The sequence below is a fragment of the Euphorbia lathyris genome, chromosome 5 (assembly GCF_963576675.1).
Source record: "Euphorbia lathyris chromosome 5, ddEupLath1.1, whole genome shotgun sequence".
Taxonomy (NCBI): domain Eukaryota; kingdom Viridiplantae; phylum Streptophyta; class Magnoliopsida; order Malpighiales; family Euphorbiaceae; genus Euphorbia; species Euphorbia lathyris.
Window position 1 is genome coordinate 70,259,508 of NC_088914.1, and position 66,917 is coordinate 70,326,424.

General features: G+C 36.3%; 1 protein-coding gene across 2 annotated transcripts; it reads left to right on the forward strand.

Annotated features, from left to right (window-relative positions):
- The first annotated feature begins 47,267 nt into the window (after positions 1–47,267).
- On the forward strand, positions 47,268–52,359 carry LOC136230309 (ribonuclease III domain-containing protein RNC1, chloroplastic). 2 transcript variants are annotated; one of them, XM_066019349.1, is made up of 6 exons: positions 47,268–48,260; positions 49,880–50,084; positions 50,472–50,672; positions 50,963–51,049; positions 51,190–51,522; positions 52,001–52,359. In XM_066019349.1, exons 1-5 carry the CDS (start codon positions 47,485–47,487, stop codon positions 51,505–51,507), a joined length of 1,587 nt encoding a protein of 528 aa, XP_065875421.1. In that variant the 5' UTR covers positions 47,268–47,484; the 3' UTR covers positions 51,508–51,522; positions 52,001–52,359. The 2 variants fall into 2 exon arrangements, with proteins under 2 accessions (XP_065875421.1, XP_065875420.1); XM_066019348.1 differs by lacking the exon at positions 52,001–52,359 and having other exon boundaries at positions 47,269–48,260; positions 51,190–51,660.
- The last annotated feature ends 14,558 nt before the right edge of the window (positions 52,360–66,917 follow it).

The following is a 66,917-nucleotide window of genomic DNA, read 5'->3' on the forward strand; positions in this document are numbered from 1 at the left end:
ATAGCCGGTCATGCATTTTACTGTTTTCTAGACGGTTATTCCGGATTCTTTCAAATTTACATTTACCCGGATGACCAAGACAAAACAACCTTCACATGTCCTTACGGAATATTTGCATATAGGAGAATGCCTTTTGGTCTATGTAATGCACCATCAACTTTTCAACGATGTATGACAGCAATATTTAATGACTTCATTGAAGACATAATGGAAGTTTTCATGGATGATTTTTCAGTTTATGGAGATTCTTTCAATGCATGTTTACAGAACTTAGATAAAGTATTGTCTAGATGTGAGGAAACGAATTTAGTTTTAAATTGGGAAAAATGTCATTTCATGGTAGATGAAGGAATTGTTTTAGGTCATAAAATTTCTGAAAAAGGTTTAGAAGTGGACAGAGCAAAGACTTCAGTTATAGAAAAATTACCCCCACCAACCACTGTTAAGGGAGTAAGATCATTTTTATGTCATGCAGGTTTTTACAGACGGTTTATAAAGAACTTTTCTGTAATCTCCAAACCACTTACTAATTTGCTTATGAAGGATTCAACTTTTGATTTTAATAAAGATTGTTTACAAGCTTTCAATACTTTGAAAACGGCTTTAGTCAGTACACCAATAATATCAAAACCCGATTGGAATCTACCTTTCGAAATTATGTGTGATGCGAGTGACTTAGCTGTAGGATGTGTATTAGGTCAAAGGAAGGATAAGAAACTTCATGTTATATATTATGCGAGTCACACATTGTCCGGTGCACAACTAAATTACACCACAACTGAAAAAGAAATATTAGCAGTAGTTTTTGCATGCGATAAGTTCCGATCTTATTTGTTAGGATCTAAAGTTATTATTTATACTGATCATGCAGCTTTACGATATTTATTTGCTAAGAAAGATGCAAAACCACGTCTTATTAGATGGGTTTTACTATTGCAAGAATTTGACATTGAGATTAAAGACAAAAAGGGAGTTGAAAACCTGGTCGCCGATCATCTATCAAGACTTGAGGATGAAAACGGTCCCATCGGTGAAACATCAGGTATTCGAGATGATTTCCCCGATGAACATCTCATGCAATTACAAAGTGTCATAACTCCATGGTATGTGGATATAGCCAATTACTTAGCTGCACATGTTGTGCCAGATGGATTGACTTACCAGCAAAAGAAGAAATTCTTTTCAGAAGTTAAGAAATATTTTTGGGAAGATCCATTCTTGTTCAAAACATGCGGCGATGGAATATTAGAGATGTGTTAGTGAGTTTGAATATGACTCTATAATGATAGAATGTCATGCTAGCGCTTACGGAGGACATAATAGCAGCTAGAATACTTGAATGCGGATTCTTTTGGCCTACTCTGTTTAAAGATGTCCGTCCATTTATTCTCCGCTGTGATAAATGTCAAAGAACGGGGAATATAGGAAGGAAAGATGAGATGCCTCTTACGAACATATTGGAAGTTGAAATCTTCGACGTATGGGGAATTGATTTCATGGGTCCTTTTCCTCCTTCTTTTGGCAAAAATTACATATTAGTAGCCGTAGATTATGTTTCAAAGTGGGTTGAAGCAATTGCAACCCCGACAAATGATTCTAAAGTAGTTGTTAAGTTTTAAATTCAATATTCTGTCGATTTGGAGTTCCTAGAGTTATGGTAAGCGACGGTGGTACTCATTTCGTAAATAGAGCTTTTGAGTTACTTATGAAAAAATATAGAGTACACCATCGTATCTCTACACCGTACCATCCTCAAACGAATGGTCAAGAAGAAATTTCAAATAGAGAACTCAAATGGATACTTGAGAAAACAGTTTCGTCTTCTAGAAGAGACTGGGCACATAAACTTGACGATGCACTATGGGCATACCGTACTGCATTTAAAACACCTATCGGGATGACACCTTATAGATTAGTCTATGGTAAAGCTTGTCATTTTCCGGTTGAATTAGAACATAAAGCATATTGGGCTATAAAAACCCTTAATTATGATTTGCAGAGCGCAGGGAAAAAGTGTTTGTTTGACTTAAACGAGTTGGATGAATTACGCTATTTGTCCTACGAAAATGCGAGCATTTATAAGGAGAAAATTAAAAAGTGGCATGATGCCAAAATAAAAATTAAAAACTTTAATGTTGGAGATAAGGTTTTACTTTTTAATTCTAGATTAAAATTATTTCCAGGTAAGCTAAAATCTAGATGGGCTGGACCATTTTTTGTTGTTCAAACATTTGATTACGGAACATTGGAGCTAGAAAAGTCTAATGGCGACCGATTTAAGGTCAATCGTAATCGTTGCAAAATTTATTTCGACGGAGCTCCTATTCAAGCAATTGAATCCGTGGATAAATTTTATAAAAATTAATTTCTTTGATTTTTATGTTTTTAATTTATAGCTTTTCTTATTTTCATTCTTTTTCTTTTTAATTTATTGTTTTTTTTAATTTATTTACTTTAATTTTTATTTTTATATATTTATCATTAAGTACAAATGAGTTTTGTTCACATTAAAATTTTAATTTAGTCATGTTTTGAAATTTTCATTAAGTGTTAAGTGTTATTTAGAAATTATATATGCAGAAATCTCAGTTGAGATTTTCTATGTTCCCGGATTTGGAAATCTCAGTTGAGATTCCGAAAATCTCAGTTGAGAAATTTTCTGTCTTTTTACATTTGAAATAACTGTAAGTGATTACAGTCTTCTTTCTTCAAAATTTTCTGTCAGTTAAATCGAAGAGGTATCACTTTGACACCTATTTCTTTCTAACAGACATAACCTTTCACTTATAGTTCTTATATATTTCTGTAGGATCAGACTTCTTCCATTTTACTTCATCTTTCTAAATTTCTTTCTCAAGTTCTCAAATCCTACAGACTTCATTTTTCTTTTCTATCACAAACATGACTAAGTCTTTGAAGAACATTCAAAAACAAAATTCTTCTCGAAAAGAGAAAGTTGATATCTCCGATAGATATGGAGCATGGTTTCCCATTTATAACCATGACGAAGGGAAACATTTTATGCAATTCAGATATGCTCAGTTCTTTGGCATGATGTATCTGGACGAGTTTCTGAACGAGGAACTCGGGATAAGCGAAGATATTGATCGCTATCTGACTAATTTGAGTTGGTCAAAATTTGTTCATATGAAATTTCCTATTATTGGAAATTGGGTTCTGGAATTTTTCTCCACAGTTCGGTTCGTCAACAAGAGACGTGTTCGTCTCAGTTTTCGTTGTGAGGGGAAGGTATTTACTTTTGGCTATCCAGAACTTCACAATTGGTTTGGATTTCCACCCCGAGACACAACTCAACACCATCCTGGAAGGGATATGACTTTTAGAGACATATGGAGGATGCTAACAGGATTTTGGTGATTCAATCCACGTCTTGCTTTCAACAAATCCATTAATTCTAATTCCATGTTGTATCTGCACAAATTCCTGTCACAGCCTTTTTGGTCGAGTCAGTAGCAATATTGTGAAAGATACTGATCTTTATGTGTTGGGCGACATTTTCCAAGACAACTCAGTTAACTCCTCAAAGATTTTGATGGAGGGGTTAGTTGCTGCTTCTCGTTCGAAGAAACGGAAGATTGGGTTCGCCAACATCATATGTGGAATAATTTTAGGAGCCAAGGGAACCATTTCTGTTCCTTGGACTGATACAGAACCATACCCGATTTTAGACTACGAGTTCTTGGAGAACGAGGGACTTGTCAAACGAGTTTTCCGTTCTGGTCCAACATTCCTTTCTGCACTAGAGAGGCAAGTCTTCGTTCAAACGAAGATTAAAAGGGCCAATGCACGTCATCTGTCATTTAGTTAGGGATATATATATTTTATGTGTTTCTGTTTGTTGTTTTTAATATATATATGAGTGCTTGATTGTAACTTATGTTTTTATAATGTTTCTATGTAGATGTATATTATGGTATTGTTTACAAATGATAAATAAAAGTGCATTAATTCTTTAGTTTATTTCTTTTTTCTTAAGGAACAACCTTTGGGATTCCTTTAATTTAATGTTTTAGTTTTGTTTATCTCAGTTTCAGGGATTAATATTTACATTAATGTCACTTACTTCACGGAGGAATTGGTTTCGAAGTGTTAAAATCATCAAAAACAGTCCCACTTTTACCCAGATTTTTCAAAATCTCAGTTGAGATTTCGAATTCTCAGTTGAGACAGCAGAGGAAAATTTTTTTCAGCAAAAATTCGCCCCTTCCCTACTTGCTGTCGCGACTGAGATTTTGAAAATCTCAGTCGCGACCTGCGACATACAGGTGCGGGATTGGGCGAAATTTTCACCATCTTTTCCTATTCCTACTCTATTTACTACCCTATTCAACTATCCTAATCAATACCTATTACTTACACCTATATATATCACCTATTTTTACACCAATCAATCATCTTTTCTCTTCCCAATAACAAGATTCACTCATCTTCCCCATAAATTTTTACCCTATTCATCTTCTTCCCCAATTCACCACCATTATCTTTCATTCTAACTTTCATCCTTTCATATTATTTTCATCTATTTTCACCCTAATTTCACAAACCAAAACAATATGCCTGGACAAAAGACCGTTCTTTTACCGAGCGTATTGATGAATTTCTTACCGTTCTTGGTTGGAAACGATTTGCTAGTATGCGTTTTCCTAGTCTTAAATCGCATATTATTGAGTTTTTGGTTACTCTAACCTATGACAAGAAGAAAGGAGTTATCTCTTTTCGGAGTGATGGAGTTCGTTATGATGTTAATTATGCGGCCATGAACCGTTGGTTTGGTTTTCCTACTCGAAATTTTTATTCAAAGCCAAAGCCTTTTGATTCACACACGGTTTGGAATTCTTTAACCGGTTTAGATGTTTTTAGTCCAAAGAATACATCTAGTAAGCTAATTAAGGATGATTGTGTATTCTTCTTTCACAAGTTTTTATCATTCTCCTTATTTGGTCGGGTTGAAAGTTCAAAAGTGCAAGTTCGTGATTTGGTTGTGTTTGATGCTATTTTTAAGGGTTTGACAATTGATAGTATTGAGATGATATTTACTAATTTAGTTCGAGCTTCCAAGTCCCGCAATAAGCAAGTGCCTATGGGTAATTTGATTACAGGCATTGTTTTGGGCGCTCGAGGTGAATTAGTGGATTATCAAAATATGCCTCATGTTGGTTTACCATCATTGGATCTCATGGCACTTCAAAGGGCCAATTTATTGAAGAAAATGGGACCCCCTGCCTTTATCTCTTATGCGGATCGCACGAGACGTGTTTTTGCTACGATGAGTAGTGAAGCCTCGGGTTCTCAAGGTTTAGGTGCCCAAGATGCTAATGAGGAGGATGAAGAGGAATTTGATGAAGAAGAAGAAGAAGAGGAGAATGTTGATGTTAATGCCACCGAGCAAGCAAATATGGAACCAAATGAAGAAGAACAAGTTGGATGGCAACGTGTTTTGACACAAATGAACGAGCATAACCGTCACATGAATTTGCGGTTAGATGAAGTCGTTGCCAATAATGCCGAAATGAGTTCAAGGATCATTACGTTGAGTCGTGAGCACAAGTCTTCTCGTCGCCGGATGCTCTCTTTCTTCCGACGCCAAGGAGTTGAGACTACGCCTTCTCCACCACCATCACCTTGATAGGTTTTATCGTTTCTCTCTTTAACTCATTTTCGTTATTATTATTATGTTTTATTCGGTTTGGTACAATATTTTTACTTATGTTTGGTACAATTATCTTTATTATTAATGTTTGAATGTTATGGTATTCTATTTTTCATTTCTAATTCGTATGGTTTATTTCGTACTATTTTTCGTGTTTTATCGCTTTTTGCACCAATGAGGACATGGTCCAAATTAAGTGTGGGAGGAGGTATTTCATATCCATGTTTAAATACGAATGAATGCAACGAATGAGAATGAATGCTATTTATTTTTAAATGCATGTTGTTATTCAATTTTAAGTAAAGTATAATATGCAACAATTTTTCAAAAACAATTGCAAAACTTTTTCACTTGCAACACTTTTTCACAAATAATAGCAATTTTTCATAAAGGATAAATTTTTGTTAAAGAAAATATTTCATATGTTTTCAAACACTTTAACTTTCAAAATAATGTTAAGCATATTTTAAGGTTATCATTATTGATAGAAATAAATATTTCTATACGGGCTATATTTTTACAAATATTTTTTTTTTTACAAATCTCCGATACGATTTTATCAAAAACGTCTCGAGTAAATGTATATAAATAAAATTTCTTTAGTTTCAAATCTCTATTTTATATCATGAATTCATGATAAATATAAATCTATTTTCAATTTTCAATTAGGTTTATAGGCATAAATCGAACTAATAACTTTAGCTTTTTAGCTCGATATTATTTTTCGTCTTACATTAAAAACCAATTGAAGTTTTTAAGGAAACTTTAGCCATAATACATGTTGAATTTCAAGTCAATATAGGATGAATGTGCTATTTTTCTTTCCCAATTTTATTTTCATATTAAATCAAGTAGTCGTATTCTTAACTTTTGGCCACGATTGAGACCAACCTTATCACAATCGAGGTATGAAAGGGAAGGATAATTAAGTATCGTTTACTTTTGGCCACGATTGCGACCACCCTTATCACGGTCGAGGTATGAAAGGAACGTTCAAAATTAAATCAAAATTAAACGTGTTTAAAGTTTTAAGTAACGATTGCGTCCACCCATGGCATGGTCGGTACCTCTTAAACGAACACGAAAGCAAATAAAATGCGTATAAAGTTACGATCGAGACCACCCTTATCTTGGGCGTAACTAAGCAAATATATTAAACCTAAGTCCTTAAATCCATATTTGTAGTAGTTTAGGTTTGGGAAAGGAAATTTTGTGCTTAGAAATGCCTTGAGACGAAAGATTCAAAAACATGTGTGCTTACACTGTCCCGAATACTTCAATATAAAAATTGAAATACAAGACGAGTAATATATCTCTTTTATACTAGCTAGTTTGATACCTTGCGTATAAATTTACCATGAAAAGTTTATCTTTCGGTTTAACTAATTCAAAAAGGAATATATGGGTATATATTCTATTTATAAAGAGATTGATTAAAGAATAAATTCAATGAAATTTTGCTCGGGACTAGCAAAAGCTTAAGTGTGGGAGTTTGTTAAGCCCAAAATATACCTAAAATATCATATATAAATACGTTAAATTTACATTAAAATCATGCTAATTATGTTCATTTGGAATACTTTTACGTCTTTATTTACTTCTTTGATGCAAGGTACCTAAATATTTGGTAAAATCCAAATAGGAGCGAAAACGGACCTAAACGGAGCTAAAATGGAGGAAAAATGGAGGAAAAACCTTAAAAACGTACCGAGAATGCATATCAGCCAGAAGAACGCTCGAGGAGGACGAAAAACAGTCGAACGCCAGGGAGAACAACTCTCTGTCGCGACTGAGATTCTCAAAATCTCAGTCGCGACTTACGGAGGCCAGACCGGGGGAAAACAACATATTCAAGCTCGCCCCTATATCCCATGTCGCGACTGAGATTTTCAGAATCTCAGTCGCGATAGCAAGTCCTCCTGCACACTAAACACATGTTTAATTCGTAAAAACGCGTCTGTTTGTTCGGATAAAAGCAACCCTTCACCAGCAGACACGACCCGTCATTTACAACCCTTCACCAACTATAAATAAGTGATCCATTTCAGAAATCAAGGTTGGTTAAGTTGGAAAAGTTAGAGAAATTAGAGAAGAAAGTTGTTATGTTGAGTTTCTGATTCAGAAAAGAATCAGAAAGTTAGATTTCATTTCTGTAAGCAATCGTGTTGTACACGAATTGTATTTAGATTAGTTATAAACACAGTATTAGTTTAGTTTTCATTCTGATAGTGGACGGGACCAGTCTCTATTCCAAAGATCCAGCGAGAAGAATTGACGGCTGAAGCGCATATGGTTTGACGAGCCTATGAAGTTTGAGAGAAAGATTGACGACCCGGATCTCAAAGTCTTCGTTACAATGCTATCCAAGTTTCTACTTCTCTGTTAACTTGTGAAAATTCACATTTCAATTAATGATATACTTATTTATTCAATATATTCTTACTGTTGTTATTTTGATATTGTTCTGACAAAATGATTTTCAAAATGATATATTGGTGTTTTTATTAAAACGTTCTATTCCATCTTATTCTTATAAGAACTTTGTTGAACACTTAACAAATTTAGTTTTTATGGATGACATGATCGCTGATCGCGGCTTATCAGAAGTAAAACACTAGTTTGATTAAGGTAGGAATCATCTCTACGCTAGAGGGATTTCTATGGTTCGAAGCCATTTAATTGAGTAAATTATTATATTGTTACATATCCATAATCTCACAAAGTTAAAGTTGTTTACTTTGCTTTATGAAAATAAGATCTATTTCATTCCGATTACGGAAGTATCTGTTTTGTAATCAAAATTCCAAACGGAATTGTTCTCTAAACTCGATATAATCTTTCTATCTAATCCTAATTTACCAAAACCTATTCCATCAACTAAACGTATTTCTTTTATTAAACCTAAACACGTGATTAAACCGAATTAAATAAAGTTTTAGTTAAAAAGCGTTCCCTGTGGGTTCGATATCTTTTATTACTACAAGCGTATACCGTGCACTTGTGGAAATCGCTCAACAACAGTAGGACAAAATATCAGAGAAATCCTCCATTTTAATTTTGGAAAATTCTTGTTGAAGCAAAAGGGCATGAGAGTGCTTATTATCAGAAAATATATCCTGGAGACGACTCCATGCTTTAGCAGTCGTGTAGTCAATTTCGATGATGGTGTGGAGTAGGTCAATTGAGATTGTGCTATAAATCCATTGAAGGACGACAACGTCAATTCGAGCCCATAGGTCGGGATGGGTTTGTTTCAAGGAGGTGGCGGGTGGTTCTATAGCATGAGGGGTTATGTGGTCGAGGATTTGGAATGCTCGGGTATGGAGTTTGAGCAGGGCAGCCCATGTTGGATAGTGACCTTTGTCAATGTCAAAAGTGATTTTAATGAAAGTAGAGATATTAGAAATAGTTAGGAATGGATGAGTTGATGCAGGTGGAGGGGTTAGAATTGGTGTTGGTTTCTGCCATGAGGGAGAAGAAGATAGTCGAAAATTTGAGGGAGAGGGAGAAAGGAGGAGATTTGGTCGAGATAGAGAGAAGAGGGAGGGTGGACTAGGGTTAGGTCTCTGATAGAGTTGAAGTCTTGATGATTTATTAATATAAGTAAAGTATATATACAGACTACCGTTGAAGTTATACTTGAAGTCTAATCCTAAAATTTAGACTAGAATCAAACAACTAATCTTATCTTGTGAGATACAGAAATATCTAATAAAATATATACATAGCTAATAGAAATTTTATCCTTAAATATAAATTCTAAATCTCAAACTATAAATTATAAATTTTAAAATATGTGAGGAGTCATTAAATCATTAACATCCCAAAATTTTATGAGGTCGGCTACACAAAAATTTCTTGGATACTATATCTTCAACTGAGAGAGCATGCATGGGGTCAAATTTATAAATCCTAATGTTGATGGTTCAATAAGACATAAAATCATGAATAGATAATGTGATTTTACATGTCATTGAGCCTTTGGGTCCAACATATTCAAATAATTAATATATATAAGTTAAGTCCATGTCCCCATTTATATTGTATGTCTATTGTTGCTATTATGTACGTATTGCAACAGTTTATATTTTCTCATATATAATATAAGATCATATATATACTACCAGATCTTATATTCTTAGGTGGAAAAAAAAAATATTCCAAAAGAAGGGTTAAGTGCAAAAATACCCCTAACGTTTTGGGTTAGGAGCAATTTTACCTCTAACGTCTAAAATGGTGCAATTTTATCCCTAATGTTAGAAGCCAAGAGCAGTTTTACCCCTAACGTTGATAAATTGGGTCAATTTGAGAAATAATTCATCAAACTGTCTTCTCGGCCATTAATCTTGTTATCTACACTTCACACATGCGTTATTTTATCAGTAACAAATCACAAACATATGTTGGGATGTGAAAAAAAAAACATTAAAAATATACTGTCATTTGTACGAATTAGACAAAAAAAATTCAAAAAATTCACCGAATTTATAAATATTAATCTCCTATTATTAAATTATAAAAAAACATTATATCCTTTTAGAACAAATTGATATGCAATTGGTGGAAAATAAAGAAAAAAAATGGTTGTATGTTATAATAGTGTCTGAAATTGATCCAATTTATCAATGTTAGGGGTAAAATTGCTCTTGGCTACAAACATAAACATTAGGTGTAAAATTGCACCATTTTAGATGTTAGGGGTAAAATTGCTCCTGACCCAAAACGTTAAGGGTATTTTTGCTCTTGGCTACAAACATTAGTCTAAAAAAAATTTACATAGAGTTTTGACCCCCCTCCCTTAAATCCTGGATCCGCCACTGACTTTACCTTTATTTGGAACAAACCATGTAAAAAAGAAAAATTGTGGAAGTTAATTCAATTTATTCATTAGATCATTTATTGATGACCCCGTTGTTCGAGCTCGGGAGCATTCAATATGTAAACCTTCTCGTAAGTTTCTCTGTCTTTTTAAGGCTTTTTTACCTTAGAGCAGAGCTATTTTTTTTTTTTAAGAAAACCGACTATTACTAAGAAATTGAAACATTATCAGTACAAGAGTATCATTTAAATAATTAGGAGCAACAATATCACTAAAGAAATTAGTATTAGAACGGAAATGACAAGCCATTGAATGAGCCACATCATTCGTTAATCTACTAGGGACAAAAGCCACAGAACAATTAGGGTTGTAATCGAGCCGAGCCGAGTCGAGCTTTGGTCTGTTCAAGCTCTGCTCGCTGTAAAATTAACGAGCTCGAGCCCGAGGCGAGCTTGCTATAAAATTAACGAGCCGATCCCGACCCGAGCTTTGGCTTGCTCAACGAACTTGAGCCGAGCTTCGAGCTTGTTTCGAGCCCAAAATCATCTTTTGGACTTGGTTCATTAAGAAAATTATCTAACCATGAATTGTTTGTGAGTAAATTGTTAATTATATTTATGAAGTTTACTTGCAAATAACTCTTTAATTGTGTACATAAACAAGCTCACAAGCAAAGTTCGTGAATAAATAAACAAGATGTTTACAAATAGTTCGTCTATTACTTATTTATTATGTTTGTGAACGAACTCATCTAATAGCAAATGAAATAATATTAAGTTTAGATATTTGTGAACTAACACAAAACTATGTAGTTTTCTACAAAACTAAAATTTGTTCATAAATGTTCTAATCGAGCCTGCTCGCGAGCTTTCGAGCCGAGCTTTGGCCTGCTCAAACTAGGCTCGTAAACCGAGCCAATAAATCGTGTTCACGAGCGGCTCGTTTACAAGTCGAACCGAGCTTTTATCGAGCCGATCACCGAACCGCTCATGAGCAGCTCGTTTACAAATCAAGCTGAGTCGAACCGAGCTTTTATCGAGCCGATCACCGAACCGCTCATGAGCGGCTCTATTCATTTACAGCCCTAATCAAGATAGATAAGTAACAAATCTCGATTTTTTTTTATAATAACTTCGAACTCGATAATAACATAGACCTTTATTGTAATGTCATCCATTGTCTCTTTAGTATCCGTTTCTACCTCAACATTCTGAAAGTATAATTTCTCTTAAATTATAAATAAATAAATAACTGAACTAATATGTCCACCGCAAACTACTTTTACAAAATCATATTATATATTTGACATGATTTTTAATTCTAATATCACAAGCTTTTTGAAAACTTTTTGTCTTGAAGAAAGGTTTTTGAAAACATGAGAGTCATTTCTTTTATTTATTTTTCTAAAAAAATTAATAACAAATAAATAAATATTGAGCAAATATAATTTGAAGGAATACAGCGTGTATGATGCTATTGTCTTGTTGTCAAGAGGTAGTTAGTTAGCATTACTTGTTAGTATAATTTTACGGGGAAAGTTGAAATAAAACCTATGTGGTTTCACTAATTTTCAGATAAAGACTGTGCTTTACTTTTTGTCAAAACGAGGACTGAGGTTTCACACTTTTAATAATGCTATTAAAACTATCTTTAACGAACTGAAAATGAAAATTTTCAAGAATTAAAGTTGTTCAATGTCATATTTTTTATGGAACTACATTTTCGATTTTAGAAAATCATCTTTTTTGGAACTTTTCTCTCTTTACCAAACATCATCTAAATAATCTCGAAATAAAAAAGTTGAAGAATTAAAGTTGCTTAGAATATTAGTAGTTCTTAAAATATGTTATTTTTGAAGTTGTTAATGGTGATTTTAATAGTATCAATCGAAAAAAGTAAACGACAGTCCTTATTTTGCTAAAGTTGAAAACCTCAGTCCTCGTTTTGACAAAAAGTAAACCACAGTCCTTTATCTGAAAATTAGTGAAACCACAGGGGTTTTATTTGAACTTTACCCTAATTTTATATATATATATATATATATATATATATATGAACTCTTTCATTCAATGAGAATATAAACAAGTCTTATTCATTATTTCTATAGAATTCAATTGAGCAAATATAGCTACTTTTGAGTTAGATGAGCATAAATTAGGTATTTATATTGAATACTGAGCTATAAATTGTTGCTTTTATAGCCCTTTATGCTAATTTAGTACTCTTCAAGTGCAAGCTGCTCTCCAGTTGGTTAGATATTTGGTAAAACCCGTTTAAGGAGCTTTCTCCCCGAAGAAGTGGAACAGATGAGTCACCCTAGCGTGTATTTATATAGTAACGGAATGGGAATGAGCCGATATAGCAATCCCCATTTCCATTGGATTTTACCCTCCAGTTGGTGTTGTTTTGGGATTTTAATTCCAAAACAGACCCTGGTTTAAATTATTTCCGTCTATGGGTCTTCTCTAACTGCGGTCGAAACCGGTATAGAACCTACCGGTTTCAATTTACATTGAAACCAGAAAGTTCTCTACCGATTTCACAAATTATCGTTGAAAAGAGATGGATTAGTAAGCTAACTGAACCAGCTTTTTCAAAATTAACTGTTTTGATGCAATAAGCTCTTTCCAGCCTCTTTTCAAAAAAAAAAAAAAACCATTATTAGAGATTTGACTAGTCAAAACCTTTAAAGTGGCTCAAAACTCTAATTTTACTCTAAAAACCTCCTTACCAAACAAGACAATGATCCTATTTGACAAATAGATCTTAGCTAGGAGATTGTTTAAATTTGTTTGGTAAACTTCAACCGATTACTAATAGCTGTTTGGGTAAAATGGCAAATAAAGAAATCATAAAATCTTTATTTGGGGTTAAACGGTAATAATTAGGTGTAAAAAGCGAATTAGCTTCTGGATCCAATAAGCTTTTTCAAACCTCTCTCCACAAACCATCATTATTAAAGATTTGATAAAAAAAAAAAAAAAAATAACTCAAATCTCTAATTTTACTTTGAAAACCTGTTTACCAAACAGGGCAATCACATTTTGTGAAAGCATATAGCATAGTTTAGTTTGTGAAAATGCATAAGAATGAAGGACAGCTTAGTGCACGAAAGGACCTTGAAAAGTAGAGTTGATGTGTGTGCCCATGCGATGCGATGCGATGTGGGGATATAAATTCAGTAGTGCCTAGGTAGAGCTTAGCTGCCTTGTGATGAATGTGAGGAGACAAGGATATCAATTATTTTGATTGATTAGTTGTTTTCCATATAAGGAAATACAAGATCAAATGATACCATTTCTCAAATGTGGTGAATTGATCGGGGCCTGCTAGCAGACATCACGAGACAGAGAAGGCAGTGGCTCGCAGGCCCCACGTATCGGTGTATAAAAAGTGAATGTTGATGCGGCTTTGTGCTCGCAGTGCCGAAAAGTGGGCAGTGGGTTGAATTCGGTACTGGGAAGGAAGTTGGGAGGTCCACGTTGCTGAAGCAATGGCGATAAAGGAGGCTCTGACATGGATCCACTGTCAAGGAAGTTGTTCGGTAGTAGTCGAATGATGGTAAATAGCATTTCTAGTAAAACATCTAATATTTCTGTATTTGGGAGGATAATCAAGTTCATGCATTCGGTTATTAGCTATGTGTCTAGGGGTTACAATTGTGCATATTAATAGAAAGGCTAATAACGTTGTGGATACGTTAGCTAAGACTTCATTTATGTGGCCAAGTTCTATGTCCTCGGATTCAGCTCCTCTGTTTGTGAGAGATTTGGCTTTATAAGATACTAGAAAGTGACCCTTGCTTCTCTTCGGGAAATAATTAATTTAAATTGTATTACATTGAATTATAAATTTTAATCTGGTTAGTAAATTAATTAAATAATTTGCAACTTGAGTTCTGTAATAGTGCAATTTATTGTAATTTTAGTTAAAATTTTGTTTTTTTAGAAAAGTTAAAATATGTTAAATGTATCAAATTATTTTCTCACAAAATTCTGGTATATATATTTTTCCTCAAAATATCAATTATAAGGAAATCTCACAATTTATCTGCTCAAAAAAAAAAATTTAAATAGTTTCTTCTTGGTAGAGAGAATGAATTGGATTAATAAACATTTTGTGCCAAATTTTTGTATAATATAATTGTATAATATAATGAAATAAGTCTATCAAAATAGACTCAAAGTTTTAATGGAAATTTCAATTTAAAAAAATAGAATCATGCTAGCCTTAACATTTATGAAATGATGCAATTATAGCTCTGAGTAACCAACATTAAATTTAAATTGATATTATTTTACAAACATTGAGGCATCAAGATCTATTATCAAGACCTATAATTGCACAATTTTACATATATTGAGATTAAAATTATCTTATTTTATATATTGAAATTAATGTAAAAAAAACATTATAATTATATTTCAAAATCTATCATTTTTATCATTATTTTTTTCTTTGAAACGATTTGAAAAATTTGTATACTAAAGGCAAAAATGTTTTCCATTGATTTGAGTTGATAGAAAAAGCTAAATAAATTTAGGAGAGATATAGAGTTGAGAGTAAGAGAAAAAGCATAAAAGAGAATTAAAAAAATGAAGCAGGTGTCATAAAAAAAAAAATTTGAAGCAGGTGAAAATAGAAGGGAGGGAGGGAAGATAAACGGTGTGGTTTTAGATTAGGTGGGTATTCAAAATAAAAGAAATTGGCAAGATGAGTATTGTGATAGGAGGGTAAAATTGGAAACTTCAACATCAAAATACTGGAAGGTAGTAGTGGGAATTAGTGGATTGAAATGGGATTTGAAGGCTAAAAAGGGGAAATAAGTTATAGGGGTAAAATTGGAAGTAATTGAATAAAAATTCAATTGAAACACTGTTCATGCTATTCAATTTCAGTTTTATTTAGTAATTTATAAAGTTCTTTGCTTCAGAAAAAAAAAACATTTAGTTGGACAAAATTTACCCTTCACGTTTTTTTTTTTTTTGGAAAAGTGTATATATACATTTAAGGTAAAAAAATGGCAAAATTTTATCTTTAATATTTCTAGAAGCAATTTTGAGTCTAAGTAACAAAATGGGAAAATTACATAAAAATTCATCTTTTATAAACTATTTACAACTATGTCAAGTCATAATTTTGGACTATGTCAAACTAATAAAAATAAGTATTTTTAATATATTTTAAGGATTAGAATTTATAAATTAGAAGTCTAGAATATATTTTCTAGGGTTTATAATTTATGAATTAGAATCTAAAATTTTTAAATTATGGTGTAAAATCATAATATATAGAAAAATAATGACATATTAAGAATTAAATTTGATGATATGATTTAGTTGTAATTTTGTACTTATTCATGTAATTGATCCTAACAAAATCTATAATTGCAGCAAGATAATTTTACTCTTTTTATTTTGACATTTTACCGTACAATTTGCACAGATTAGTTGGCTTTTGATTGTGTTTTCTTACATTATTTATATATGTAAGTTCACTGAATTTTATGTCATATGAGTTTATTATTTCCATTTTGCACTTCATCCCCATAATTGATAGGCTAAGAGTATTTTATCTTTATTTGAATTAATTTTTATTTATTTACAATTTATATTATTTAGGATAATTAATTTATTAGTCCCTATATTTTGGCAAAACACACTGTTTAGTACCTGTGTTTTCAAAAACACACGGTAAGGTCCCTAACATTTTTCTCGGTGAACTGTTTAGTCCTTTTATCTGTTTGTTAGATTTTTTAACGTTTATGAATTCGAAAATGACTAAATTACCCTTTACTATTTATCAGTCAAAAGCAATTCACACCTCTATATCTTTCTCTCACAACTCGCGCTCACAAAAAAAATGGAGAAAGGATTGAATCCCTAACCCATAATTGAATCACTCATGCTCACTCTTCCTGTTTGAATTGAAGGTAGAAATCGACTCAAATCTCTCTCGCTTACTCTTCCTGTTCGAATTGAATGGGAAATCCTTTTACTCTCAATGGTGAGTTTAATTTCCTCCATATTCTCAACTCCTGTTAGGGACTAACCAGTTCACCGAGAAAAATGTTAGGGACTAAACAGTTCATCGAGAAAAATGTTAGGGACCTTACCGTGTGTTTTTGAAAATAGAAGGACTAAACAGTATATTTTGTCAAAATATAGGGACTAATAAATTAATTACCCTATTATTTATTTATTCATTTACTATGTCTATTTGGTCAAATCAATTAGAACCACTTCATTGAACCAAAATGATCCATAACTAAAGTGTAATTTCAGTTTGATATCTAACATTAATAAAAAAAAAATTTATAGTATCAGGATGTTATCCTTTATCATTTTTAATAAAAGAATTATCCTTTAATTGGTGAAAATTTGATGAACTTTTGAGATGAGAATGAAGCAATAAGCCAATAACATTAAACTTTTAAGGGTTAAGGTGCAAAAATACCCCTAACGTTTTGGATCAGGAGTAATTTTACCCCTAACGTCTAAAATGGTGCAATTTTGCCCCTAACGTTGGAAGTCAAGAGCAATTTTACCCCTAACGTTAACAAATTGGGTCAATTTCAGACACTATTATAAAACACAGATATTTTTGTTCCTTATTCAGCACCAATTGCATAACAATTCGTTCTGAAAAAAGGATTTCATGGTTTTTATAATTTAATAATAGAATTTGAGATTAATATTTATAAATTTGGTGAATTTTTTGAATTTATTTTGTCTAATTCGTACAAAAAGACAGTATATTTTTTATTTTTTTATTTTTTTTCACATCATCCCAAGTATGTTTATGATTTGTTACTGATAAAATGACACACGTATGAAATGTAGATGACAAGATTCATGACCGAGAAGACAGTTTGATGAATTATTTCTCAAATTGACCCAATTTATTAACGTTAGGGGTAAAATTGCTCTTGGCTTCCAACGTTGGGGGTAAAATTGCACCATTTTAGACGTTAAGGGTAAAATTGCTCCTGACCCAAAACATTAGGGGTATTTTTGCACTTTAACCCAACTTAAATGGAGGCCCATTAACTGAAACTAACAAAATAGGCGGAACACTGCCTAGAATTCAGTAACCATGAACTTTAAGTCTTGGTTGTAAGAAATGAAATTCAGAACATGAAGTAACTCCAAAGGAGATAAAAACAAATATTGAGTAAAACCGGACCGGACGGTTCAATTGATTGATTGCGGCTGATTTTTCACTTATATTTAATTAAAAAAACTTATATTTAATTTCAAAAAAAAAAAAAAAAGACATAAAGGATGATTCAAAATTGGATTATCTAACACTACTATACATATCTTACCACTAAGCTAACTTTGGTAGAAGGGTTACTACCACCTGGGCTAATCGGCTTGTGAATTGTCTTGGGATCCGTAGGGTGCAGCTATCATTTATCTACTTGGGGATCCCGTTGTTTAAGGGAGCTCCGCGGACTCGCTATTTAAGTAGCCTGACTGATAAATTCCTTTCCCAGTTCAGTAAATGGAAACGAAGTGCACTTTCTTTTGCTAGTCGCCTTACGCTTATTAAATCGGCAATTAGTGGGTAACTGGTACGTTCATTTATCCTCTACAGATGGCCTGTAAGTCTTCTGAATAAACTTAATAGATGTGTGAGAAACTTCCTATGGACTGGTAGTATTGACAGGAGAAAGCTGATAACGGTTCCCTGGAGCATTGAAGAAGTTGGGTTGGGGGTGAAAAAATTTCGGCTTTTTAATAAAGCTCCCATTGGCAAGGCTTGCTGGGATCTGATCCAAGGTGACAGCTTCGTTGTTCGTCTGCTTCGTTCAAGATTCCTTTCAAAATCGGGACTACCTAAGCATTGTATTCCCCCTCTTCGATATGGTCCTCTTGTCGGCTTGTTTATGGTTCCATCAGAAGCCAGACGCATTATTGGATCGGTAGTGAATCGACATTAAATTTCTGGACTGACCGTTGGATTATTTCGCTAGTGGCGGACCATCTTGGTTTGCCGATTTCGCTTCAAAGGAAGATGTTCAACAATGTTAAGGATTTTCTCTTTGGGAATTTTTGGAATCATATTGGTCAATTACCCCATGCGGTTCAGCAGGGTATTATGGCAGTTTCAAGGGGATTAGACCGGGATGACATCTGCGTATGGGAGCCAGATATGAAGGGCAAGTTCTCTGTTAAGCTTTTTTATTCCTCGCTTATTACCAGTGGAGCTCGTGTGGATTGGCATAACTTTGTTTGGGGTCCTCAAATTCCACCCTCCCGTTCAATGACTATGTGGCGTCTAATACATGGGGGTATCCCGACCTAGACCCTACTTCAGCGGAAAGGCTTCCACCTGCCATCTCACTGTGCGCTGTGTGGTGCTGCAATCGAAGACTTTAACCATCTTTTTTTTAATTGCTGTTTTGCAGGGTCTCTTTGGAGGGAGATTAGTCAGCTTTTTTATTATCCATTCCCAACGCTCTTTAATTGGGTAAATTACATACGTATACGTGGTGTACAACCTTTACATGTTTTCACACTTTGGTGTACAACTTTTAATTTTGCACACTAAAGTGTACAAACTTCAGGTGACCTCCCACTAAAGTGAACAACCGGTAATTGTGACCGGTCAACCCAAAGTCAACGTGCCACATCATCATTTTCATCATACCCATTATAAAAAAGTGGGGCCCAGAAATTATAAAAATACCCTTTACCCTTATATAATTACTAAAATACCATTGTCTTTTTCCTTCCTCCAATTTTTCTCCATCTTTCTCTTTTCCTTTCTCTCTCTTAATCTTCTCTCTAAGTCTATCTCCTCTCTCTCTCCTCGCACCATTTTCTGCAAAAAAAAAAAAAAAAAAATCAAACACCCAAATCAGTAAAATAATATATATATATATATATATATATATATATATGGAGAGGGGAGGCTTCCAAATTGAATGCTTCATTCATGGTGAAGGACCTCCAACACAAATTAGCTCAACCTTGGTGTTTAGCTAACATTTATTCTCCTGCAAAAATAAAATAAAATGTAATATACATAGTTGCATTGTAATTTTATGATTATTAATAAATTTAGTCTTTGCAATGATCATTTATGGTCGAAATCAGATGGTATTTAACCAGCTTATCTTCAATGCTGCTTGTAGTTCGCGTAAAGAAAATGGCTTTAGATCAACAGTACACTAATACTATTAGGTAAAGCCTTCGTCTATGCAGTTTAAATTAAATGTTGACGCATCTGTTATTAGAAATAATTTGAGTTGGTTTAGAATTGAAGGGGTTTTCCAGCTAAGGGAGGGTGAAGCTCTTGGAATAAGGGAAGCTTTCAGGGTCTGGATAGTATGGAAATTGAATCGGATGTGGTTTCTCATATTCATAACCCAAGTTTTGTTTCAGTTTGTGCTACTCTAATTGAGGATTGTGAATTAATTTCCTAACATTAGAATTAGAGGGTCCAAATCAAAAGCATTATTTTACTGATTTGGGTGTTTGATTCTTTGCAGAAAATGGTGCGAGGAGAGAGAGAGAGAGGAGAGAGACTTAGAGAGAGGAGTTAGAGAGAGAAAGGGAAAAAGAAAGATGGATAAAAATTGGAAGAAGGAAGAAGACAATGGAATTTTAGTAATTATATAAAGGCAAAGGGTATTTTTATAATTTCATAAGGAGTGAGCCCCACTTTTTATAATGGGCATGATGAAAATGATGATGTGGCACGTTGACTTTGGGTTAACCGATCACAATTACCGGTTGTACACTTTAGTGAGAGGTCACCTGAAGTTTGTACACTTTAGTGTGCAAAATTAAAAGTTATACACCAAAGTGTGAAAACATGTAAAGGTTGTATACCACGTATGTAATTTACCCCTCTTTAATTTATCTAGCCTTTTTGGTTTTCTATGCCATGTTAACTTTGGTCCTCAGGTGCTGGCTCACTGGAAGTTAGCTGTTGTTTCTTGCTTCTGGATTATTTGGAGTGTAAGGAACGACTCTGTGTTCAACTCGGTGCTCCCTTCATTCTAAAAGGTTGTGCATCTTCTTCGATGCCTCTCGCGGGAATCACACGCTTTCACTAAAGGACGCTATTTCACCAATCGGGATGCCAGCATCTTAGTCAGGTTGCAAGTGCCACGCAGGCCTCCCCCGACTCCAAATATTTATCAGGTCTGTTGGTTTTGTCCGCCACACGACTGGCTTAAAGTTAATGTTGACGGTTCGGCTCTGGGTGCTCCTAGACCTGCGGGTGCCGGTGGAGTTTTCGCACGAGCAGGGGATTTGCTCGTGGTAGCTTTGCTTTCCCGATCCCTTTTGCGGTTGCCTTTTTTGCCGAATTAAAAGCTATAATTTTTTGCAGTAGATATCGCGTGGGAGAAGAACTGGCACCACTTATGGATTGAATCAGACTCTCTGTTGGTCGTCAATAAGCTCAAAGCAGGCTCATCTCAGGTTCCGTGGTCTGTTCACCGGGATTGGATGAAATGTTTGGACCAGTGTTCGCATATGACTATTATTGTTTCACATATCTTCAGGGAAGGCAATCGGGTCGCTGATGCCTTAGCTCGTTTTGGTGTTTCCTCCCCCACCATTTTTTGGTGGAATTCGGCCCCTGCATTTTGTGCTTCGCTGTTGTCTAATGATGTTTGCAACATCGGTCACTTTAGATTTCGTTAATTCTTTATTTTTTAGTTTTACCTTTTATTCTTTATTTTTTCATTCTTTTGCTCCCCTTTTTGTTTTGATTAAGGATGGAGAGGGAGCAGGGAGATCCCAACTAGGTTGGTACCTCCCTTAAAACTCCGACCCAGATATTATTAAGAAATAAAAAGAAAAAATAATACAAAGACGAAAATAAGCTAAGTGAAAAGAAACGAAGGTCGCTTCCACATGTTATCTCTGATCAAACCAAAACAGAAGTCCGGGGTTGTGTTCCACCATACTATTTGGGGTTACAGACGACCATAGTTTGCTAATTTATCCGCTATTTGATTCCCTTCGTGGAAGATGTGAGAGACCACAATACTGAGGCTAGACAACAAGTCCAAACAATCTAACCAATCCCCGCAGAGCATCCAAGGAACCCTCATCGAACGAGAACGGAACATTGCAACTACATATGACGAGTCACATTCCAGCCATAGCTGCTTCCAATTATTTTCTGCCACCAATCGAACTGCAGTGATTGCTGCCTCAAGCTCAGCCATGTGCACAAATCTGTAATTAGACGGTATTGCAAAAGCCCCGACGATCGACCCTCTGCAATTTCTAAACACACCACCACCGCCGGTTGAGTTTCTAGTGACCGACGCATCCGAGTTCGCCTTCATCCACCCAGCCGGAGGAGCCGTCCAGCAGACTGGAATGATTTGAGGCATGCAACGAAGACGGGGGCGTACGGCCAATGAATTCATAATAATTCTCTCAACCTCCGAATTCCAAACAGTACCAATCCCGACGAAATCTGCCTATCAAAGCCTAGTCCATAAAGTTCTTAACACACGGTGAATATTAGGCTCGACGTTCTCAAAGAAGCAATCATTCCGTGTTTTCCAAATGATCCAAACAACGTTTATTACAACACTTAGCCAGAGAGTACGAATTTGAGTGCTGAACCGAGCCTCAAAGGTATCAGTAAATTTGGTTTTGAGGTCCGTGGCAGCCACAATCCTACGACCAAAAAGGGACAAAACCGCACCCCATAGCTGAGCAGCGAATTGACATTGCATAAATAAGTGATTTGACGATTCCTCGCTGTTCCGGCATAAGCAACATCTTGAAACGATGAGCATACCCTTCCGTCTCAGCAGTTCATGTGTAGGTAAACTGTTCTGTACCGCTCTCCATGCAATTAGCGAGTAGGATGGGGGGATGAAAGGCTGTCAAAGGTGTCGTATTATGTTTGTTGGCCTGAAGCCCATAAGCCAGTTATAAAAAAGGTGAACCGCGAAGATCCCATCGGAGCTAGGCTTCCAAGCACACATATCAGTCGTGTCACTGTGAATCTTCACCTTGAAAATTGCCGCCATATTTTCATCACTCATATCCGGCAAATCGGTCCACACCCCGTTATGTCTAAAATTGGAAACTGTCTCGCGGCATTTATCCCTTGCCGCTTTACTTAAACCAAGGCGTTCTTCCACCGTCGGATATATCCAATCCGCACTCCAGAAGTTGAGATTTAAACCGCTTCCAATGAACCACTTACAATGATCCCGTAAAGCCTTGTAAGCCGACTTAATTGAAGACCAGACAGAGGAGGAGGCAATTGGCCTAACGAGGCCTCCTACGTTCATGAATCTTGAACAAAGAATTGTGAAACAAAACAAGGTGTCAGCCAACACACCCTAAGCAAGTTTCCTTGATAATGTTGTATTCCAAATGTCCAGCTTTTTGACACCCAGCCCCCCTCTTTAAACGACGGGTAACAGTCATCCCAACGTGGAGTTATAATCGTTTTTCCCAGAAGTAGAGCCTGACCATATGAAATTCTGAATCTGTCTAGATATTCTCTTGATCAATTTACTCGGCCATTTATAAATCAGAAATGAATGCGTTAAAGAACCGTTAATCACTGTTTTGACCAACGTTAATCTCCCGACCATGGACAGAGCCGAACCTTTCCATTTTGAGAATTTCCCAACAATTTTATCCGCCAACGGGTTTAGAAAAGATGATCTAGGGGCTCCGACGAACAACGGAACGCCCAAATAATTAAAAGGTAACTCACCTTGGCGAATTCTTGTCACATCCGTCAGCTTTATCCTTCTCCTAGCTATTACCGGCTCAGCGAAGAACACCTCCAATTTCTGCCAATTCACCCACTGACCAGATACAGTACCATAATATTCAAAAGCAGCGGCTAGAGACTTCACATTTTCCATGCTCGCACGGCAAAATAGTAAAATGTCATAAGCGTATAAAAGATGAGTGGGGAAATTAAAGGCGTTTGAGTATGCTGATTGAGTGAGTTTACCTTCTTCAACCAATTGATCCAACCACCTGCTAAGAAATTCTTCAGCCAGGCTAAACAAAATCGGCGACAACGGATCACCTTGACGGACACCACGGGAATAGGCAAAGTATCCCTGAAGTCCAGAATGAGTCATAATTGATATCCTAGCTGATGATAAAATATTAAGAATCAAATCCCTGAACTTCAAAGAGAAGCCAAATGCCTCCAGAACAGCGAGGATAAAATTCCAATCCAGGCTCATGTTACCGCCGAAGCACTTTTTCCGCATGGTGTTGATCCCTTCTGAGGCCAACGCGATGCACTGATGAATATTCCGGCCTTTAATAAAGCCGAATTGATTGGGGGAGACAATTACATTTGCCACATCAGCTAACCTGTCAGCGAGGACTTTAGAGAGAATTTTGAAGCTGAAATTGCTCATTACTATCGGTCTGTATTGTTCAATGCGAAGAGCGCCATCAATCTTGGGGATTAGAGATAAGACGTTTGAGTTTAAACCGGTACTGACTTCCCCATTCTCAAAAAACCAACGAATCATGCGGCAAACATCGAGACCAACAATCCCCTAGAAGCTCTGATAGAACTGGCCTGTGAAGCCGTCAGGGCCAGGTGCACTAGACGGACTCATCTCCATGACCGTTTGCATAATTTCTGAATCGGACGGACAACGGAGAAGCTCTTCGTTCATTTCTCTGCTCTCCAACCCTGGTATAACCTCCGCCACTTTCGAAGTATCCACCGGCCAACCCGTAAGGATTAGCGAATAAATTACCATAGAAATCTGTTATATGACTTGTAATCCGATTTTGATCAGTAACTACAGCGTCGTCAATCATCAAAGCCATAATGCCACTAGAAGGCTTCCGCTGAGTTGCCATTCGGTGAAAAAAGGTTCTGTTGTGGTCACCTACAGACAACCATTTTACCTTGCTCTTTTCTTTCAGGTAAGTTTCCTTTTGCAGCAAGTGATAATCAAGTCTCGAGTGAGCCTCAAGTTCCTTTGCGTGCAGCTCCTCCGTAAACCCATTCGCGAGATGTAACTGAATCTCGTTTAGCTCAGATTTGTTGTGTTCAATGTTCCAGTCCAGATGACCAAAGCAATCTCTATTCCACTGCCTTAAGACATACCTGAGCCCTCTTAATTTGTGAATGTGAAGTTGCATAGGACCTATGAGTGGATGTTTGACCTCCCAGAAGTTTTTTATCACATCCCTTAGACCCGAATGAGTAACCCATATCGATTGGAAGCGAAACCTTGAGACCCTTGGCTGATCACAGTAGAAACGGAACCACAAAGGATGGTGGTCTAAATGGTGTCTGATCAGAGAGGTGCAGTTATAAGACCATAAGTGAGAAAATTCTTTTGAAACCAAAACTCTATCCAATCTACTCTCAACCCTGGCTTAACCATGCCTGCCATTTGACCAAATATAGAACGAGCCTGTAGATGGGACATCACGCCATTCCCCATTATCTACAAACTCACGAAAATCCCGAGAGGGCCGCGGAGCAAGAGGACCTCTAGATTTTTCTTGAGCACCAAGAACCACGTTAAAATCCCCAATGGAAACCCAGACACCCGGATTGATGCGCTGAAGACTAGCCACTTCGTCAAACAGTAATTTCCTTCGGTTTGACCAATTGCTTCCATAGACAAAATAGAAGAAATGCAGGCTCCCCTGTAAACTGCAGCTCATTACGATAAACTGATCACTTCTATGTAAGATGTTACACTGCAGAGCCAAGCGGGTGGCCTGAAATAGCCACATTGACGGCCTATCTCTATCATTCTGAGCAATCAATTTCATACCCAATTGGTCCCAGAACCTGTGATTTATTGAATCGAAATCCCCCATCGGCTCGGCTATACATAACCAGTCCGGTTTGTTTGAATTGCAGATGCTAAATAGATATATTTGTGTACCTGCATTCATAAGGCCTCTGCAATTCCAGTATAAGATTGTCATCTGAGATAGGCTGGTGGCTTGCGGACCCATCTCGCACAAGTTGTGTCTCTATCCACTTTTTGCTTCGTAACCGTTTTCTTGTCTGTGACTGTTTCCCACCCCTGTGATTCCTCCTCCATTTCATCTGCCCAGCTAGCATTTGTCATGGTCTTTGGCAACGGGGTGACGATGTTAGCTATTCCAGGTGAAGGGGCTCTATCGCATAACTCCTCCCAACAATCCACTTCAGGAGCATGAGCCTGCACAAAAGGAGATTGGGCATTTAAAAGTTCCGTATTGATTTCCTCGTCTGGTTCAGAGTCCGTTTCCGGATGAGCTTCTTCCTTATCCGTAGATTCCCCAAGGGCATCAATAATTTTTGTGGTGATTTTAGATACTGTAACCAACGAATTATCAATCCCATCCTGTCGTGGCTTTTTGACTCGAGATGGTTTTGCTTTAGGCTCAATTCTTGCCACTTTATCAGTGCTTTTAGGTGCTACTGGCTTCAAATTTTTCCAACATTCATATGCCGTATGTCCAATGTTACAGCAAACTTTGCAAAAACTAGGGAGATTTTCATAGGATACATTAATCCAAAATTGTTTACCCTCCCTTTCAACACCAAGTTGAGTGGGAATTTCATCAGCTAAATCAATATCAATCAAGAGCCTAGCATAATGACCAACCTCCCCCTCTAAAGTCCTCTTATCGAACCTAATCAGCCCTCCTAGACCCCGGGCGATGTCTGATAGGATCTGAGGATCCCAATACTCCCAAGATAACCTATAAAGGCGAACCCATACCTGAGCGTGTGTCGACTTTTCCGTAAAAGGATCGAAATCATCCTTCCAAGGTTGTAACCGGAAAATGCCTGGTCTTAAATTGAGGACGCCTTTACTCATTGCCATCTCTTTGGCCCTGTTCGAAGGAAGATAGACCTGATAATATCCTCTGCCAATCGAGATTAATTTCCAGGGTTCCGATAACCCCCATTCTGTACCAAGTCTGATTTTGAGTTCTGCAGTTTTCCAAGGGGCTTCGCCCTTAGCCAAGATTAACCGCCCAATGAGTGAGTGCTCGCAGAGAGCAAGGCGTCTGTCGTAAGCCGGTTGCGATATTCGCACCATCCGAATACCACCAATTTCAAAGATAGTGGCCGCCGATTGTGGGTTTGTCGGGATGTTACGGCGTAAAATTGATGAGAACGAAGGCGCCGGCTGAGGGGTGGCCTTGTCTGGGGCTCCAAAGTGGAGATTTGGATTGAAGAGAACTCTAATTCCGACATGATCGTCAATAATCGAGACCATGGCTGAAATCAAAGAGCAGAAAAAAATGATTTTCACTGTCTCAGTATTTGCTCTAGGATGAACATTCTCTTTTCTCACATCTTTAGGGAAGGAAATAGAGTTGATGATGCTCTGGCAAAGTTTGGAGTCTCTTCTTCAGTGATCAATTGGTGGCCTTCCGCTCCTGCTTTTTGCCAAAGGTTTATCAATGATGACATTTGTAATATTTCACAATTGCGTTTTTCTTGATTTCTCTGAACTTTTCGCCTCCTCCTTCTTTTTGTTTGTTCTCCTCCCTCTCTTCTTGTTCAAACACTCACTTTTTCCTTTTATTAATATATTGCGTGTTTGACAGTTCATGGGCCATGGGTGCTCACCCCGTCCTTGTTCTGTCTCGTCCCAATTTCTATCAAAAAAAATACTGTAAATTTGTTTAAGAGAATGAGATACTTGTAAATAATTTATCAAGTATGACTATTGTATTGTTTACCCTATTTTTGTGTAGTTTGTGCAATGTGCTAATACAAATAATAATTAATTATGAAACTCTAAGAAAATTCAAATTGCATCATGCTAAATGTGTCAAAAATGAAATGTAGAAATTAAAATGATAAATTATGTCAAATATAAAAACCAAATTATATAATATGTTTAAAATTCTAACATAAAATTTATTTATAATAAGTAAAATTTATGACATATCCTGACTTTAATTTACTATAAAATATTAAAAAAATTATGGAATAGAAAGTAGAAATTTGAATTCACAAACGTTTCAATTCAAAATGGAAATCCAACCAAGACAAAAACATTGTCAAACTAAATAATTTGTATAATCATAATGTGGTTTTAATCCATGGAGAGATGTGATAAGGTTAAAATATCATAATTCAACAAGTATCAAAAGGAACACTCCTATCATAAATAAAAATAAAACATACAAATATATAAATAATAATAAAAACATACAAATACATAAATAATAGAGACAATATCAATTGTTTAGAAAAATAAAAGTATAATACTTGATAAAAAAAAACAACAAAAAAAAACACATCCAAATTTGAGTTTTAATTCTCAAATATGCATTAGCTAGAAAAGCTATAAAAATAACATTTAGATTATTTAATTCTTCTTAATTAATTTGTCAATCATTCTTTTTCTTATACCACTCTTCCAATAAGTCATCACCTATCTGTTCTTCTTTATAACCAAACAAAAAATCCTCTGGAAATGCGATGTTCTCTCCTTCTTCTTCTTCTTCTTCTTCAACCTTAGTATTTTGATTCACATTCCAATTACATGGCGATGTGAATGAAGAGTCTGGACTGAAGTATGGTGTGAATGAAGAGTCATCCATAGTAGTATTTTCTATAGCTAATGGTGGTAATAGTTCTGAATAGTATTTATCCCATGAAAGAATTGAATGGATACTAGTTTGATCAAACAATGAGGAAGAATCTGGTGGTGTATATGAATCTGAGATTTTGCACACACTTTCGTAGTTGTTCATTAATAGATCATTAACGTTTGCACTTTTCTCATCATCAACATGATCCAATTTTCCGATAGAAGAATGAGATGGAATTTGTGCATAGTAATCAATTAACTGATTCGTGTAATTTTGGAGTCTATGTTGTCCATTATGATATTTCCATTCGGAAGAAAGTTGGAGGAGATTACAAACTTCTCTTTCTTGTTCCTCACATTCTTCTTCCTCCCATTCGGAAAGAAATATCAATGAATTATCAACTTCAACTTCTCCTCCGACCCATTTCTCCATAATTAGTTGCTGCAAATAGTATATAGTTAATGATTAGTTTTTTTTATCAAATTGTAGATTAATTAATAATGGAAATATATATTGAAAAAGCCAGTTTAAACGAGACTGGTTTTGATTGGCAAAAACTGTTATAAAAAGCAATAACATGATGAGATTCAGATAAACAAAAATAATAGAGAAGTATGTTCAAAATAGGACTTCTCAGAGAATAGAATACAAGGATTATAATGATTTTAATGTTTATAAAACCCCATAAATTAACGAAAATTTGGATCATAATTTAATATTTATTACTCCTAATCTTAAAATTACAACTAATGTTTAACTGAAGTGAAAAAATAGAACAAATTTTGAGAAGAATAATAATTAAAGATTCTGGACAGCATTAGAACCTATAAATGATTTTAATGTTTATAAAAACCTATAAATTAACGAAAATTTGGATCATAATTTAATATTTATTACTCCTAATCTTAAAATTACAACTAATGTTTAACTGAAGTGAAAAAATAGAACAAATTTTGAGAAGAATAATAATTAAAGATTCTGGACAGCATTAGAACCTATAAATGATTTTAATGTTTATAAAAACCTATAAATTAACGAAAATTTGGATCATAATTTAATATTTATTACTCCTAATCTTAAAATTACAACTAATGTTTAACTGAAGTGAAAAAATAGAACAAATTTTGAGAAGAATAATAATTAAAGATTCTGGACAGAATTAGAACCTATAAATGTGTTGAACCAAGAAGAACTCAGAGGCAACGTGTCCCAAATAAAAGATACGTGGACTGATAGAAGTGATAATCTGTTAGTGGGCAGAATCTTTTAATTTTTATTATCTTTTAGTTGCTGAAAATAAGGAACAGATAAATAAAGAACTGGTCTCAAGTGGGAAACCACTAGTATCGTAAAAATAGGCTAGGATATTGGGAAGTGGGTTGCAAATTATTGTATTTAATCCCCTGGGCTTTTCCAGAGAGGATATCTGAATTTTGAATTATAAACTTCTTATTGTGGTTTGTTCTTACCCGAAATAGAACTCAATTTCATTGATTGAAAATCATCTCCTGATTGGGACCTAACATTGGTATCAAAGCGAGGTTTTCATGGCGAGCAACAAAGAGAGAATAGAGAATTTGGAGAAAGAAATCGGTAGTCTTCATGACAGTTTCACCAAAATAGAATTGGGAATTGCAGACAAGATGACTAAGATTGAAGAAGCCATCAGCAATATGTCAGGATCGTATGGGCCAAATCATACTGGTGAAGGTAGCAACAATTCCAGGAACTTTGAAAATCGACACGTGACGGGTGAGGAGGAAAACAAGGAGACTTTTAGAGGAGGAAGACCGATGTTTTCTTCACAACTAGCCAAACTCAAATTTCCTAGGTTTGCTGGGGAGGATTCGACTGTCTGGTGTACACGAGTCGAACAATTCTTTGACTACCAACTGACCACCAAGGCTCAAAAGGTACCGTTAGCATCGTTTCACCTAGAGGGCGAAGCTAGTGAATGGTGGCAGTCTCTAAAAAGAGCGTACAAAGAGGAGAACATAGAGATATCATGGGCCATTTTTTTGGAGGAGTTGTGGGCCAGGTTTGCTCCAACGGATTGTGAGGATTTTGATGAAGCTTTATCCAGGGTGAAGCAGATAGGGTCCTTGCGCGAATACCAAAAAGAGTTTGAACGCCTCAGGAACCGAGTACAAGGATGGACTCAAAAGGCACTGGTAGGTACTTTTATGGGTGGTTTAAAATCTGAAATTTCTGAAGGTATTCATATGTTCAAACCAGGGACATTAAAAGAAGCCATTCGCTTGGCAAGAATGCGGGAGGAGCAACTTGCTCGACAAAGGAGGTATACTAGACCTCCTCCACGGTTTCCCAATCCAAATCACAAAGAAAGTTCGTCTATAAAGAGACTCACTTGGGAAGAGATGCAGATACGAAGGGCTCAAGGCTTATGCTTCAACTGTGATGAGAAATTTACGCCTAACCATAAGTGCAAGCTGCCACAATTATTCATCATGGAAGGGGACGAAAAGGATAACTTTGAAGAACAAGAAGAATATGAAAGAATCATGGATGTGGAACCAGAAATCTCATTACATGCTCTGTCAGGATGGGCTGCCAACAAAACAATGAGAATTGCAGCTAAGATTGGTTCACATGAACTGATGGTTCTTATTGACAGCGGCTCCACTCACAATTTTATAAGTGAGAAAATTGTGAACTTGCTATGGCTGCCGGTTGTTCCAACTGACACGTTCCATGTCAAAATTGCAAATGGAGGGTCTTTGCGATGTGAAGGAAGATTTGAAAACATAGACATGCTACTACAAGGTATCCCATTCACTTTGACTTTATATGCATTACCATTAACGGGGTTGGATGTAGTGCTGGGAGTTCATTGGCTGGAGAGCTTGGGCACTGTAATATGCAATTGGAAGAAACTAACCATGGAGTTCCAGAAAGATGATCAGACATGCCACTTGAGCGGATTAGGAGCCCAACCAATTCAATCTGCAACCTTAGAATCAGTAGTCAAAGAAGTAAAGTGTGGTAGCTCGTTAATGGCTATTTGTTTTCAACTTACAGCCTTAGATAGTCACAAGTCATGGGATCCCACAATGCAGCAGCTCTTGGAGGCATTTGGGGATTTATTTCATAAACCAACAACATTACCACCGGACAGAGAAATCGCCCATCAAATCACGCTAAAGGAAGGTGTTGAACCCGTTAATGTCAAACCCTACAGGTATGCCTATTTTCAAAAGGCTGAAATTGAGAAACAAGTTCAAGATATGCTTAAACTAGGACTTATACAAACAAGTACCAGTCCTTATTCTTCTCCCGTCCTATTGGTTAAAAAGAAAGACGGATCTTGGCGGTTTTGTACCGACTATAGGGCCTTAAATGTTGTCACCATTAAAGACCGATTCCCTATTCCCACCGTGGATGACATGCTTGATGACTTACACGGTGCACAATACTTCACTAAACTAGATTTGCTTGCCGGGTACCATCAGGTACGAGTACACCCCAATGATATTTATAAAACAGCCTTTCGCACACATAATGGACATTACGAATACCTCATTATGCCCTTTCGCCTATGTAATGCACCATCGACCTTTCAAGCTTTAATGAATCAAATTTTTCGATCATACTTGCGCAAATTTATACTTGTTTTCTTTGACGATATTCTTATCTATAGTCCTAGTTGGAGCATGCATCTTGAACATGTACACAAAGCTTTTGAAATTCTTAGGCATCATCAATTTTATGTTAAAGCTAGTAAATGTGCTTTTGGAGTTCAGGAGATTGAATATTTGGGACATATTATAACATCTTGTGGAGTTCAGGTTGACAAGAGGAAAATTCAGGCTATGGTTGACTGGCCTCGGCCCACTAATGTTTCAGAATTGCGTGGTTTCTTGGGAATCACAGGTTACTATCGCAAATTTGTGCGGAATTACGGCATCATTGCCCGTCCACTCACCAACCTCCTCAGAAAAGGCCAATTCAAGTGGAGTGAACAAGCTGAAAGTGCTTTCCATGACCTTAAAGTTGATATAACTACAACACCTACTCTAGCTTTACCAAACTTCAGCGAACCGTTCATTATTGAGTCTGATGCTTCGGGGTATGGAATTGGTGCAGTCCTATCACAACAAGGAAACCCAATAGCATTCATGAGTAAAGCTTTGGGAGTTGTAAAGCAAACATGGTCTGTGTACGCGAGGGAGATGCTTGCAATTATCCATGCCATACAAACATGGAGACCATACCTGCTCGGACAGAAATTTTTCATCCAAACCGACCAACGAAGCTTGAAATACTTGCTTGAACAAAGGATAGCTACACCCAAGCAACAAAAATGGGTAACTAAACTCCTTGGCTATGATTATGAGATTATATTTAAACCTGGTTGTGACAATAATGCAGCAGACGCACTCTCAAGAAAGGAAGGCAGTCCCAGACTTGATGCCATATTCACCCCTCAAACAAGTTTATGGGACTCCATTAAATCGGCAGCCAACAATGACCCCTATATGACAAAAATAGAGAAGTTGGCAGTAGCTAAACCCGGACTTCCTTACAGTTTGGTACATGGCATGGTGTGTTACAAAGGACGTGTGGTTATTCCTCCTCATTCGGGAGTATTACGCACCTACAGGAGATTGGCTCAACAATTTTATTGGCCTTCAATGTACAAAATGGTCAACTCTTATGTTGCTCAATGCGAAGTATGTCAAAAAACAAAAGCAGAAATATTGGCTCCTGCTGGACTCCTTCAGCCACTTTCAATTCCTTGACAAATTTGGGATGACATCACCACGGATTTCATTGATGGCTTGCCTTTATCCCATGGGAAGAATTCTATCTTCGTCATTGTGGATAGACTCAGTAAAGTAGCACACTTCATCGCCCTTAGTCACCCATATTCCGCCAAGATCGTAGCCGAAAAATTCATCGATGGAGTGGTTAAGTTACATGGCATGCCTCAATCCATAGTAAGTGATCGTGATGCAATTTTCATGAGTAACTTTTGGCAAGAATTCTTTAAACTTTCAGGAACTTAGTTGAACATGAGCACGGCCTACCATCCGGAATCTGACGGCCAAAGTGAAGTAATTAACCGTTGCCTTCAGCAGTATTTGAGAAGCTTCACTTTTCAGCAGCCAAGACGATGGTTCACTTATCTTCCGTGGGCTGAGTTTTGGTATAATACCACTTACCATGCCTCCATCAAGATGACACCATATCAGGCTCAATTTGGTCGATTACCACCTAAGATTCCACGTTACACTGAAGGATCCACTACTGTCCATGAAGTCGATTTACAGCTTCTTGATCGTGATGCTGTGTTGCAACAACTCAAAGAAAATCTCCATGCTTCTAATAATCGGATGAAGCAATATGCTGATAGCAAACGTCGTGACATTGAGTTTGCAATTGGCGATCGAGTGTTTGTCAAACTTCACCCATACAAGCAACAGTCCTTAGCCAAGCGACGCAACCAGAAACTCTCTAGCTGATTTTATGGACCTTTTGCGATTATTGATCGTATTGGAAAGGTTGCTTATAAGCTCCAATTGCCAGATGAATCAAGAGTACATCCGGTTTTTCATGTCTCCTTATTAAAAAAGGCTGTTGGTGCTTCTGCATCTATTACAGAGTTACCTTCTTTTACTGAAGATGGAGAAGTGGTTATGCAACCTGCCAAAATCTTGGACACCCGTTGGAGCAAGAAAGGGGCCAAAGTAATTGAAGAAAGTTTAATTCAATGGAAATGCTTGCCATTAGAAGATGCTACATGGGAAAAGTCAGACGACTTTATTGCACAATTTCCTAACTTCAACCTTGAGGACAAGGTTGCAGCTAATGGGAGGGGTAATGTTGAACCAAGAAGAACTCAGAGGCAACGTGTCCCAAATAAAAGATACGTGGACTGATAGAAGTGATAATCTGTTAGTGGGCAGAATCTTTTAATTTCCATTATCTTTTAGTTGCTGAAAATAAGGAACAGATAAATAAAGAACTGGTCTCAAGTGGGAAACCACTAGTATCGTAAAAATAGGCTAGGATATTGGGAAGTGGGTTGCAAATTATTGTATTTAATCCCTTGGGCTTTTCCAGAGAGGATATCTGAATTTTGAATTATAAACTTCTTCTTGTGGTTTGTTCTTACCCGAAATAGAACTCAATTTCATTGATTGAAAATCATCTCCTGATTGGGACCTAACAAAATGATTTATATTTAAAACTAATAAAATCAAAAGAAACTAAGAAAAGTGAGAAACAATTGACAATATTTATTAATGAGAGATTATGTGTATGAAAAAACAAAGGATTACCTTAAAAATAATGAAAGATTATGTACGGAAATTTACTTGTGAGTGAGGTAGTATGTTTTTTTTTTTTTTGTGGCTCTCTCCTTTCTTACTGTCTCTATTTATAGATGTGTAAATCCTATTTCGTTACGGTTTTAGTTTCCTAATTCTATTTGGACATTTATTTATTTCATTCTTCAATTATAATTTCTTTTTATTTATCAGTTGCTCGACTATTTAGTTTCCTAACTGCATTATAATTTCTTTTTATTTTTTTATCTTTCCTGTTATCTATATTTTAGTTGTAATCCACCACTAAATATAAGTTTCCAGCTATATACTTAATTAAGAACCATCTAAGAGTGAGCAAATCGAACTAAAAACCCAAAAACCAATGAAATCAAACCGAAAAACTGTATCGAACCAAATTAAATTGTATTTTGGTTCGATTTGGCTCTTAGTTTTTAGACAGTTTGGTTTTCGATTTGGTTTGGTTTAGTTTTATTTGGTTTAAAACCAAATAAAACCAAACCGAATAATTTTTTATGTATAATTCCTAGAAATCATTTTTTTGGTAACAAGGAAAGCTGAGCCCGGAAAAAGAAATAATTCGTAGAAATCTAAACTTATGAAAATTGTGTCTTATTGAATGTACTTTAAATGAATTATTTATCCTTAATCTTAAATACACCAACAATCTGAAAATAATGGTTGGTGGCTTAGTCATTTCTTGCGTTAATGTCTGGATAAAATCTATTGTGATTTTTGCTTGGTTCTGTCTGGAATAATTAGAATATTTATTTGGTTCAATTTTAAGTTTTCAATTCCAAATTTGTATAATTGATTTATTATATATGTGTTTTTAAATATTTTTAAGTGTTAAAAAATAGAACAAATGAATTTTTTTAACAAAATTGATTCCTGTTTGCAAATTTTTAAACCAGATAGATTAAAATTGAAAACACGTGGAACCATATACTTTATTTTTATATATTTTCTAAGATTTAATGTATCTATTTAAAAAATTAGATAAAGTGCAAAAATGTTCCAAACTTTTATCTCTATGAGCAATTTTATCTCTAACATCTAAAATTGTGTAATTTTACCATCAATATTGGTAGCCAAGAGCAATTTTACCCCTAATATTGACAAGTTCAATCATTGAGAGAAATAATTCATCAAATTGTCTTCTTAGTCATGAATCTTGTCATTTACACTTTACATGTACTTCATTTTATCACTTTTTGGTAACAAATCACAAACATATGATTAAACGCGAAAAATTTAAAAATAAAAAAGTATATATTGTATTTTGTACGACTTGGACAAAAAAATTCAAATATTTCGCTGAATATAAAAATATTAATCTCCAATTCTATTTAAATCACAAAAAATATGAAATTCTTTTTTTTAGAATCAACTTACGTGCAATTGGTGCAAAATGAGGAACAAAATATACGTGTTTTATAATCATATCTAAAATTGACCCAACTTGCCAACGTTAAGAATGAAATTATTCTTGGCTACCAACTTTAAGGGTAAAATTACAATATTCTAGATGTTAAAAATAAAATTGCACCTAACATTTAATACTTTTTACACATTATCTCTTAAAAAAATTAAAGGTGTAATTAATTAAAAATAAATTGAACAGGGCTAAAATATGCATTTTACCTGACACATTAATGATTTGCAGACTATACAAGGATCTTCATGATTTTGTTATGATGATATGTTAGATTTGTCATTTTAACTATTTGGTTGTGGTGTCAACAAGTCTTTTTTTTATTTTAATTTAGGCAAAAACCATTATTAAATCTCTTAAATTTATTTGTTTTAAGGATCAAACTCCTGATCAATTATTTTTCCATATTGAGTCTTTAATCATTAATTTTATTATGGATTTGACCATAATTTAACTTTTCCGTGGAGTTTGGATGGCACACGTCGTTAGGGTGATTCGACTTATTGGCATGGACAAAGAAAAATAGGAATTTATTGACTATGATAGATAGAGAGTAAAAACTAACAAGAAATTACAGAAATTAAGTTCCAGTAAGTTCTTCCAAACTCGATCTTCTCCTCTTTCATTTTGAGATTTTCAGCATTAGAATCGCCAAATCAATATTCTCTCCCAAACTCGATGAAAAAATTAAATAAGGATCAAATCCATAACAAAATCAATGCTCAAGGGCTCAATGTGGAAAAATAATTGATCAGAGGCTTGATCCTTTAAACAGGTAAAGTTCAGAGGTTTAATTATGCTTTTTGCCTTTATTGTGTAAACTAAGTCCTTTAATTGTACGGGTGTAGAAACAGTTTATATCATGTTAGAAATTGACATTCTTAATTAGTTGTTGGGTTAAGGAGTTCTTTATTTTGTTGAATATTAAGTAACTTTTTTTTTTAAAGTGAATAAGTAACTTATTGATTAAAAGAGTTCCTTTTTTACTTAGTTGTCACATAAGCCCTTAATGTCTGGCCTAGGTAATTTTGATTCGGCAGATTGTGACAAGAAAGTTTTTGAATGTTGCTTATTTTTATTTCCTTTTAACCATTTTATTACTCTATTGACCAGGTATGCTAAAGTTGATATTGCGCTAAAATCCCGATATCATCTATCTAGTAAGTTGCCACTGAGATAAATGTATTACCTAAAATAAAAGAATAGATGAACCAAGCTTGGCATGGTTGAATCATGTAAAAGATATAGAAAAAGATGTAAAAGCCATATTCATGTTTGAAGAATCTGACATTGATATTCATTTTATGATTTTCGATTTTATATATTCCATTCAATTAATATCGGATTACGATTCATCAGGTTTTAAATGTATATTTTTATTTTATTTTTATTCTTTTTCCATATTTTTTTTTGGCTAAGTTACACCTATGGCACTTAACTTTGTTCGTTTATGACTATTAAACTTCAAAACCTAACATAAAACGAACGGAACTTTATATTTTTTAACCTAAAAGCCACAATTATTATTGACCATATACTATGACATCTAACTCCTCTTGTTTACTTATAATTTCTATTCCCTCTTTTATCTCTTTTTCTGACGTTATTAATATGTCAATGTATATTGTTCATTAACGAATGTAGAACCTGTAACTTCGGATATTATAATCCTTGTATTTAAACTTTTTTGTGTTGATAATTACATCATCAATCCTTCTTACAAAGATGTTTTGGTAAACTGTTGGAGTAATTAAATGTAAATGTAAAGGCACAATTTCTCCAACAAAATACTGAGGTAAAACCTATTTAAAAGTAGCCTAAAAATAGGGTAAATTTCACACATGGTGTACAACATTTACCCTAAATCACACTTTGGTGTACCAACTTCATTTTGTCTCACTAATATGTACCAACTTAGGTGTGACCTCCCAATGTGGTGTACGGCCGGTGAAAACGACCGGTCAACGTGCCACGTCACCCTTATTTCGAATCCTGAATTAAAAAACGTGGGACCCATGTTTGTGTAAAGACTAATTTGCCCCTTTTGGTTTTCCCTCCTAATTTACTGCTGGATCAGTTACCCATATATCATCCTCCTTCTCTCTCCTGTCTGTCGCTCTCTCTCTCTTCTCTTTCGCTCACTCTCTCTCATTGTTGTTCTGTTCTTCTTCCTTCTCCAACGTCTCTGAGCTTCAAAAACCTAGACCTTCAAAAACCCTAATCGATATCAACGCACGTGATGCCTTCAACCACGCATAATCATCATCGATTTGGTAGCAGAAGGATATGCCACTGTGGAATCGAAGCTCCTCTGAAAACTTCATGGAGTGATTCAAATCCAAGCAGAAGATACTTCAACTGTGTAAATTTCGGGGTAAGAACTCATCTCTTCACTGTTAGATTTATGACTTTTTTTCTGTATATGTTGCCTTCATCTTCTTCTTTCTTTTTCCCCTATCTAAAATAGAAACCAAATGCCTGCAACTTCTTCGAGTGGATGGACCCAGTTATGGATGGAAGGGCAAAATCCATAATTCTTGGATTATTGAGGAAGCTGGACAGGATTGAAAAGGAAGGTATCAGAGTGAGGCGTGATTTAGAAAGGGAAAGTTGTTGTGAAGTAGAGTTTCCAGAGAATACAGAGGTGGTGATTGACATGAAAAGAAACAGGGGAGGGATATGCAAATGGATAGGGATTCTGATTGCTGTAATATTTGTTATGTGTATGCTTTGTGTTATAGGTTGATTTTGGTTAGTGTCGTTTTAATATAAACACAGAGCATTGTTATGTTGACATATATGGATTGTAATGGTTATGTTTGTGTTGTTAATTAAATGGCTTGATGATGTCTAAATACTGTGTGCGTTTTTTGTGTTTTGGTTTGCACTCCTAATAATGTAAAAGGAAAATGATGTGAAAACAAGAAAATGGCAAATTGACCAAAAACTGAGGAGAACATTTTATCAGAAAGAAAATTGAACATTTTATCAAAAATGACCAAATTGAACACGACATTAAGAAAGAAAATTACAATTACTATTTGATGAGAACATTTTAGCTAAAAATGACCAAATTGAACATAGCAATAAGACCAAATTGTCAATTAACCAACATCAACAGTCTGTTAGGCCAACATGAACTCTGCACAATATATACTAATTTCAACATACTGTTAGGACAATATTGCAACTGCACAATATATACCAATTTCTACATATTGGTAAGCCAACATGGCCACTTCAGAAAACAACCAAAATATGTGAAATTTTAAGCCAACATGGCCAATTCACAAAACAACCAAAATATGTGCAATGTTAAGCCAACATAGGCAATTCACAAAACAACCAAAATATGTGCAATGTTAAGCCAACATGGCCAATTCACAAAACAACTAAAATATGTGCAATGTTAAGTCATAACATTGCCACCCAAAACAGCAAAAAACTAAATCCCCTTAACGCCATGGTCTTTGTTCATTTGAAGAAGAACTTCTTGTGCATGGCCTCCTCCCTGGATGAACGATTGATCTTGCATTAGTTTGTCTTCCTCCTGTGGATGACTGGAGTGGTTGACTAGGTGAGGCAACAGTCTGGCTAGTTCCCTACACAACTCATATACATTATAAACTGAAGAAAAAAGTATGACAAGAGCAATTACACCTAGAAAAATAACAACTTACATTCATCATCCAACGAACTGTGTTACATGGAGGTGGTTGTGATGTTGATGTCACTGCAGGAGTAGATGGTCTTGGTGGTGATCTTGTTGGCCTTGGAGTTGTCCTTGCTCTCTTCGGCTGTAAGAGCAATTAAACAAAAAAAATTACCATTACAGCCATAACAGCAAGATATCCAACATATATTGAACAAATAAATACCTGTTGAGTAGTTGAATTTGAGGCCTGTGATGTGCATGTCCTTTTGTTGTGGTTTTTGCCTCCATATTTTCTACAAGTCATGTAGATGGTGCCTTTCCTGCTCAATCTACCTTTGCTAGATGCCTCAATCTCTTCTGGTTCTTTCCTCATTGCCTTCTGTCTTCTACCACGCTTGGACTTGACTGGTGTAGGATGGACAATTGGAACTGGTGGATCTACATTGGGCCATTGATCCATGTCATTCGTTGGTTCAATGATGAAGCTATAGACCTTCAAATACGTTTCAACTGAATAGAAATCTGATAGATATGTCTCTGGATTTTGGTTTTGTCCTATTATAGCAGCACATCCATAGCTGCAAGGGATCCCAGTCAACTGCCATCTTCAACATATGCAAGTGTTGTCTTCCAAGTTCACAACAAATTGCTCTTCCAACCCATTGATCTGTACTCTAGGCCCTTCTGAGTATGTTGGTTGATAATGCCTTGCCCAATCTTTACATATCTCCAGCTTCTTCAAGATCTTACCACAGAATTTCTGCTTATTCCTCCTCATGAAATCTGCTTTGTTCTTGATCCTTTTCATTAACTTCACCTTTATCATCTCATACATTGTGATTATGCCCTTATCCCTTGCATCAAGTATGTATTTGTTAAAGCACTCACACAAGTTATTCAGCAGCATATCACATTGTGCCATGTAACAGAACACACACCTCTAATAATTAGAATTTGACCCAACATAATTTATATACAATAGGTATGAGATTACCTTTTAGAAAAGCATGCTCTGGCCCAGTGCTCGTTTGGCCTTTATCTAAGCCATTCCCTTGCTTCAGGTGAGATTTGTTCAATCTTGTTTAACCACTCATCATGCTTGGCCATATAGGGAGCCCTTGCTACACCCCAAATCAGGTCCTTCAACACTTTTCCTTTAAATTTAGTTCTAAAATTTGTGTACATGTGGCGTACACACAACCTATGTTCAGCCTGAGGAAATAGCATATCAACTGCCCCTATTAATCCCTGCAGGTAATTAAAGACACACCAAGCAATTAATAAGTACCTACACATAAGGAAACATCATCTCAACATACCAAAGACATACACATTATACCAATCACCATCTCAACTAATCAAAGCCATTATACCAAAGACATACACATATCTAAGTACATACACATATCTTATATATAACCAAAGACATTATACCTTCTGCCTATCAGACATGAATGTAAATTGACTACTATCGACAATATCAAGATCAACTGCCAGTAGTTCCAAAAACCAGGTCCAAGTCTCTTTGCTTTCTGTCTCAACCATTGCATACGCAATAGGAAATATACAATCGTTGGGATCAATCCCAACAGCTAATAGAAGCTGTCCTCCAAACATGCCTTTGAGCCAGCAACCATCAAGTGAGATTATTTTTCTACACCCTGCCTTCCAAGCTGATTTTAGGGCATTCAGACACATATACATGCCCATGAACTTTCCTTCCTTCCACCTACCCATGAATGTACTACCTGGATTGGATCTCAAGATCTCAGCCCTATACCTACACGTATTTGTAGAAAACAACATAAGTTACCAATTTGAATACAATAAAAATACATGTATATGTTCTCATATTGACTTTTCTCATCACCATATATAATGGTAAGAGCAAAACACTTTGCTCGATATGCTGTCATCCTCCCAACGGTCAAAGACATCTCTCTTCTAATATCATCAATCATAGCATGCACCTTCTAGTCTGCATCACTCCTGAAGTCCTCCAAATACTTCCTTCCAATGTATTTATAAGTCATATGAAAGTTTTTATGAACCTTGCAACACTCATGTTGGAAGTGACCACTCTTAATTTGCATGGTCCGATTCAGTTTATCCCTTCTATCAACCCTTGAAGCGTATATCCTCCATGGACAGTTATCCGTTGCATTTATCAACCCTTTGCAAACTGCCTCTACCTTGATAGGTGTGTTGAGTTTGAACCATGGCTGAAATCGGTGTTTGATGCCACATGCCTCCTTAAACTCCTCATTATCGTTAAACAGCATCCCTATTTTGAATGTAGGATCAGCCATGTCCCTGGGTACATTGAATTCTGGAAACCTCCTTCTGCCCTCATTCTCAGAATTTGACTCAGAATACAATTCATCGGAGTCCGCATACTCCAAGGAATTTTCTTGAATATTGAAGTTCTGCGTAGGATCCCTTCCACTGGTTGGAACAGATGGGACAGTCCTCCTTCTGCCTCTTCTAGCATTCTCAACCCCTTGCACCAGATCATCATCGTCCTGCTCCAGTACATAATCGTCATCAACAAATTCTTCTTCTTCTTCTTGGGGATTTCCTTCCACAGCACCACTTGCATTATTTCCTTCCACAGCACCACTTGCATTATGTCCTTCCACAGCACCACTTGCATCACCTCCTTGCACAGCACCATTTGCATTACTTCCTTGCCCAGCAATAGCTGCATTATCAGCTTCCCCATAAGCACATGCAGCATTATCAGCTTCCCTATGAGCACCTGCATCATCACCTTCCCTAGCACCACCTGAATCATCACCTTCCCTAGCACCACCTGCATTATCATGATCCCAGATACCAGTTACATTATCATGATCCCAGATACCATCTGCATCATGTCCATCTCTAGCATTATCATGAACCCCAGCCCCAGCTTCATCATCTCCTGCATAATCTTCATTATCATCTTCCTCATCATTGGGGGCATCATCTACGCCAACATATGTAGGTTCCTCAAACATGGCATCAAAACCTCCTTCAGCAGACACTTCTTGATTAGATGCATCATGGGGACTTTGAGCATGTACTTCTTGATTAGGGGCATCATGTCCATCTCCAGCATGTACTTCAGCACATGGTGCATCATGTTCACTTGGAGAATTTTCTTCAACATTGGGGATAGTGTTTACTCCAACTGCAGTTGATGCTTCTTTGTTCCATTCCTTGTTGTACTCCAGCATAAAAAGATTCCTGCCAGTAAGTGTATTCGTAGGAATAGGTACTTCAACATCCTCCTCGATCTCTTCTAATATCACTGCGCTTGGAATAAATTCATCTTCGTCTTCTTCAGAGATCTCATACATGTCGTCTTCAGTCACTTGCTTGAAATAAATGTGAATCTCCCCACACTCCACACCAGACAGCGCCATCTCGTAACAGTCATCGTCACTAGCTATATGCTTTAACCCATCAGGCCATAGTTGGTCGTACGACATCCAATAATACTGATAAACGCCTGTGCATCCCAAACTCACTACCTTAGCAATAATACCCACTAAAGACAGCGTGTCCCAGTGGTAGTACTCCCATATGTAAGTATCACCACCAACATATCCATGTTTAGTCCATCTGCCATCATACTTCAACAAAATGTCAAAATATCCATCTTCAGGATCTACAAAATACAAAAATATAATATAAGCCATGAGGCAATAAGCAATAAGCAACACAAATACCCATCAGGCAATAAGAGACAATCAAATTGCAAACAGCAACACCCTCAACTCTATAACAAATAAGCAACAACCACTATGCAAACAACCAATATGCAAAAAGCACTGCCCTCAACTCTATAACTAATAAGCAACAACCACTGTGCAAACAACCCATATGGAAATAGTAATACCCCAAATGAATAAGCAATAAGCAACACAAATACCCATCAGGCAATAAGGGACAATCAAATTGCAAACAGCAACACCCTCAACTCTATAACAAATAAGCAACAACCACTATGCAAACAACCAATATACAAAAACCACTGCCCTCAACTCTATAACCAATAAGCAACAAACAAATTAATAATAACTCAACATTATATCCAACATAAGCAATAAATAATAACTCAACATTATATCCAACATGACAATAAATAATAACTCAACACAATATCCAACCTGACAATAAATAACAACTCAACATTATATCCAACATGGCAATAAATAATAACTCAACACAATAGATACTATATCCAACATGGCAATAAATAATAACTCAACATTATATCCAATATGGCAATAAGCAGCAAATAGTAACTCTACACAATATGGCAATAAGCAATATATCAATAAAATAATGAGACAATCAGTGTATAAATAGGCATAACACAACAGAATACACTGAACTCATTAGAAAATTATAATATATATATATATATATATATATATATATATATATATATATATATATATATATATATATATATATATATATATATGTATCAGACTATGTGTCACGTCCGTGTCTAAAGTTTCTAATCTCTATTTTTGAAATAGATAGTATTAATTAATTATAAGTTTTAAGTATATTATTGAGTTCAATTTAATATTTTTATGTATAAATAAAAAGCTTTGGGTAAGTTTTATAAAAATTATAAATTCAAAGGATCTTAACTGATATTTATTTTCAATTAATTGTCCTCATAGTTTGATTTTCGGTTAAAAAAAATAAAATTACCTATATTACATTATTAAAAAACATTATGATTAAGTTATTGATATTTAATCTTTTACATATTTAATAAAAAGAAATGGATGGTTAGTACCCAACTTATAATAATAATAATAATAAAACATGTTGTATACATGTCAATATTTTAACTAATTCAAAATCCACTTGTCAAAAAAACTATACAAAGTATAAATGTTATTAATCTAAGCATAAACAAATACATGTGTCAATCTTATGAATTAAAGAAAAGCCATGTGTCAAATAAGTAAATTTATCATTATGACATGTAGGTATATAATTATGAAAGAAAAAAATTATCAAGGGGGGGAGGGATTACAAATAAAAATGGAAATAAACTTACTCGTTCCATTATGTTTGAAAGTGTTCGGTTCGATATCATATACCGACGATATTTCACCGACGAATTTTTGATGACCGATGATATTTCAGTGACGAATTCTCGGTGATTGATGGCGACATTCGGTAACTGTATCCTATACTCAAATTATTTTAAAATGTTTTAGGTGCGATTTTGTGTAAGTTTAGTTTCGGTAGTTTCGTTGAATTTTAATAGGGTTAAAATTAGTAATTTATCAAGCCTATGAGTTACTAATAAAAATAAAATAAAATTTAGACAGTTGTCCTTTAAGGTGAAAGTTAATTCGATATGAGCTTTTAGCAACGTCATAAGTTTAAACGTACAATCGATCGGAACTCACGATGTCAGTTTAAATAGTCAAATTCGAATATTTATAGATTTGGACAATTACAACGAATTTGAAGATAAAAATTAGTAATGATAGACTCCTATGAGTATCACAAGTCTAACTGAACCTTAAGTCGGAATTAACGATACCGTTTAGTGTTACACGTTACAATTTTGGCGACAAACATAAATAGTCTCATATGGTGACAAACATAAATAGTTTTATAAAAGTGTGTGGTTTAAAATTTAGTTTTATATAATAATTAAGTGAGTTTAATTTGTCGAATTAAAATAAAAATGACTAATACAGATATTTGCCAATTAGAATCGGTATAAAGTTAAATATAAAATTAGTACAATAATTTGAATATAAAGTTAGTTCAAACAGATTTAAGACAATATAATGAGTCTAACAATATATTCGGTCTAAATTAACTACCGGTTTAATATTACATGAACTATTCCGGTGATAATGACAAATAAAAATAATTCGATAAAAATGTATGAAAATAGCCGGATAAAGTGTTGGTATAATTATTTAAGTCTATTTCTATAATATTTAAGTGTTTTAATTCTCGAAATTGATGAAATCGTCAACTTGTGATTTTTATGAAAATATATGATTTAAATTATTTACTTTTGATTTTAATTGTAAAATGATCAAATTGATACTCGTGGTATTTATCTGAAAATCGGATTGAGAAAACCGTTGTAGTTGTTATTGTTATTATTTATGTGATTTGGATTGAAGTCCAAATATGATTTTTATGTTGCGATATTTGTGAAAGATAGATAAAATGGTTTTGTCCATCTAGGATTGTCCGAGGTAGGAGTTGTAAGAATTGTAAGACCATACCTAAGGGCGGTATGGCCAGAGTGCACGGCTGGTAGTCCTAACGTTAGGCAATGTGAGATATGAATGAGATATCTCGATTATTAATATGATTGATGTTATGATAAGCTACACGGGTGGAATTCGAGGATGGACACACACACACAAATTTTGTATTACGTTTTGATAATGTTTGATGATTTGAATTATAATGTTTTACGTTTGTTTGATTACGAGTTGATTTGTTAAAGCGATTTATTTGATTACGAGTTGGTTTGTAAGCGATTTATTTGATTATAAGTTGGTTTGTTAAAGCGGTTTATTCGATTTGATTCGTTTTGATAAAACGTTGTTCGATTTGATTCGTTTTGATAAAATGTTATTCGATTTGATTCGTTTTGATAAAACGTTATTCGATTTGATTCGTTTTGATAAAGTGATTTATATATATTAAATTATATAATAATAAAGTGAAATATACAATTAAGTTATTAGCGAATCAATCAATGTGTCAATAAGTTAAAATGAGTTCATAAGTTAAGAGAACTACCTAATTAAGAGAACTACCTAAAAACAGGTAGAACTACGTGGCTTTGATTCCCGATTTAAAGATTAAAAGATGTTCGAGATACGTAGGAAGCTTGATAGAATTATCAAGTCCAAGCCAAATAATTAATAAAATTTTAGGTAGTCCAAATTATTTTTATCTATTAGAAAATCGGTTCGGCTTTCAGGCTGTTAGGCATTCGGTATCCTATTTTCCGTTCATACCCGATGCTGATTTGGGTCGGGTGTGACACTATGTCAGCATCTCAATATATAAATGTTAATAAATACTACTTACACATAATGTGCGAAGGACAATGGAAGAATCGGCCTGAAGAAACATTTTATGTGCGAAGGACATAAAAAGATCTTTGCAGGGGCACCAGAGCCATGGATCACAAAAGACATGAAGACCCTTCCCGAATTTGAAATCTTCAATGATGTGGCTGAATGGGGCAAAGAGAACTAGAGTTGCTTCGTGGAAGAGATCATGATCACAGAAAATCGAGCAGTATGAGCAAGTGATAGTCGCCAAGGAACCGACAAAGGCAAAGAATGAACCTGGGCCATTAGGAGCCAAGGAAGACATGGATAGTGAATGCATTGTTGCTTTTATTTGAGAATGATGATGACTTTGAACCTGTTATCAATTTGACGTTGATCTTAATCATTCCATGCATATTCATTCATATAACATGTCTATATTTAAAGTCAATACGATAGAAACGTCAACTTTCAATCTTGGTACAGGTGAAAATTCTAAACTTATACAAATTGCTTAAGATATAACTATTGAACTTAATTGAATTTAAATTGGGCAAATTGAATTTTAATTATATTATATTATATTTTAGTTAATTGGGTTAAATAAATCAATTCGTGTAACTCGTTTCATGTTTCCCCTTCTTACAGTTACATTTTCACTTTTTTTTCCATTTTGACACCTCTAAAAAAAAAAAAGGTAAATAACAAGTCATGAGTATAAACGACATGCCGTCGGGGCACTTTCAGAGGTACTCCAAATATCTGATCAAACACTCGCAGGGTCTGGCACTGTCGTCTTCATTTCAATTCACCTTATCCTACTCTTTCTTTGCAAAACCCCCAGCTATCAATCCAACACCCTAAACCCTACTCCGTCAATGCCAAAACTCAGAAGCCAAAAAGGCACAAATTTCTCTCAATCATCCTCTCTTTAAATGTAAAACTGCCTTGCCTAACAAAAAGATAAAATCTTTTAGACTTTCCTTTTTCTCATGGAATTGTCTTCTTCTTTCACTCACTTTCCTAAAGTTTCTGATATCTCCTTTTCATCTTCCTTCTCTCCAATCCCCCTTCAATTCAATCTCAAAACCCCCAAAATCTCTCAAAAGTGTGGCGTATTTGCTGTAGCTGTAGACCCGCAAGAACTTCCTCAGAACAGCCCACAAAGACTCCTCAAAGAGCTTGCAGAGCGAAAGAAGGTCACTTCTCCTAAGAAGAAAGTGCCCCCTAAGAGATTCATACTCAGACCCCCTCTTGATGACAAGAAACTCGTCGAACGATTCTTAAATAGCCCTCAATTATCCCTTAAGCAGTTCCCTTTATTGAGTTCTTGCTTACCCTCTTCGCGCCTCAACAATGCCGATAAAACCTGGATGGACGAGTACTTGCTCGAGGCTAAACAAGCATTGGGTTATCCTTTGGAACCATCTGAAAATTTGGGGGATGACAATCCTGCTAAGCAGTTCGATACTTTGTTGTATTTAGCGTTTCAGCACCCTAGCTGCGAGAGGACCAAGGCAAGGCATGTGAGGTCTGGGCACTCAAGGCTGTGCTTTTTGGGGCAATATGTGTTGGAATTGTCTTTCTGTGAGTATTTTCTGCAGAGGTATCCTAGGGAATCTCCTGCACCTCTGAGGGAGAGAGTTTTTGGTTTGATTGGAAAGAGGAATTTGGCTAAGTGGCTCAGAGCTGCGAGCTTGCACAACTTGGTTTTCCCCTTTGATGATATGGATAGGTTGGTTAGGAAAGATAGAGAAGCGCCAGTCAAGTGAGTTTTCTTCTAGCTCGTCTTTTAAATTTGACCAATATGTGATTCTTTGCACAAACAGAAATTGGAATTTGTGAGTTGTTGATAGGTTTTATTGTGCTTGGCTGCTTGTTATATTAGAGGTTCTATGCTATAGCGAGCTAATGTACTTAAGTTTTCTTTTTATACTCAATTATTTTTTGTCATGTTTCTCTGCTGATTCAGTTTTGTGGAAACTCTTCCATTCTAGGATTTTGTGAACTCTTTAATAAAGTTTGTTTTTCTTGTCTGCTGAGATATGTCTCATTGAGATATTGTAATATTTTGATTTCCTTATTCACAAAGAAAGACCTTCTCTGAACTCACATTAGGAAAAATAATTTCCTATTCTTTGGCGTACTTGATTTACAGAGGGTTTATTTTGTGAAAGTTCCCAGTGGGTAGATGGAGGACTTGGTTTATTTGTATAAACTGCTTATGGTGGTGAAAATAGTAGACGCTTGACAATGGATAGGAAGTAAATTAAATAATATATAGCTACTATTGATTGGAGGATTGTGATGCTACATACTTCATTTAGGCTGCTTTCATCTGCAACTTTGCTTGAGATATGGCGACATGGAGAATGTGAGCGAAGTTGAAACTCAATTGAAATTAAGGTTAAAAGTTTGTAAACCCTTCTCATCCGTATTTGCTATTGCTAAAGACTCTGTATGAAGCTTTTGTTAGTCGAATGCTGTGTGGAAGTTAAATTTTCACTCCAATGGCTCCGCATAGTATGACATTCTGTGGGGGAAGAGATCATTATGCAGCTAAAATTATGATTGTTGCCGACAGTGGAGTTGTACGGGCATTTTTAAAAAGGAACTGCTGGGACAAAATAAGCTTTATGTTAATTAAGCACAACTATCTTTTCAATAAGGACCATTATATTAGTCTAGAAATATTTGCTTATTGCTCACCACCAAGGTGGGAATTTGTTTTTGCAGCAACACTAAGACTGACTTGTTTGAGCATGAGGGTTTAGTTGCATTGATTTGAGTACGTAGTAAGTCAGATATCTGGCACATTGATCTGGACTTGCTGGGAAGGCTGGTTTTTGCAATTCCTGTTTCTTCTCTGTTAGTGTTTCAGGGCATGGAACAAGTGCAGATAAAATATCCCAATAAAATTGGGCTATTATTTGTACTCGAATTCCATATTTAGATGTGTGTCTGTGCGCGCGTACCCTGAAGTGGACCCTTTTATTCTGATTATGAACAGTCTGTTGCTATGCTTTACTAGAGGGCTAGTCTGGTCGTATGCTTTCTTGTGTAAGCTTGTGTGGAGATAAGTCGAAATTATGAAGTGGAACTATACCCTTCTATAGTTCAGGCAATTTTAGTGCTATAAGGTAGAATTGCCATCTCTGATTTGATGGAACTTTGCAGTATTCTTATAGTTGATAATACGTTGATGAGGCTTAATCCAGTAGCTGTTCTGCAGCATTACCATCCTTGGTTATTATCATATACCTGATCTTCGTCCATTAAATTACAATGAATTACCATTTTGTTACCCGAGGTTAACATGTCATTTTTTTTAAATAATAATAATAAAAAAAGAGAATAGTCGCTAAATTCTTTTGTGGTTGTTGACAGGTCTGTATTCTGGGCCTTATTTGGTGCAATATATCTATGTTTTGGCATGCCAGAAGTGTATAGAGTTCTTTTTGAAGTATTTGGGATGGACCCAGAAGCCGAGGATTGCCAACCAAATTTAAGGAGGCAACTTGAAGATGTAGATTACGTTTCTGTTGAATTTGATGGGAAAAAGCTTAGTTGGCAAGATGTTGCTGCATACAAGGCAGGCTCTCTTTTTTGCGATGCATTAAACAATATTGTCATTGTCTTTCTATTAGAAATGAGAAACATAGAAAACAAGAATTAACATCCCAAGTTTTGATTGACTAGTGCAAATGTCATATTGTCGTCATCTGTTATTGTAAGCATAATGCAGTCGCCCATGCTTCATAGTTGAGCTGACATCGATGTTGATTCAGGACTTGGATTTGATTAGTTCTAGAATCAGCAAGGAAGCAATATATTTTATAATGTTAAAATGATCACGGGTGACTGTAATCAATTGTAAGGGCCTTTTTTTTCTTTATTTTATTCGATAAAAAAAGAGGTTTAATTCTATTCTTGTTACTATGTCTGGGAAATCCTTTGATTGATGAAATTTTTTTTGCAGCCTCCTGAAGATGCTCTCTTTGCACACCCAAGGCTTTTTAGGGCTTGTGTTCCGCCAGGTATGCATCGGTTTCGTGGGAATGTATGGGACTATGACAGCAGACCGCAAGTAATGCGAACACTAGGATATCCTCTTGCAGTATCAGACAGAATTCGAGACATTACTGAAGCCAGGAACATTGAACTTGGACTCGGATTACAGGTACTCCGTTCTTTCTATCCTTTGAATGTGATATACATCGTCTATAGAGAAGTACATTTGTTATGTTCACACTTTCAGTTTTGTGTGTGGCATTCACTTGATGTATTTTGCAATTGTTAATGACTTGATATTCTCAATATGCTGTCTTTAAACAATTAATCTCGAACTATTAATTGTCTGAAGGAAGCAACCTTTTGGTTGGGACGCCTTGTGGTATTATTGCGCTTTTATTTGTTAAATTCACTTTTCTATATTTTCCTGATATATTTCCTTTTATTGCTCTTTTACAGCTTTGTTTTCTGCATCCATCAAAACACAAATTTGATCATCCTCGCTTTTGCTATGAACGATTAGAATATGTTGGCCAGAAAATCCAGGTAACAGTTCTCTCAATTTGCAAATCATCGATCCTACATTCCACTTCATAAGTATGAAAAGTTGGAAAGAGAAAAAAAATAAAATTAAAATATCCTGTGCTAAATCAATTTACAAAATTGACGGCACTTGTTTATTCTAGGATCTTGTAATGGCAGAGAGATTGCTGATGAAGCATTTAGATGCCCCCGGGACGTGGCTACAAGAGAGGCATCGGCGTCTTCTGATGAACAAGTTTTGCGGCAAGTCCTTGAGAGAGAAGCATCTGCAACACTTTGTTGTCTACTCTGAGCAGGTTCAAGATAAATATGAGGCAAACCGGAGGCTCAGAAACCCTGTGACAACGGCTGTTCAACAAGCCATTCATGGCCTCTCATACACTGTGTACGGGAAGCCAGATGTGAGACGCCTCATGTTTGAAGTTTTTGATTTTGAGGAAACCCAACCGAAGGCTGTATAAAAATAAAAATTTCAGGCAAGTGGTTACCATGTGGAATAATATTCTTTGTATTTTAAATCCCTAACAAGGCTAATGTAAGATAAAACTTTTCATTAATGCTGATAGTTTATTCTTGTTACTTCAAAATTCAACAATGTATTGCCATTCCTATGATGCATACCTTTTATTTAAAATCTGTATGTCTCTATTGATAGGCATGAGTAATTACTAGTTTTTTGGTATCTGAATCCGCATGTTGAACTAAAATGCAGTGATCTCATCTCAAACTTGATTCGTTTCGTCATATGTAGAGAGTGCGTTAACAGTCAAATTTAGCTCAGCATTTAGTTAAAGTTAGTTAGCAGCTGTTAGAGTGATTGGATATGAACCGTTGTTCTTCGTTCAAGCTATATACACAGTAGAGTCAATAAGGAGATATTCTGTAACCTTTTACACTTTTGATCAATATAATTAAAGTGCTTTCTTCTTATTTCTCTGTGCCTGTGATTTCTAGATGGTTGCTTCGGTCGGGTCGGTTCTAGTTGTGGTATTCTTAATTACAATGGTGAAAGCAGTTCAACAACCTTGTTTTCAAGGAGCATGTTGATACGGTTGAAGATAATGCAGCCTTTGGAAGGATTTGGTAATCTTGGCAAATGGGAGAAATGTGATGATATGGTTCTTTCTTGGCTGTTGAATTCAATCTGAAATGAGCTAGTAGAAAATCTTGCAGTGTTGCAAAGGAATTATAGGAGCAAATATTGCAAAAGCAATAGAAGACCTTGTTGTATAACACAGAGTCTCCTTAAGTTATCCATGAAGGAAAATAGGCGAACAAAGACATAACGGAAATATAATTTTTTTTTTTACCTATTTCTCTTTACCAAGGATCCGTTAATCTTTATTTAATATAAAGAGGGATTAAACATAAGCACTTTTATGACGATCTATCTACCGTTGCAAATGAAATGCCCACAACTTTTTATCCGAGTTTCACAAGCACAAAACAAAAACAAAACTATTAGTAATCAACCGTTGAATAGCAATCAAAGAAGATTGCATCTAAAGGAATCAACACAAGATCAAAGAGAGAGAAAATGAAGATAATAATTGGTCGAGTGGAGTCGGGAAGAATTTCTTCTCTTTCTTTTGTGTTGTCCGAAATTCACATATCAGGGGGGCTTATATTATTGCTTCCAATTCCTAACCCTATTAGGATTAGGTTAAATCACTTGATTAGAGTCATATTCTAAAGGGAAAATTATAAAATTGGATCAAATGGGAGGCTCATTTACATATTTAAACCTATTTGGAACCAACTTACATATCTAGACTACTTCAGTATGAATTACCTATAATACCCTTCATATATATAACAAATTAGCCAGAATATTATTCTATCCTTTTTGCTCTCTCCATTCTCTTCAGCTCTCTCACTCTTCATTTCATTGGGATCCTTCACTTGAATAGCTCAATCCAAGCCCAGACTTTTTCATGTAAGTATTATGTTAGTTTCACATATATAAATCCTTTTTAACTAGTTGATGTTGTGTTTTTGAAGTTAGAAATTTGTAAAATCTCTATTTCAAATTAGTTTTCGGGAACCCGTAACCTTTGCATATTGTGATTTTTCTTCGTGAAATTGCAATCTGCGAAGTCCGGTAGCATATGATGCGAATTCGCAGAAATGTGTTAGATGCGAAGTCTGCGAATTCGCAGATTTAAGATATGTGAAGTCTGCAAAGTGTATTGACTTTTGATTGCTTGACACACTATCTTTTGGTTTCCTTGTTGTTTATCATTGGTACCAGCATGTCAACCGACCATTTATTGTGTATCGTCATGTGGAATGGCCGATGGAAAACCATTGGAAAAGTCATGACATACGAGGGGGATGAATCTAAGTTGCTTCAGCTGTCAACGAGAATCAACTTGGAAATGCTTCAAGAGAGAGTATACACTTCTGCTCGTATTGATCCAACATCATTTGACGTGCGTATGACTATACAAACTACATATGGTCCAAATAAAGTTCTTGGGGTAGTAGTTCTGATTTTTGACTTTTGACTATGCAAACTACATACGGTCCAAACAAATTAACTTTTTCCCTTTAACTTTTGACTCTCTTTTTTAACAACGTTACTCAATTTGGCATATGTTTGCTAACGGAATGAACCTCAAGGTACCATTTTGTAAATTTTTAAACCACAAGGGTGCCGGTCGAAAACAGGTGTAACCACAAGGTTTATTTTTGTCTTTTTTTCTCGATATTAAAACCCATAGATTAAAGCTTATTATCAAATTGGGTGGGATAAATGATAGAATCGAACAAACTGAGCCGGAATCTTCTGCTTGGTCGTCTTAGATTGATTAGTTTGATTTAGGGGTGGGTAAAAAAACCGGTCAAACCGGTAACCGAACCGAAAATCGGTAATCCGAATTGGAAAAAATGGTTAACCGAACCGGTGGTTTTCTTAATGGTTAAAAAAATAAATAGGTACCAGTTTCGGTTTCGAGTGTTTAAAAACCGCGGTTAACGGTTAACCGAACCGTTTAATAAACATAAATTTTTTTAAAAAAATTAGTCCATTTGACGATAAAATCAAGGCAAATATAAATATAAATACATAGATTATACTGTTTTATGTTGTAATGAGTACTTTGACGAAATATTATTTACATTTCTTTATGTTTTAAATATAAACTGGATGGATTGTTTTTTAATTCGGTACTTATCTTTGAATTCTGAACTTTTATAGGAATTCGTTTGGTTTGAATTTTTGAAATTATGCATATTTTAATATTGTTTAAAAATTTAGATTTGGGTAAAAATTATGGTTAACCGTTGATTTTTTGTTAACTAGTGAGAATTGGTTAAAAACCGTTAACCGAAAAACCTAACCGAAATTAATGGTTAACCGGTTGTATGGTTAACCGATTGATTTGGACTGATTTCGGTTTGGATGGTTAAAACCCCGTTGATAACAGTTCGGTTAATTTTTTTGCCTAATGGACCGGTTAACCGAACCGTGCCCACCCCTAGTTTGATTGTTCTTACTTCTTACATTGCTTTTTTTGGTGTTTGGTTTATGTGGTTCCATTTGCTTCACTGTTGATCACGGCTCACCCCTAATTAATTACTCCTTCCAGTCCACAATAAATATCTTTCCAGAGATTTTTTTTGTTCCATAATACATGACATTTTGCTTCAATCTATGCATATTAATTTACTTTTGTTGGTCCCGTGTGATTAGTTCCAGGGGGGGGGTTAGGAACTAATATAACTTTTTCGTTTTAATTATGTTGACTTAATATAATTCTTTGAGTTTTACAACTTAGCTTTGGTCAGCACGGCCAAGTGAGGCGTAAGACAGTTTTAGTCAGATACTGACTAGAGCTGTTTTACTTGCGAGTTGGGAAATGACACTTTTGTGGTCAGCTTCCAACTCAGCACTCTGATTTACTCAGTGTTAGCTTAAACGATTTATATACTGAGTAAATATAACAAGCAACACATACAAATATATATTGGGAGAGAGTTAGAAATTACTCAGCACGACTTATCCTGATTCGGCCTCTCCGCCTACGTCCAGTCCCCAGAATCCCTCCGGGCTTTTTAAATCCAATACTGAGCTCTTTAAAGGTGGAGCACAAACCGTTTACAAGGCAGTTGAATATGCAAGAGTACCGTCCTCTATTCGTCTACTCAACTCCTACTAAGAGCTATAACCGAACACCTAGATTTCTACCACTGAGTACTTAAAACCGAATACTCAGCACAACTCTCTCAATTTTACAATTGATACAAAATTGTTCTTTTTCACACAAAGAACACTTTAGATGATTTACAAAAAATCACTCTAGCTTTTACACAGAGATGGAAATGTGGTGTAAGATCTTTTTCTTATTTTGATGTGCTTTTGTATGTATGCTATCTCTTGTATTTCGGCAAAGGATCCAAGAAGTATACTTGTCCTTTTATAGTTGAGGTCTGAAGCAGAAATGATTTGAATCCGGAATTATCCGTTGGATTCAAACGACTTTTTCCTTGCGACATGTTCTGGTCAGCTTCAGATTTGCAGGCCAATCCTGTCGTCTGAATTCCGCAGGCGCCAAGCTTGTCTTCTTCTCGCAGTTTTGTCTTTTTGTACAGGTTTCGTCTTTTAGCTTCTGGACAGTTGACCCATGCATCTCGAAATTAACTTTTTGCGTAATTCCAAGGTTTCTATTATTGGTGCAGATAGTTGTCGGATCTTGTCTTTTAGCAAACGGATCATTGGTGATGTCCTTAAAATCATTCATCATGACTTTGATAGCCGTTGTCTTTGATTGTTGCCAATTCCGATACTGAGTTACCTTTCACTCAGCTTCCACGGTCAGCTTCGTTCTGCAAGATATAGTTCTGAGGAAGACTTCTCTTCTTTTATGCTGAGTTGCTCTTTACTTAACCTTTGTGATCAGCTTCATTTGTAAGCTTCGGTTCTGAAGAAGACTTTCCTTCTTTCGTACTGAGTCATTCGTTACTCAGCCCGTGCTATGTTATCATGCTGACTTCGTTCTGTCTTATTTTGATTCATGTTCTTTAAATGTTTTTATACTCAATATTGAACAAACGCATTAGTACAATTAAATCAAAGCACTTAAATTTAATTGTCTTAATCATGGATTAACTTAAACAATTTTGTCAAATCAAAATCACGTTGGAAAGGTATTTCAACAAACTCCCCCATTTTGATGTTGGCAAAATTTTTAATTATGGAACTCGGTTTTGAAGTTCCCCATGATTGAATTGTTTTTCGTTCTTCTGAAATTACTCCCCCGTAAGGGTTGCATCTATTTGACTTAATTTAACTCTAAACCTTCCAAGATTTAATTGAGAAAAATCAAAGCATGCTTGTACTGACTAAGTTCAATTCTAGACCTTCTAAGATGTAATTCAGATGAGCCTAGGTCAGCTTTCAGAAGAGGTCAATATGTTGGAACATGTGTTTGCTCAGTTTGATACACGGTCAGTTTTAGGTATCAAAGAGAGATATTATATTTATGAATTCATGTATCAGAGCAAAGTGTATTCACGTATCAGAGTGAATGTGTGTTGAGCATTTTTCTCATGCATGGTCCCTTTCGATTGTTTGTTCATTTAAGACAGTTCAGCATATAGCACATTTAAGTAGGCATCATATGTAGATAAGTCAGTTTAAGTAAAAAGGATGCTTAAAATGGATAGATGGTTAGTCAGCATACAGAAATTGAAAACACCAAAATCAAATACTACAAGTCAAGTTCTAATGACTATTCTATTTCTTTCTGTTGACTTAAGCTTGGTGGGCAGGATTAACTTTGCCTTTTCCCTTGGCATTTCGCTGCTGACTACCAGATGCTTCTCCTGCTTCATGCTGAGTTCCATCAGCTTGTTCTTGAGAGTGTCATTGAGAGTAGCACGAGTTAACCTCACTGAATATGCCTTAAGTTGTTTCGTGCTTTCCCGGAGACCATCAAAAACAGGAACGCCATCTTCGATAACTGATCCAGGGACTCGGATGGATCCACTAAACATACTCATAATATATTCTTGTGATTTCCCAATCCAGGTCAGCATGTCAGTCGGCCTAGCATAAGCGTGATGGTACATTTTGAGCAAAGCCGAATCATAGAACTGACGTTGAGCATTCGTGTGGCGCACATGTTTAAAGGTGGCGTGGGAGTATTTCAGGATTTCATTCGTCTTCACCAAGTCAGTATCCATATCTTCCTTACTCAAGTTGAGTAGACGGACAGCTTTGCTAATTTGCTCGATCGAACACTGTGAAGATGAGGAAATTAGGGCACGGGTGTCGGTCAGCTTAGAGTGTAGCTTGGTGAAGTGGTGGTCAACCTCAGCAGAGGTAGCATATCCCGTGTTGACTGCAGACAAAGCATTTATTTGGCCTTGGAGGGAATCCATGTGATTCACCATCATTAACTGCAGTTCAGCCAACTTCACAATGGAGTCTTGCTTGGGTTGTTGAGTTTGAACAGTGGTCATGACACTCACAAGATCTTTGAGACCCTTGATCTCATTCAGAAGCTGAGTGACAGAAGAAAGTTGGGTTGACTCAACATTAGTGAACCCAGCGGCATCGGCATGAGATGTATTCAAATCCTGGAGAATGGACTGAGCTGAGTCAATGATTCGACGCCCAGACTCAGTAGCATTTAGGTAGGCATAAGTTGCCTCAGGAGTTCACTCAGTGGCTGGTTGCTTTCCAGTACCAGATGGGCCAGTATGATCAACAGTTGGACTTTTGTTTAATTCAGCACCAGGAACTGACTGTTCAACATTCTACGAGATTGAGTTGGGAAGAGGTGGATCGGGAGAAATGTTGACCTGCACAGTATCATTCTGAAGTTGAGTTGGTGCAGGAGGAGGTACTTCAGAACTTACAGGATTTTCCTTTGCTTGCTCACCCTCTTGAGCAGCTTGAACTTCGAGCTCTTGCTCGGCAGAGATTGGATTTTCAGGGGTCTTGGCTTGTTCCTCAGTATGAGTAACAGAGGCTTGCTTTTGTATGAATTGATCTGGAGTTGGCTCGATGACGGAGGAGAAGAATTCATACTGAAGCCCAGTTAGGTCAGTAATGGGTTCTCTGAGTGGAGAATCTGCCAGTAGGTCTAGAGAGTTGGACTTGTGAGCTTTGCATTTGAAACGCTTTTCAGAACTGACCTTGTTGGTTTGAGGTGAGGGGTCAGCAGCGATTGAGTCTAGAGATTCAGATGAAGAACTGAGCTCTAGGTCAGCATGAAAGCTTCTCTCAGCTTGAACTCTTTCTGTTTGGTCAGCTTGTAGTTCAGTTGGCTCAGCATCAACTAACTCAGTGCATTCAGTAGCACCTTTATCTTGCTCATCATTAACATTTTCTATTTGCTCAGCATCAACATGTCCTCCAAAATCTCCCAAATCATCTTCCTGTTCTGTCTTCTCAAGATCAATCTTTTGGCTTCTCACAAAATGGGAATTGTTAGAGACGACAAAGTCAAGAGGGGCAGCATTAATGGGACTTAGATCAGATGTTCTTCTCTTCTTCCTCAGAGGTGTCACAGGAGTTTCCTCATTCTCTTCTTCCTCAGGCTCAGCAGGCCTTTTTCTTGCTGACTTAGCTTGCTCAGCAGCAGCCTTCTGCACGCTAGATATAATCCGAAGTTTCTTAGGGACAGTATTGACATCTTTCACGGTTTGGTCAGCTTTTCGCTTTTTATCTTACCGAGTGCGGTCAGTACGAGGTTTTACTGCAACCTTCTTTCTCTTCTTAGTCGGCACAGCTTGTGCTTCTTCAACCGCCGCTCCTTTTCCTTTCTTTGGTACAATTGGTTGGTCATAAGCCAAGCCGAATAGAATACCTGCAGTAATCTCCGTACCCCAAACTTGAATTTCTTCTGCTAAGCTCACTCGGTGATCTTGAAGAATCTTTGTAATAAGGGACACCAACCTGAGTGTCCCTGTGCTTCGCTGAAATCCCCCGATAAGGAATACAGGCATGTTGAGTGGCTGGTAGGTCAGCATATGCCATATGAAGCACTGCTCGAAATTAGAAGCAGAGGATTGAGCATTGATCTTGGGATAGATGAAGTTGGTCAGAATGTAGTGAGCCATCTTTTGATTTTGACCCATACACATACTGGCTATTTCTCCCTTGTGATCTTTTGGTTTATAGAACTCCATGGGATAGTCAATTTTGGTGGAATCGTTCGTGGTTCTGAGTTTGGCTCCTTCGTTCTTTAGATTTAGTAGTTTAGCGAGATAAGGAGGGTTAACAAAGATCCTCTTCCCTTTCACCTCAGTGACCATATAGTCACTGTCATCGTCAGCAGCTTGTAAGTTGGCATAGAATTCCCTTACTAACTCAGGATAGGTGGCTTCACGGATAGAGAACAACCCAGTCCAGCCATTCTTAGAGATCCATTCGCAGAAGGGCTTTTCAGCTTCGACAAACCCTTTAGAGAACCAGCGGGAGCGATCAATTTTCCATCCCCTGACGCTACTGAAAACTGGAGAATAGGTTCTTTCTGGTTCTTTCTTTTCCTTCTTCTTCTTTTTCGAAGAGGTTGCGTGGTCAGCTTGGGGGCTCTTTCTTGGAGTTTGGTCATATTGACCTTGTCCTTGAGACTTGGTGGGAGTCTCGACGTATTCCTGCTGAGCAGGAGATGAAGGGTTTTCATCAGAGTGATTGCCGTCATACCGAGCTCCGGAGATGTTTTGGGAATCCGACATGATTTTTAGGGATTCTTTGAGAGTATTTGAAGATTAAGGATTTAGATAGAAATCAATTTGCCAGAGATTTCAAAGTGTAAAGAGATATGAGTGGGAATTCGTCCACTATTTATAGAGGGTCGCGTTGATCAGGAACGTTGAAGTAGCCGTTTTACCTCGAGATGATCAAACGACAATAATCTAGCATTTATGACATGTTCGGCGCATTTGTTTTCTTAATTATTGCGATTACGTCATCCTAGGTGGCTATTTATGACGCGTGTGCTAGCTTTTAATGTTTAAATGGATTTTACTCAGTATTTGGAATTCTAAACGTTTGAAATACTGAGTGCTCAGTTTTACGTAGAGGAAGTTTTTACTTTTCACACAGAAGTAACTCAGTCTATATTAATCACTCAGCATGTATGTCTAGTCAGCATAGGGTGATTCTAAGTTATTCAGTTTACCTCAGTTTAAGTAAGTTACTTAGCATGCAATAACTACTCAGCATATAGTATAATCACTCAATATTGATCAAGAATTTATTAAACAGGATTACACATACCGATAGCTTCCCTTAATATGCTGAATTGTTCACAAGCCAGAGGCTTAGTGAAGATATCCGCAAGCTGTTCATCTGTTGGTACGTAGGTCAGCTTGATCTCACCTTTGAGTATATGATCTCTGATGAAGTGATGCCTTATGCTGACATACTTCATCCTGCTGTGTTGGATTGGATTTTTCGATAGGTCAATAGCGCTCTTGTTATCGCATTTGACATCAATTGTTTCTGTTTTAACTCCGTAATCCTCAAGTTGTTGCTTAATCCATAGGACTTGGGCCACACAGCTTCCAGTAGCTATGTACTCAGCTTCAGTTGTAGACAGGGCAACTGATGACTGCTTCTTGTTGAACCAAGACACTAAACAGCTTCCCAGGAAGTGACATCCTCCAGAAGTGCTCTTACGCTCTAGCTTGCCCCATCCATAGTCAGCATCAGTGTATCCAATGAGTGTGAAGTCATTTGAGTTTGGATACCACAAACCTACATTAACTGAGCTCTGCAAATATCTAAAAAATTCTTTTCACAGCTATAAGGTGTGATTCTCTAGGGTCAGCTTGGTATCTAGAGCAATAGCATACTGAGTACTGAATATCAGGTCTACTAGCAGTAAGATAGAGTAGAGAGCCAATCATACCTCGATATAACTTGCTGTCTACCGACTTACCTTTCTCGTCAGCACAGAGAATAGTATCAGTACCCATTGGGGTTGATATGGGCTTACATTCTTCCATATCAAATTTCTTTAACATTTCTTTGGCGTATTTAGACTGACTGATGAAGACGTCGTTCTTCCCTTGCTTGATTTGAAGTCCAAGGAAGAAGTTGAGTTCGCCCATCATAGACATTTCGAACTTAGTTTGCATCTTTTTGCTAAATTCTTTGCACATAGACTCGTCAGTAGCACCAAATATTATATCATCTACGTAAATTTGTGCCAGCAGGGTATTTTTACCCTTTTTCTTAATGAATAAGGTTGTGTCAGTCTTGCCTCTGACATAGTTCCTAGTTAGCAGGAAATTGGTCAACCTCTCATACCAAGCACGAGGTGCTTGTTTCAGGATGTACAGGGCCTTCTTGAGTTTATAAACGTGGTTTGGAAACTTTGGATCTTCAAACCCAGGAGGCTGACTAACATATACCTCTTCGTTTATAAATCCATTAAGAAAAGCACTTTTAACATCCATTTGATATAGTTTAAAGTTCATATAACTAGCATATGCACACAGTATTCGTATAGCCTCTAACCTAGCTACGGGTGCAACGGTCTCACCATAATCAATGCCCTCTTGCTGACTATAGCCTTGGGCTACAAGTCGGGCTTTGTTTCTGACTACATTGCCTTGGTCATCTAGCTTATTTCTAAAGACCCACTTAGTTCCTATGGTCTTTTGATTCCTAGGTTTTGGTACTAAATCTCATACCTCATTTCTTTTGAACTGATCAAGCTCCTCTTGCATAGCATTGATCCAATGTTCGTTATGCTCAGCTTCAGCGAAATTCTTTGGCTCATGAACTGAGACGAATGCAACATTGTTGAGGTATTTTCTAAGCTGGTCTCTTATTATCAGCTTGTTGTCAGCAGCATCAAGAATGGACTTCTCCGAATGTCCTCTTGGAATTTTGATTTCCTTGGGCAATGTTGAGTTGTTTGGAATAGGTGTTTCTACAATTTCTACAGGAATAGATTGGTCAGCAAAGGTAATTTCGGGTTCGTGTTTACTTTTAGTCAGCCCTTGCACTGATGACTCAGAGGCTCCATTTTCGTCAGAGGAAGCTGAGCTTGGTTCATCTTCGGCAGACTGAGTTGTCTTTCCTGCAGGATCAGTTTCATCGAACTCGATATGGACAGACTCTTCTACAACTTGAGTTCGTTTATTATACACTCTATATGCTTTACTGTTAGTTGAGTACCCTAAAAAGATCGCTTCGTCAGCTTTAGCATCAAATTTAGCAAGGTTATCTTTTGTGTTGAGTATAAAACATTTACACCCAAAGGCACGAAAGTAGCCAATGTTGGGCTTCCGTCCTTTCCAAAGTTCATATGGGGTTTTCATAAGAATAGGTCTAAATAAAGCCCTATTGAGTATATACCATGTGTTGGTCCCTGATAATTAGTTCCAAGGGGGGGGGGGGGTTAGGAACTAATATAAATTTTTCTCTTTTTAATTAAGCTGACTGGAAGTAATTTTGAAAGTTTAATAACTCTGCTTTTGGTCAGCTTGGTGAGAAATGTTTGAAGACAGCTTTAGTCAGATGTTGACTAAAGTTGTTTTCTTGTGAGTTAAGAATTGACACTCTTGGAGGTCAGCTTCTAACTCAGCACCACTTATTTACTCAAGGTCAGCTTAGGCAATTTATATGCTGAGTAAATTTAGCAAACAACACATACAATATAAGAGAGAGTTTAGAGATTACTCAGTACCACTTATCCTAGTTCGGCCTCTCTGCCTACGTCCAGTCCCCAGAGTCCTCCGGGCTTTTTGAATCCAATACTGAGCTCTTTAACGGTAGAGCACAAACCAATTACAAGGCAGTTGAATATGCAAGAGTACCTTCCTCTATTCGTCTACTCAACTCCTACTAAGTGCTACAACCCAGCACCTAGATTTCTCTACTGCTGAAATGCTTACAACCAAGCACTCAGTTTTACTCTCTCGATATTTCTATTGATCACAGACTTGTTCCTTTGTGAACTAAAGAACACTTTAGATGATTACAACTCAATCTAGCATTTACACATAGAATAGAAACGTGGGTGTAAGATTCTTTTTGTATTTGAGTGCTTTTGAAACTTTCTCTCTTGTATTTTTCTTTTGATGCTTCAGTGCTTCTATATTTCTTTTGGTTCTTCGATTGTCCTTTTTATAGACAAGAACCTGTGGACTTGATCGTTTAAAATGTCTTGACCGTTGCTACCAAAACGGCTCTTTTGGGGAACATTTTCTGGAAAGCTTCAGACTGTACGCCATTCCCTGCTTCTGTTTTTCTTCAGGTGTCAGGTTGTCTTCTAGCGTCTGTTTTGTTTGTTTGTGCCAGTTGTCTGTTTCCAATAATCCAACGTCCCATGACTCTCGGAATCAGTCTTCTTAGATGTCTTTGAGGTTCCAATTATTGGTGCAGAAGATTGGCAGACTTTGTCTTTTAGTGAAACGGATCCTTCATGCTGTCCTGATGAATACTCAGCTTCGTTTGTTCATGGTTCATGCTGAGTTCCTTCAAGGTCAGCTCCGTTTTGTTTAACGGCTCCTGAAGAGGTCTTCAGCTTTAGTCAGCTTCGTTTTGTTTTCTGAACTTTAAATCCACTCAGCTTCTATTCTGTCATGCTGAGTTCTTTTCTACTCAGCTTCGTTTGTGCTGACTTTTGTCCTGTCTTTTTCTTTATATATTTTTGCACTCAAGATTTAACAAACATATTAGTACAATTAAATCAAAGCATCTAAATTTAATTGCCTTTTAATCATGGATGATTTTGTCAAATCAAAATCTTGTGGAAAGGTGTTTCAACAAACTCCCCCATTTTGATGTTGGCAAAATACATAATTACGGAACTCAGTTATAAGTTGCCCCATGATTGATATGTTTGAAGTTATTGGCTCGTCAAGGGGAAAGTCGTTTATGAGATCAAGGTGCTTTTACGCTTTCTTCTTTAATCTTCGTCGGGTCTCAGTTTTTGGCGGAGAATGGTCAATTTGAAGACCTTCACTTGACTCAGCAGCAACTGTTCCTTCATCTACAGGTTGCTCAACATTACCTTCTTTCCTTGTCTGTTCAGCATCATCATGAGGGTATTCTTCCTCTTCAGTATTACCTTTTTGGTGCTCAACTTGTTCCACATCTTCCTTTTCTTGGTCAATCTCATGACCTTCAGTTTGAGGAGAGGTTAGTGGTACGGCTTCCACTATCTTCAAAGAGTGACCTCTTTTCCTTTTCTTTAGCGGGGTTTCAGGAGTCTCTTCGTTCTCATCCTCAAGCACTTCTGGCCTCTTTCTTTTCTCAACGTGCTCATCAACTTTGTCAGCTTTGGCTTTCTGCCTTGATGAAAGCCTTATTTTCTTTGGAACAGAGTGGATATCCTTGGAGCTAACTTCTACAGCCTTCCTCTTCTTCCCTTTTTCAGGCTGAACTGACTTAGGTGACTCAGTATGAGCTTCAACTTCTTGTGCAGGCTCAGCTTCAGATTCCATTTCTGCTTGCTCTTCTTCCTCATCCTCCTCAGCATCTCCAGTTCCTTCATACCCCTTCAAGGGTTGATTATACAATAGTCCATTCAGTAGGACAGCAGTGATTTCATTTCCCAATGAACTTGTCTCATTCACTGTCTCTATATGCTTGTCCTGTATAATTTTCGTAATAAGTGAACCCAAACGTAGTCTCCTACCGCTTCGTTGAAGGGCTTCAACTAGAAACACATGGAGATTGAATGGAGTGGAAGTCAACATGTGCCATATAAAGCACTGTTCGAAGTTCGATGCGGAGGAGGCCGAGCTGAGTTTGGGAAAGATAAAGTTAGTCAGCATGAAATGAACCATCTTTTGATCTTTACCCATACAGGTACTAGGTATTTCCCCTTTATGATCTTTGGGTTTACAGAACCCCTTTAGCTTCTCAGACGTGGCTTTAGGTATCTTCTCATTTGTTGTTCGAAATTGGATTCCTTCATTTGGTATCTCTAATAGTGTGGCTAGATAGGCAGGGGTTATAACAGTTTTCTGACCTTTCACAGTGGTCTCCAAGTAATTTGAGTCGTCTGCATCAACCCATAAATTTGAGTAGAACTCTCGTACTAACCTTGGGTAGGCTTTTCCTGGAAGAGAAAAGAGGCATGTCCTGTTGTTTTTCGCAATCCATTCACAGAATGGTGTTTCAGTCGATACGAAGCTTGGGGAGAACCACCGGCATTTTAATACCTCCATATTGTTAACCTTCGAGTGTACCTTGAGCATTATCCTCTCCTTTTCCATTGAAGGACCAGCGTGTTCAGTGGGTGTGTTTTGCGCTTCTGGGGTTTTCTTTTTGCTGGGAGACATTTTTGACGATTTTGAAATTTTTAGAGAGGAAGAAGTTTGAGTTTCAGGGATTGCAAGAATGAAGAAAGACGAGTGGGGGTTCTTCTACTTTATATAAATTAATGAGGACCCTAAATCATTATCTTGCCTTTTTTCTCCTAGGGACGTTCAATCGACTCTGTCAATTATGACATCTTCGGCGCATGGGTTTTTTGCCATTAATGTGCGTCTTCCCAATGTGTCAGAATTTACACGTGTAGATTTACTTTACGCGAATGGGTTTTTCCTGAAATTCGAAGCGTCAATGATATTGAGTGCCTATCGTTTGTTAAGACAATTTTTCTATCTCCTATTAACTCAGCATAGGTTACGTACTCAGCGTGTGTCTTTACTCAGCATGGAGTGATTCGTTTATCTACTCAGCTTGGGATATTTACTTAACTCTTATGCCTACTTAGTATCGATACTTACTATTCGTACAATCATTCAAAGTTCCACTCATAATTATTCAATGCAAAATTTAGTTAGAGTGGATTTGACATACCAATTTCTTCCCTTAGTGTGTTGAATTGCTCTCGTGCCAAGGGCTTTGTGAAGATATCTGCAAGCTGACCATTTGTTGGCACATAGGTCAGCTTGATCTCATCTTTTAGTACGTGGTCTCTGATGAAGTGATGCCTTATACTAACATGCTTCATCCTGCTGTGTTGAACTGGATTTTTAGATAGATCAATGGCACTTTTGTTGTCGCATTTGATCTCTATAGTCTTCGTTTTGACTCCGTAATCCTCAAGCTGTTGCTTTATCCATAGGACTTGTGCAACACAGCTTCCAGCAGCTACGTACTCAGCTTCAGTTGTAGACAGAGCTACGGATGATTGCTTCTTGCTAAACCAAGATACTAGACAGCTTCCGAGGAAATGACATCCTCCTGAAGTACTTTTTTGTTCTAGCTTATCTCGTCCGTAGTCAGCATCAGTATATCCAATGAGTGTGAAGTTATTCGAGGTTGGATACCATAGACCTGCATCAACTGAGCTTTGCAAGTATCTAAAAATTCTTTTTACAGCAGTTAGATGAGATTCCCTAGGGTCAACTTGATATCTAGCACAATAGCATACTGAGTATTGAATATCTGGTCTACTAGCAGTGAGATAAAGTAATGAACCTATCATACCTCGGTAGATTTTACTATCAACTGACTTACTCTTTTCATCCTTGCACAAGACAGTATCAGTACCCATGGGGGTTGATATTGGTTTGCAATCTTCCATGCTGAATTTCTTTAACATTTCCTTGGTGTACTTAGACTGACTTATAAATATGCCATTTTTACCTTGCTTGATTTGGAGTCCAAGAAAGAAGTTGAGTTCACCCATCATGGACATTTCGAACTCAGTTTGCATCTGTTGGCTAAATTCTTTGCACAAAGATTCGTCAGTAGCACCAAAGATTATATCATCAACATATATTTGTGCAAGTAGGGTATGTTTACCCTTTTTCTTAATGAACAAGGTTGTGTCAGCTTTTCCCCTGACATAGTTCCTGGTCAGCAGGAAGTTGGTCAACCTCTCATACCAAGCTCTTGGAGCTTGCTTTAGGCCGTACAGTGCCTTTTTGAGTTTATAAACGT

Coding starts and splice junctions, on each gene's coding strand:
- LOC136230309 (XM_066019349.1), top strand. CDS start 47,485: ATGGAATTGTCTTCTTCTTTCACTCACTTTCCTAAAGTTTCTGATATC. Junction 50,085..50,471: donor AAGATGTTGCTGCATACAAG/GCAGGCTCTCTT, acceptor TTTTTTTTGCAG/CCTCCTGAAGATGCTCTCTT. Junction 51,050..51,189: donor ATGTTGGCCAGAAAATCCAG/GTAACAGTTCTC, acceptor TGTTTATTCTAG/GATCTTGTAATGGCAGAGAG.